General features: G+C 39.8%; 1 protein-coding gene across 2 annotated transcripts; it reads left to right on the top strand.

The window, feature by feature from the left end:
* The first annotated feature begins 220 nt into the window (after nt 1–220).
* On the top strand, nt 221–31,970 carry FAM171B (family with sequence similarity 171 member B). 2 transcript variants are annotated; one of them, XM_039728755.1, is made up of 8 exons: nt 221–527; nt 22,247–22,480; nt 23,205–23,297; nt 23,588–23,743; nt 25,533–25,700; nt 29,483–29,599; nt 30,117–30,240; nt 30,503–31,970. In XM_039728755.1, the coding sequence occupies exons 1-8, from the start codon at nt 323–325 to the stop codon at nt 31,836–31,838; spliced, it is 2,433 nt and encodes an 810-aa protein (XP_039584689.1). In that variant the 5' UTR covers nt 221–322; the 3' UTR covers nt 31,839–31,970. The 2 variants fall into 2 exon arrangements, with proteins under 2 accessions (XP_039584689.1, XP_039584690.1); XM_039728756.1 differs by having other exon boundaries at nt 221–503.
* The last annotated feature ends 40,119 nt before the right edge of the window (nt 31,971–72,089 follow it).

Genomic DNA, 72,089 nt, shown 5'->3' on the forward strand with positions numbered 1-72,089 from the left:
GCGACAGAGCTTGGCACGGTGCTCTTGGGTCACAGGCGGGACTCGGTGGCCTCGAAGGCCTTTCCCAGCCCAGCGGGTTCTGTGCTTCCCACATCGGGGGCGATGCTGCGGCTGCCCCGGGCACTGCAGCGGGGGCGATGCGAGCGCGGAGCGGCGACATCCCGGGCACCGGGGGGAGGTGGCCCCGCTCGGCCCCGCCCCAGCCCCGCCCCGGCACGTCCGTGGGCGGGCGGGCCAGCGCTGCGGCCGCCGCAGAGCCGCGGGTGCGGAGCGCTGCGCCGGCCTCCCGCAATATGCCTCCGCTGCCCCCGGGCTGCTCGCCATGCCGGGCACCTGCGGGCGCCTCTCCGCGCTGCTCCCGGGGCTGGCGGCCGCGCTGCTGCCGATGCTGATGGTGATGATGATGGTGATGATGATGGGGCGGCCGACCGCCGCCGCCGCCAGCCGCCCGCAGCAGCAGCAGCGAGCGGCGCTGCCCGGGGGCGCCCCCGCCGCGGCATCAGGTACCGAACCTTCATCTTCATCAGGTACCGAACCCTCACCTTCATCCGGTACCGACTTCATTCCTGCATCAGGTACCGACTTCATAACGGCATCCGGTACCGAACCCTCCCCTGCTGCCGGTACCGACTTCATTCCTGCATCAGGTACCGACTTCATAACGGCATCCGGTACCGAACCCTCCCCTGCATCCGGTACCGACCCTATCCTTGCATCAGGCGCGCCCGGGGAGCCCCAAAATCGCTCCAGCGGTGGGGCTGGAGCGCGATCCAGGGATCCCGGGGGTGTGAGTGAGTGCAGCCGGCACCGACCCGCACCCCGGGCCACCCAAGGCTGGCCTTGGCTGGCGGGGCTCCAGGGATTCCTGCTGGCTGGCAGGAATCGCCACAGGGAGATAGCCGAGCGTCCGCGGAATGGAAATGTGTATGTATGTATGTATCAGAGACGGGTGGTTATTTCCGTGTGTATTTCTGTGTCGCTTTAAAAATAAACCAGCTGATATGTGTGCGAGCATCTTGAGCCTGTCAAATGAGTGATGGGGCTGCTGAGCTCGTTAGTTTTTGCAGCCCCTCTGCAGATGCTTCCCCAAGACCACGAAAATAATGTGCATGTTTCAGCTTCAGGCCTTAGTTCTGCAGTCAGATATTTGGGGGTACCCCTTTGCAGAACCAGAGCGAATGGTGAGGTGTCTGTACTGTCATCTGGTTAAAAAAAAATATGTGTACAGCCTGAAGTTTAGTGGCTCAGATGAGGACAAACCCAGTATTTTTCTTGCCGTACTGCCTTTCACCAAAGAATTTCAAGATGGTTTCAAGCATGAATTAAGACCTTTTAACACCAAGGCTCCATTTCAGCATATCACTGGAGCATATGTTTCATTTTTAGCATATAGGCATGCATGCTTCTGTTTCCAGTTGACTTCAGGAAGGTATAAAATGTGCTTGGTTTTAGGCAGATGGTTAATATTTTCCTGAATTGAGGCCAATTTGCAAAGCTGCCGAAGTATATTTGTTAATTAGGAAATACAAGCAAAGATATTAAATTGCAGCATTTCTTTGCAACTTCTTTAAGATGTAGGACAAGTAACTAGATTTGATAGAAAATGATCGGAGTCTTAAAATGCCTTGATTTGCTCTTCAGGGTTTTTTTTTTTGTGTGGGTTTGTTTTTATTATTATTATTTTCCAAACATTAAAACTGTAGCATTTTGAAGAAGGGCATTTGATCAACATCTTGGTCCTTGTTTCTTTAATTTCCACTGATGGTTTTTCATTAGTTTGCTTCTTACCATACTTTTAGTAGAATATACCATTAATCACCAGCAAACACCACTTAAAAGGCATTGGCAGCATTTCTGACTTGGGCAGTGAACATTTTGCTCATTAAAAATTGAGTGGCAAAAAAAAAAAAAAGGAGAGTTTTTCTAATTCAATGATCCTCTTTGGTTTCAGGTATTGATTTCTTTTCAAGAAGCTCTGTTACCTTATCTCCTTCAGCCCTGGCCAAGGTCTTTGTTGATGTCTAACATTTTGATGCCTGTTCTGTTGGTTTGTTGTTGTTTTTGCAGGCCCACATGCCCAGCCCTTGCTGATTTCTTTTATTTGCTTATTTGGCATGATAGGCTCTGAGGTATGAGAGTCCAGAAAGTGTCTTCTGGTCCACAGCTTTCATGCTCACTCTCAACTTATGAATGTTAAAAATTATCATTTGAGTTGATTGTCAGCATTTGTTTATGTTAGGCATAAATATCTTTGTTTATATATAGGCTTAAATATAGGCTAAATATAGTTAAAGGTTTATTTCACTTATTGGCTGGATTTCTAAATGATCTTGATTAATTTTTTTCTTCTATAAAAGCTGAAAAAGCCAATGGTAGACTTTGAAAAAGATAAGCTAATTGCTGCTCTGAAATTTTTATTGCTCTGAAGAAGCTACTAAGCACCTTTGGGTTTTTTTGTGTGGCATTTCAGCAAAGCATGTAAGCAATTTTTTGCTTTATTGACATTTTTGGAAGGAGAACAGGACTCCGGACTTGTATATAATGGATACTAATGTCATTTTATGTTAAATAATCATCGGATGGTTCACAGCTGCCAGGTAGGAGGGACAAATGGCTGTTGCCTTTCCAGCAGAAGACTGGCAGCAGAGACATCCCCCAGGGCAAGGGGCCACTCCTGCAGCTGCTGGGGCTGCCAGCAGGCTCTGCCTTCAGCCTGCCTGGATTTGGGGTTGTGCAGGGGGATGGCTGTGAATTTGGTTTTGTGCAGGGGGATGGCTGTGAATTTGGGCTTGTGCCGGGTGATGGCTGTGAATTTGGGCTTGTGCAGGGTCATGGCTGTGAATTTGGGCTTGTGCAGGTGAAGGTTGTGAATTTGGTTTTGTGCAGGAGGATGGCTGTGAATTTGGGTTCGTGCAGGTGAAGGTTGTGAATTAGGGTTCGTGCAGGGGGATGGCTGTGAATTAGGGTTGGTGCACCCCAGAGCTGCCCCAGCAGAGGAGGTTTATCCTGCCTGGCTGGCAGGGCACAGAGCAGGGCTGGAGTTCACAGCCTGCTCCGTTTGACGTGTGTTCCCCTATCGATGGCCCTGTTCTGTCGAAGCTCATTACAGCGTTTTACAGATCAATTCCCTCCCGGATTAGCTGGCTCCTGCCCCTGGGATTGTTGTGCTGCCCAGGAGGGATGCTGCAGTCAGCACAGCTGTGTGGAGTGTCTGGGGTGCACACTCTGAAGTGCAGCAGGGAGAAGGTGCACATCATGAGTGAAAAGGGTTTCTTGTTCATATATTTTTTTCCCCTTAAAAACAACAATAAACTTGCCACTGCCAAGAGAAATAAGCAAATTCTGTGACAAGGCAGAGAACACATACAAGAGGGACCCAGTCCATGGAGTTATTCTGACTCGTCTCATCTCACAGATGCAGGCATTCTTCCAAATTAAAGAAGAAAATTTAAAATAAAAAATTGGAAAGCGAGAGAGACAGGCCTCTCTGGTTAGGGTGGTGATTGCTGGAGGGAAGAATCAGCCTAGGTTCTTCCTTATTCATACTGATATTTTGCATTTTCCTTGTGGTAGTTTGGAAATCTGGGCTCTGGTGTGCAGGAGCAATTGAAGAGAAGCTGCTGGGAGCTTCAGATATTCATCATCGAGGTCAGCAGGCTTGAGCACAGAATGCAGTGAATTATAGCCCTGGCTCTGATCCACGCCAATCTGGTTTTGTTTTCCATGTTCCCTTTTCTTTATCTTTATTGAGGTGCATTCTTTACAGGAGCTGAGAGTTACGTTCTTTAATGTCCATGAGACTTGGGCTATCCTGATGTGGGGCATTATTATTATTATTTTTCTCTTTCTAATGCAGAAACTGCTCTATAAATAGAGCAGAGACCACTAATTGAATAAGTGATAGTTATCTGCATCAGCTCTGTGGCAGGTCTGACATGTACTGAATGAACAACATGCAGCTGTGGCAGTGGCAGCTGTCACTTCACCCAGGGTGACACACAGCATCTTCATGTTGGAGGTTTTTTCCTGTGTTGAGATATTAAATTAGACTTGAACAGTGTTTTAAAATAGGTGCTTTTTTCAAGAGTGGGTAGTGCCTGTGCCTTTTGTAATCCCAGCATGAACAAGAAAAAAATTGCCCTGTTATTTGTTATAGACCATGCCCAATCTGCCTCTCATTCCAGAATTCAGGGAAAAAGGAGTTTGTTTGGGTTTGGTTGTTTCTTTTGGGTTTGGTATTCTTTTCTTTTGTTTTGGTTTGGTGTTTTTGTGGGTTTTTTTTATTATTTTTTTTAAGCAGATGGCTTTGCATGCAATGGGGAGATTAGCTTGGTTCTGAAGGGTAAAATTCAAAATCTGTAGCAACTAACAGTGGTGCTGAACAAAGGAGAGGGAGGATTTGGGATTGCTGTGTGTATTTATTTGTTAATACACAAACCCCTGTTTGTTGAGGCAGATGAGATAAATATGTGATTGTTGACAATCCCAGAAGAAAATCAGAGATTACTTTTTTTACCTTCTGGAGAGAAATTCACTGCCTGGATGCTGCCTGTGGAATTTGGTTCTGAGCCCATGTCTCAGCACTGTCTGCCTAATGTGAAGCTGTGCTGTAGACAAGTCACTTCTGGTTCAGAGTTTTCTAAACTCTTTTCTATGTTGTCTTATTCTTCCTGATCATTCCAGTAGGAGGAAACTTTCTCATGCTTCCTTTTGATTTGAGATCCCAAAAGAGAAATATTTTCCCAAAATATTTTGTGTGACTTACTGCTTTTTTCATCGTGGTGTTCCCTGTTTCTTGCTGTAGAATATTGTTCCTAATGACTTGTATATTGGTGTGTAGCTGATACTAATACTTGGGTATTTAGAGGAGCATTTGGTTCTGATATCTTGTTACGTTTGTCTGGGTTTGAATTTGAGCAATAACACATAATAATGCACTTAACCCCGTGGTGTAGTGTGACTGTCTTCTTTGTCACTTGATGGAATAATCTTTGTGGTTTGCTGTCCCCAAAGTCACTGGGCTGGGGATTAGTAGGGCAGAAATAAATCCAGTTTTGTTTTAGAGCTTTTGTTGCAGTCAGATACCACAAGAAAATGAGTGAGGAATTAAGAGCTGTGTGGGAGATTCTTTAGCATTCCAGTAAGGAAGGGAATTCAGTCGTTTTCATGGCTCAGCAGTTATGTAGGATACAGTTCCTGCTCAAGAAGCCAGGGCTGTCTGAGTAGAGGCTCCTGATCAGAGCTGGCATTATTTGTTTTACACAAGCAGCAACACAACCCTCTTATCCTGTAGATACTGGAATAAAACTGGTGTCAGGGAAAAGGCATATTTTCAAGTTAGAAATGCTACATGCACACCCCAGCCAAATGGTTTAGTGGTTTAAGCTAACTCCACCTATAGCAATAAGCTCAGAAAATGGCCTTTGATCTGCTGTTCATTTTTCTCAGGATTCCCAGCCTCTGGTGTTTCCAATGATGGCTTCTCAGCCAGGTGAGAAAGAATGCAAGACTTGGACACGTCCTGATTTGTTGGAGATGATGTTCTTAAGTGTCTGAGCTTTCTGTGCTGTTCTAGGACTCAGTAATAAAACAAAATATCAGCGAGGGCATTAGGACACTGAGAGGGGATGAAGCATCTGCAGCTGGAAATGGGAGTGAATGAGGAAAAAGAAATATTCATAGATGCACGTGCTCCAGGATATAGGTCACTCAGCTGCTAATACAGGAAAAAGAGGAATTCGGGGGTTTTCATGGTAAAACACATGAAAAAAATATGTACTATTTTTTGGGGGTTTTTTTTTTGGGAAGAGAATCTGCATAAACACAGGGGTACTGAGGAGCTCTGAAGAGTGAGACATCTCTCCTGAGCTGGAAGCTTGCTTTCACTGAAGCCTGTAATAAATTATGCAGCCCCATGCTCTGTACTTCAGGAAGCTTGATTTCCAGAGACTTGCCTTGATGGTAACTTTCCTTGTAAAGAACTGAGGGAGACGATGTCTTTTAGCATTCATGGAATCAGGGCCCAGGTCAGGAATGGCAGGAAACAAGGGATTAATGATGGCAGGAAGCTACCTATTGCAAGGTGGTAGTTTTTTGCAGCTCTTATTTGTTTTGCTAAAGTTTGCTTCTTGTCAATCTGTTGGCAGAAAGCACACCATCAAAGGGCAATCGCTATGCAAAAACATTCACGGAATTGCTGTCAGGCTGAGGAAAAGGCAGGTTGAGAATTTGGAATGCAGCTGCTATCTGGGTCACTGGGGATCTGTAGCAAGCTTTCCCTGTGAACTAGCTCAGTAGATGAAGTCTTTGAAGACGCAGGCAAAGATCTGAGAGGGAAGTTTATTCAAAATAAACTCAATTCTTGTTGTGTCAAACTTAGCAAAACAACACAGGTTACTTTTGTTGTCTTGAAAGTTGCATATTTTTACATCACTGTATCCATGTGTAGTGAGTGGGGACTTGAGGCACAATGTGACAGTGCAAATGTGTCCTCTTCATTACTCCTGATACCGTGTTTCATTCCTCATTCATAGGTTTTACATCTGGGACGCTGTAGGAGCACCCAGGTTCTGGGATCAACCATTTCCCTGGAGCCATCAAAGTTAGTTTCCTCTCAAATAACTCTCCAGGTTGAAGCCACCAGGTCTGGTTCTTCCTGCCTCATCCTGGCTTGCCAGCTCCTGAACTGTCACCTTCCACACATGGCTGCCAGAAGTTGCATTCAGCAGGCTGCAAAGCAGCTGCTGCATTTCCTGCCTTGCTTCTCTGGCACTGGTTCTAGCAGAAAACATCAGGTTTTGAGAGCACTTTTCCTGCTAGCACATCTTGCTTCTCTGGCACTGGTTCTAGCAGAAAACATCAGGTTTGAGAGCACTTTTCCTGCTAGCACGTTTGAGGGGAGGATGGGAGTGTGGACAGCCTTCCAGCCAGCAGCAGGGAAGTGTATTTGCTGGGAGAAGCTGTGCTAGGGAATTTGGGATTGGAAAAGTTGAAGGGAATGAATTCATCTTGCAGAGCTCCCTAAGCCTGGTGTTTAGTAGGGTTTCACTCAAGATGTGCTCAGTTGGAACTGGCATCCCAGATCCCTTCAGCAGAGCTGGGTTCCTGGGAAAGAGCAGTCCTTCCAAACTCTGAGCCTGCAGCACAGAGCACAGGCTGCTACAGCCCCTCATCTCCCTTCCACATCTACACCAGACAGGCTGCCCAACCTTTGGGCAGCTTGCTGCCCTGGCACTTGGGGGTTTAGGTCAAGAAGGGATGACTCTTAGACCTTCCATACAGGAGAGCACCCATGGACTGTCGTGTGAGCAGGTTCTTGCTCTAGACCAGTCCTGCGTGTGGAGGACCCTCCAAAGCTCATGGGTGGCACCAGCAGTTCTGTCCAGCAAAAAAATCATGTGCTGTGAACTTCACAAGCAGCTGTGGGTTGTTTGTAAGGACGTGGATAAAGTCTCCTCCAGTCTCAGCTGGACCAGCTGCCCTAACTCTCCAAAGGACCCTGGCTGTAAGCAAGTTGTGAGTTCTTGTGAACGCCACAGTGACAGGTCTGCAGCCCATGGCACTTGGATGGCATCACCCTGGTGATGTGTGGCCCTGTATGGTTCAAGTTGTGAGTTCTTGTGAACGCCACAGTGACAGGTCTGCAGCCCATGGCACAGGGGCATCACCCTGGTGATGTGTGGCCCTGTCTGATGTAGCTCCTGGAAGCCATCTGTGTGCCCTGCTGGGGTGGGCAGGCCTGGCAGTGATGTTCTTGCCTGTCTCTGTGTGTGCATAAGCCCCCTAAGTCTTACCAAGGGCAGGCATGAACCATTATTCTTTCCCCTCAATTTCTTGTCCGTATTTTTCTTCCCTGTTTGTTTTATCCCATGGACTCAAAGAGAGCCTCTGCTGTCTGAAAGAAGTCAGGCTTCAGGGCACAATTGTCACAATGTGGAAATGAGGCAGTTGCAGGGTCAGTTCCTCCTTCTGGACATCCACATGACCCTTTCTCCAGCATTCTGCATTACTGTTGACAGTGCCAGCTACATAAGAAACTGCAGTTCTACCAAGGCAAGAGTTGGCCTCTTGTTGAGATTACATGAAATAAATTGTGGCTTGTGGTGGGTTAGAGAGCAAAAACCAGTTTTGCCCCTCTACCTTGTGATTTTTCCTTGCCCCATTTTGAAAAAAGTGCTGGTTTTGGTGTGGGCCTTACCTGAACCACTGGCAGCTGTACAAGTTAAGCTGCGTGCCAGCTCTGGTGGGAAATGTTGGGGTTTTTTTTTGTGTGTGTTGAACATGATGCAGGGTTTATGAGTGTGAGGCAATGTGCATTAGGAGGTCATGAAACAGAAGAATAGAGAGAATCTCAGAGCTGCTTCAACATATCCCCAGCAGCCTGTGGTTGAAAGCCATTATTGATGTGCCCACTGCACCCCAGAAGTGCTCTGGGGTCTGTGGAGCGTTGTGGGATTGAGGAGGGCTCCAGCCTGTGCCTCTGAGTGTTGGCTTGGGTGCTTTCACTAAACACAGTGTGGCTACAGGCAGATCAGCTGGAGCCCTGACTCATTGTGATACAGCTTATTGGGGAGGAAAGATCTGAATTTAGGTGGGTTTTGGTGTGGTACTTAATAGTTCATCTGCTTCTTCTGAAAAATTTTCTTGTATTTCACATACATTTATTTTTCTTTATTTCTCCTTAATATTTCACCTGTATTTAATGCTTGAACCTTCCCAGTGGTGTGTGCATGTAGCTTTCAGGGTTTGTGTTGTAGGTTGTTTTAGTTTCAGGTCCGAGCAACCCTTTCATTACTCAAACTGATTTTACTTTTAGAATCGTTGCTATTACTGTTTTCACTTACTGCAAGAGTTATCAAGTAAGGCCACGCAAGACAAAGTATATATTTTCATCTCATTTTCCATAATGAAGCAAGGAATTTGCATCAGATTCTGAGCCCCAAATTATCACAGGATGGTATACTCCAGGTAAAACTTTCAGACAGATTTGCTAAATGTATTAAAATTAGCAGCTGAAATAAGTGAAGATGATACTTGTTGGTTTTATTGTCTGTGATTTGAGAGTAACTGAGGATCTGGGTGGGTGTTTAGGCTGGAGGGGCCATCAGGGGCATTCTTAAAGCAGCGTTGGCACTGAACTCACACCTGGGAGCTCTTTCCTGAAAGGCTGCAGGGCTGGGGAACTCCTCTGGACAACCTCTCCCCATGGTTGTTTATCCTTAGAGAGTGAAGCAAACCCCTTGTCCAGTCAGATCCCTGCCTGCACTGGGGGCTGTTGCCCTGCCATGGATCTCAACAGAGTTCTTGGCCCTTTATCAGTCTGGGTGAGGGAAGGTTGTTGTTTAGAGCCCCCAAAACCTTCCCCGTGCAAGGTTAAACAAGGCTCATGTCCTTCATGTGCTTCCCCTAGTGCATGAAAGCTGGTACAAAGTGGAGTTACATCCTCTGCTGCAGGTTTGGGGCTGTTCCATAAACATGATGCGTGCAGTTGGCTCAGTCTGCTGAAATAGATCCTGGTGTGTAGCATGGCTATGAATCTTGGCAAAACCACCAAATCTATTTATTATTAATGACTCTGCATGAGCAAGGCTCCCAAATGAAACTGGTTGGAACGTTCTCAGGGCAGTCATTGTCTGTGAGGTAGCAAATCTGGTTGGTAATTTCTGTGTGCTAATCTGAGCTATACTGGAGAGGAGGTCAATGATGTCAAGATATTTGAAAATATTGTCCATTTTGCTGGGATGAAGAAGGATATGCTTGCCCTCCGCACCTATTATAGACTCTAATGGGATTTTAAAAAGGTTTTTCATGTAATTGTGGAAAATATTTTTCCTCTGTTTTGAAGCATTTCATTAAGTGACTGAACAGGAGAAATGAGTAGATTTATGTTGGGTAAATGCAGGATTTTGGTAGACTGGGTGTTTAGAACAATAAAAACTGTTAATAACATGAATTATGGCATGTGATAAATATCACAGAAGCTTATTCCATTGTTTCTGGAAGCAAAGGACAAAACTTGCTCTCACTGAGCTGCAGTGGAGAGTTTCTTTGGATTACAGACCACTGAGGTTGAGAAAATCCTCTAATTAAATTCAGCATGAGACCCACTGAAACATTTGTGAGACCCTGCATAGTTTGGGTGCAGTGTTGGGCAAAAGAATCTGCCATGGCTGTTTGCCTCTTAATTAGTAGTCAGCTTCCTTCTCCCCCTCTTGTTTTTGTTGGGTGTTTTTCCTTAAGCACAGTAGAGAAAACCTGTCCCTCGACAAGGCTGTCTGCTGGACTCTTCAGTGTTCCATGGGACAGATTGCTCCAGAAATACTTGAGTGGATTTGTTTCCCCCCAGTCCAGCTGGCACAATCTCAGAGGTGCTGAATGAATCTTGAGTATTTGGGGGGAGAAGAAATTGTTCACTGCCCTGTTCTTAGCCTTGGTGCCAACAAAACCATTTCCACCCTCCTAGAAAGGTTTCCATGGTGCTAAATCATTTCCCCATTACTCCCTGCAGGACTTGGGGCACCTGCTGGGAAGGGAGGGCTTGTGTTTGTGCAGGAGGCAACACGGCTGGGGCCTTCAGGTGGCTGCTGGAGCACTTGCTGTAAGGACTCCGAGCAGCAGTGCCTGGGTCATTAATGAACCCAGCACTGGCACTCACCTGCACGGCATCCTGGGCCCACAGCAGCTGTGATCTTTGTTTTGCTCTGGCTTGTGACCTGATGTGACAGAAATTTCTCTTGTTTTGAACCTTTTTAAACTCTGAGCAACAATATTTATTTAAATTTAGTTGGAATCTGCAATCATTTTTCTAATACCCACTGCTGTTTGTTTGTTGTTTTGTGATTTTTGTTCATTCACTTTATGAAACTCAAGTTTAATGAACATTTCTATATGAAAGAGACTGTGGCTTGTTGGGTGGTCTTGCTTTGTTGCTGCAGTATGGATTTCCTAAATCTTGCAATAAAAAAATTCCCATTGCACGTGTGCAGAGCTACCCTTAGGGAATGTTGTCCTGCAAACTTTAAATTCTATTTTCTCCATATATGCCTTTATACAATGCCTTTTTTCCAAGGGATTAGAGGGTCTTTTCCTGCAGGTGAAAGACAGACATTGCAGCAGCATTACAAATATCTTTCTTGAAGGAGTAATATGAGGTTTTACAGCTTTAGGGGAAGAAAAGTATTCTCAGACAAGGGTAGTGACCAGGCTGTTATTGAAAAATATCTCTGAATGCAACAGGAGTTGTCCTTTGCAATTAGTGAGTAATGTGTACTGATGTTTGAATTTCTGGTTTGTGGGCTGTATTATGCCACAGCATCTGTGGATGCCTATCTGTCTTAGGGTTTCACAGCATTAAATGTCATGTTTGAACAGGTGCTGCTTTGTTTTCCTGTGATTTTTTCCCCCTCCTTCTGTCAGATTGAGGGTATGTTTAAAATTGCAGAGTTTTTTTTTCTGCCAATTCCACTCACAGCCACCACTAGGAATTCTGCAAGACAAATCCTGTACCTGACCCATTAGGATTGAAAAAAAAAAAAAAAGATTCATGTTGCACAGATACTGGAATATTCTTTCTGTCCAAGTGTATTATTGTTAGAGGGTAGGTTTGACAAGTCATTCGAAATTCTCTACAAGAAATGGTCACATTTTGTCAAGATGCTGCTGCTGGCTGATTTATTTTTGCTGTGTAAATGCTGAAGGTTTAATTGTAAAGTTCATCAGTGGGAAATCCACATTGTTGGCTTACCCTCTAATAGTCACTTGCCCATTTTTCTTGAAGATGTATAATGTATTGTGGGGTTTATATATAAACCTCATATTTAAAATAGAGTATTAAGAAGATTTTTAAATATTCCCCTTTGTACTGTTTTCCCCAATATTCTGTAACAAACTGAATTTTTAATATTTTCATTCCCTCAGCTCTGATGCAAGGTAAAATGATACTGGTAGTGATTAAAAAAAATAATGGAAGAGCAGCATTATGGGTTTAATACTAGCCATTAATATTTTCATTCCCTCAGCTCTGATGCAAGGTAAAATGATACTGGTAGTGATTAAAAAAAAAAAATGGAAGAGCAGCATTATGGGTTTAATATTAGCCAGTCAGTAAACTGAAATGAAAAAAATAACCTTATAATGGCCTCTGAAATGCCTGGGCAAAGCTGTTTTATTTTGTAGGTTTTGGGAGCTCTTGCTACTATATGCTTGCTCATTTTAATCTCTTTCACTTGCAAATTGATCTTAATTTGAAAGGTAAATTTTATTTAAGATTTTATTCTTGTAATATTAATAATTTATCTCACTTATATCAAATTACAGAAGATGACATTTAAAATAAAAGACTCCTAAATAAGTGAAGCTCTGCAGCCTGCAGCATTTCATCTTGTCTGCTGTCTGTCTCCCTTGCCCCAGGAAGGTGAATTTCTGCTTCAGTCTTCCATAGTAACCACAGCTCCGAGAGCCAGGCTGGCTGATTCAACAAAATAGCAGCAAATCAAAATGCAGAGTTGCTATGGCAATTTTAATTCTCATAGGTTTAGTGTGTCCTGTGAATTCCCATGTTCTGTCTCGGGTGATGACACAGGCTGATTTTAATTTGTGAAGAAGGCACAAATGGTGGAAAAAACATCTTGCAACTCCTCACCAAATGAGTACCTTGCAGCAGTACATGCTGTGCACTTAAAATTATTCCACTGAATTTTTTAAATGACATAAATGCCATGCAGTGTTAAAGGAGTACAGGGGGGGAAAAAAAAATCCCATCTAACCTTCATGGCTGCTTTCCTGCCTGAATTTCATGGCTCTTGCTTAGGTAGCCCATAAAAATATATCAAGGGGAATTTTCCTTCTATTTTCTATTTCTTACCAGGAGCACTTCAAAGTGCTTGGGGGTGTGTTCCCACTGGGTAGGAGAGTCAGTGGTTAGCAGCTTTATGGATTAGCCTGATGCCATTCTGCTGCACTTCTTACAAGCAGGATCCTTCCAGGAAGGTGTTCATTGATTATGCAGCAGGAATCATCAGGGATACTGCCTATGATCATCTGGTTTATTTCATTGATTTTGCAGGACCTTAATTTCTTCAATATTTGGTTCCTGTCAACGTTTGTGGAATGATTATTGTGCTTATGCAGTTTGTTTATGCATCTGGTCTGAGGCCTTGGGTGGAAGGGTAACACTTCTAATGGCAGAACACATCTGGTTGTAGAAAATGGCCATTTTTGTTTATTTGTTCAAATAAGTCATCAGATCAGTCCTCTCATATATACAGCAGATCTTCAAATTGAAAAAGCTATATACGCCTATGCAATCATACAGATTTTGAATACTGAGGCCATCCAGATTATAAAGTAATCCAAATACATTAAAATAATTGCAAGTATTAAAAGTTTGCATTTTTTTAAATGTTTTTATGTCTTTTTTTTTTTTAATGTGAACTCAAGGTAGTGCTGCAATCAGTACCTGCACAAGTGTGTCATGGAATGAGATGGATTGGAATTTAATGTCTGTTGGGAACTGCAGACATCATTATACTGGGCAAATATCACATCAAAGTGTGGCAGCTCAGGTTTGCCAGAGGTGAATATTGGCCATATTTAGTCCTGATTAAATTTCATCTTGCCTTTCAGTTACTTCTGAATTTGGAGGAACTGATAGCAAAAGTTGTAAGGGAGAGCAGTTTATTGGTTTACACTGACCTAATGTCTATTGACTATTTTAGAAATTCCTTCAGTGCCTAAGTACTAATGAGGCATAAATTAATATTTTTCAACAAGTATTCAATGACAGGATTTCTAGTAAGAATGTTTTGCAGTTTTCTTTACCTCTCTCTTCAAAAAACAAATCTCCTTTCCTCTTGTTGTTTGCTTAAGATTTATATTTACTTATGCACACAACTCCATACAAAATATAAACCCCTGAATAGATAAGGAAAACAATTATGTTAAAGCGAAAAAAAAGATTCTGCTGAAGTGAAACAAAATTGTTGTCAGTAAATAAATGCAACTAATAACTTTTTTTTTTGTGAAAACATCAGTAAAATGCAGTGTTAATTCCATGTAAAAGTGGTGCCATGTCTGTGAATACTTTGGCTGGGAAAAAATGGACAAGGTATGACTCATATAAACATTCTATTTCACTGGTGTGTTCGGTTTTTTTCTTTGTTTATTTACTTTTGTTTCCAATGAAAATCCCTTTAAGAAGGGAAAAAGGCTTTGTTCTTTCCTGTGAAATATACAACACTTGCCAGTCAGCTTCTTCATGCTGTCTGATACAGTTTTATTACCATATGAAGCTGCATTTGGGGTCTGTTCTGAAGTAAATAAATAACTAGTCTTCGACCTACTAATTTACTTAGAACCTTGAAGTTTTCTGTGGATCATGCTAATTTCCCAGAGGCAAACCCCTGGCAGTTTTTCAGTCTGCTAGATTAGGAGTGTCCCTTTAAAGTGCTCGCCCTGACGGGTTTGATTCAAGGCATTTAATTTCATGTAATAAATTCACCACTCTTTTTAGTGTGAAGCTTGCAGAAAGCCTCATCTTTGGAAAAGTCTTTTTTCATAATTGTGAATCAAATAAATGCAACTAATAACTGGACTCCTCATCACAGAGACAGCTCCAGGATGGATTGAATTGTGGAGGAAGGAGACTGAGCAGAGCTCTGCAAAGGAAGGAGGACACTGTGAAAGGCAAGGGGAAATAGGAAGTGGTGGGAAAGGGATTTTTCAGAGCACAGTAAAGGAGCAGAAAGCAGGAGTATTTTTGTTTGAGATGACAGCAGACTGTTGGATTTACATCTCTTCCTGCATTTTGTTCAGCTCTTAAGAGCAAAAGCATCCAGGTGTTCCAAGAGATGCAGCCCCTCCTTGATGTGGCACTGAGCAGTCAGAATAGAGTGTGAAAGGTGTTTTCATGCTCTGTTTTTAATCTTCCCAATAAGGTGGGAGGAAGGGCCTCCTGAAATGATGCATGTATTGACATGAATGAGCTTCTAGTAAATAATTTCCATTTCCTCCTAGCCCATGTTCAGATGCCTGACAGTTCTGGCACTGTGGGCTGCATGTGTCTGTCACAGAATAGCTGTGATATCAGAGAGATAAGGTGAAATATGGAAGTGTTTCTCTGTATCTGAAATAAAGCATTATTTGAAGCAAATATAAAAGAATTTGCTTGAAAAACTCTCAGAATTAGAATATAATTGGGCTTTTTTTCCCTAGCAAAAGCTCACTTGAGTAGCCTGAAGTGTGACAAAGCTTAGGCAACAGTGTGCTAATTTTTTTTTTAATTTCTAGTCTGTTATACTTTTTCTTGACTGTGAAGCAGAAGATTGGTGGAAGCACCTAGATCTGCCAAGATTGGGTTAAACTACAGCAAAAATTACTGTAAGAGCCTTTCTCTGTGTAAAAGGGACTGCCTGTTCCCCCAGGATCTACCTTTTGCTCCCTCGTAATTGAGATTTTGTAGATGCCTTCTGTGGAAATTGGTTGACCAGAAATAGGGCAGTGGGAATACTGTGGTGTCCTACTTTCCAGACCCTGTTTTGCTGCTTTGTCCTTGGAAATCAGTAATGTGCTCTGTGTCACTGCAAAGATGTTTGCCAAAGCTTCTCTTAAATACACATCCTAAAGTTTGATTTTGCATTAAAATATTTTAAGGGAGTGCAGAGCTACAGAACAGTTCTGTGTGGATAATGTGGATTGGCTGTTCATATTCAAATGCAGCAAATGCTGATCACCTCTGCTTCAGTTTGTTTAAAAATCTCTTTTATGGTTTCTGTATTGTTTAAAAGCAGTAAAACATCAATATCTTTTCTCCAAAGGGCATTTCAAAGTGCAGCCTCTACTTGCTTTAAAATTAGAGCCATAATGCTGCCTCTTTGCCTAAAGATCAACCTAAATAAGGCAATTTTAGCAAATGCTGCAGTCTGTGCCTGTCCTTATGTACTCCTGTTCTTCACCCATCACTTTGGGGTTCGTGTTGAGTCCCTGGCTGGAAAGTTTGAACTCTGTGATTCTGTCTGGAGAGGGGTGGTGCAAACTTAAGCTCCTGCTAAGTGCAAGAGTGAGACTGTCAGTAGCTGTCAACGTGCAAGTATTTTCTTTTTGCAGCCAGGTGGAATGATTGCATTTCTTGTCCTAGGCATGTGTTGTTCTTATCTAAATCTAAGTTTCTCTCTTCCTGATTTTTACAGCTGGTTGGGTATTTGCTGAATTTTCTCAGACCTTTTGTGAACAGTGTGAGCTTCTCCTCAGTTCAGTCATAAGTTGTTGAAAATGAAATAGGTGGATTGTACTTACAACTAATTAATAAAGACAAAGTAAAAATTGCACAGGCCAAAACACTTGCAGTGTATTTTTTTTTATTTTAGCAGTGTTCCTGTTCCATTTTAGGGAGCAAAAATAATGTTCTGCTATTTATTTTTTGCTTCTGTTTTAAATCAGAGGAGTAGCACATAAAACATCCTTCTGAAGAATCACATAATTAGTTTCTAAATGAGATATCCTGATACCAATTTGGAGTAGAGGGAATGATTTGTGCAGAGTTAGAAGGATCTTTATACATGTACATGCCCATTTGTACTAGGGTCTATAAATTACTGCAGGGAGTATGAGAGGATAAAAGAACACTGATAGCTAACAAATGAAGCCTCCATTTGGCTGCAGTGGTTATTAATTAGATTTGCAGGTTATTTGATAGCTATGAGAAGCATAATTGAAAACCAGCCAGAGAGCTCACCCCAGCCTGGCAATAACTCTCACAATGCACCCATAAAACAGTCAGGGGAGTTTAGGGGTCACCTATTATGTCATTTTAATGCACTGTGCAAGGCAGCAAGCTCAGTCCTGTGCCACTGCTTTGTGCCTCACTCCAGAACAGAGGCACCCACAGCTGGATGGTGCCCATGGGGAGGGGGCTTGGCACTGCACTGTCACCCCCAGCCCTCAGGTGCTGCCACAGCACCCCTCAAGTACTTGGATTGTTAATGAACTCAAGGTGGCTTCTACTTTTTCCATCTTTTCTTCCCCATCTTCTTCTTTTTTTTCTGCATCTTCTTTTTTTCCCCCCATCTTCTTCTTCTTTTTCCCCATCTTCTTCTTTTCCCCCATCTTCTTCTTCTTCTTCTTTTTCCCCATCTTCTTCTTGTTCCCCATCTTCTTCTTCTTTTTCCCCATCTTCTTTTTCCCGCAATCTTCCCCCCCATTTTTCTCCCACCATCTTTTTTTTTTTCTGTCCGTCTTTTTTCCATCCTTTGTTGTTTGTCACTGCTATTACTTTTGGTCGTTTTAAGGGAAAAGTTTAGTAGTTGTAAGGAAATTTTAGTGCTTGTAAGGGAATTTTAAGAAGCAGCTATTGGTGCTTGTGGGCAGGAGGATGGCTTTGGCATGACCTTTTTCTACTGGAGCCAGATGTGTGTTGGCTGTCTAGATTATGTTTTCCATTGATTTCCACCCCCCTTGGCAATACCCATTGCAATACTGGATGTGCAGTAAAACCCCTTGTTCTTATTACACATTTTTCCTTTACAGATCAGCGCACCTTTCATGTCCCTAATTGTGCTAAGCTAAAAAAATATGGTGTTCTGTGAATGTAAAAGATGGGAAAAGAGTTGTTCAGTCATCCAAGACCAAGGAAATGGCATAGCCTGGGTTTTCCCTCTCTGCCTGGTTAGGAGGGAGCCACAGAGCTCATATCAGTGTGTGCCTTTTCTGCCATGGGTTTAAACATGGCAGAAAACGTTGGCTTAAACACCTCTGGGCAAGGGTGAGAGGAGTCCTCTCTGAAGGAAGAAACTGAGGAATAATTTGATTGTAGTTGCTATTTGATTGTTAGTTATTTGTAGCTATTGTTTGATTGTTCATCCCATAAGGGAATTGCTAACTGGGTGGCTGTCTGTGAGTTTGAGAAGAGTAACTGCCTCCTTCCAGCTGCAGAACCTCTTTGGCTGTAGGAACTTGGTGATTAATAAAGAAAAGGGTTTAAGGCTGGCAGAATGTGTAGGAATTCCTCCTGAGCAGTGTCCTATGTGTGTGGGTTTTCACCACCATACCTCAGTTAATGATATGTGTAGTGTGGAACATATTGGTGCCTGTGAGGGCTCTGGCCTTGACCATGTTAATTAAATCTCACATAAATGGTAACCAGATGACATGCTTGTCTGCAGAATTAAGAACAAATTACATGGACCGTAATTGAGATTTTTTTTTTTTTTTTACATTTGTAACCAGTTTGCAATTCCAAGCAGTTCTTTGGCTTAATTCTGTGATAGGATTTCTGAGTTAGGACAGTGATATGGAGCCAAATTCCAGGTATTAGATATTTCTTCTCAAAGAAAGCAGGTGTAAATTCAGTAAAATCTGAATTTACTGACTAGGACATTTCTGAAGTAGCTAAATGTGGTAGCAGACCTTGTTTCTCTTTGTCTGAATAACTGCTGCATTTGTATGAACCTTTATCAGAAGCATTTTAATGCTGCAGGAGCTGGCATTTCCAGTGGACCTGCCAAGAGAGGAATCCCTTCCTCTGAGGCAGCACAAATCAAATTAGCAAGGACTGAGTTCTTTCTTCTAATTGTAGGAGTTCTGTCAAACCTGTTTAATACTGAGATACAGCTGACCCACTTGTGTTTGGCACGTGTCAGTGACCAGAAAAAAAGCACAAGGTTCGTCCATTGTTTAAGTTTTCAGCTTTGGTTTTGCTAAAAAGCTAACCAAGTGTTCATTATTTTTTTATCTGACTGGTTTTTCAGTATATTTTATGTATACTGAAAGGATATATAAAGGAGTTGAGTCCAAAATGCAAGGAAAGGGCTTGAGTTTCCTTTTCTATATTTATATGTGATTAAAATATCCTACTGTAGTTTCCATCATAGTTGAGACTTAAAATTGTCCTTAAAGGTTTGTAAATTAAGGTTTTTATAAAAAGAAAAAAAAAGGCAGTATTTCCTTGGCAAATTAGGTGTCTTGGATGTTACTTTGACATTGTTGATAACTCACTGCCATTAAATTTGTGATAAATTTGCACATTAAATGGATGTGAGGCTTGTGAGGAGGGAGCTGGACAGGGGATGTCAGGGTTGGAAAGCAATGATCAGTGCTGTAGGACCAGAGCTGCATACAAAGTCTGAGCTTTGGGGCCCTGGGAATGTCCTGCTTTTAACTGGGCTGCAACAACTGGTCTGAAAAACTGTGGTGAGGGTGACTCTGTGAGTGAAAAAATGTTACTGTTGGATTCTGGCTTTTTTTTCACATGGATTTTTCACATGCTATCATTTCACAAGCATTTGGGTAGAGGCATGATGAGATGTCCTTGTGTCTCCTGTGCTGTTACTCTTCAGGGGTGCAAAGAGTAATCCTTTAAAAAAAGTCTCTCCCAAACCATTGTGTGGGAGTTTAAAGTGACTTGTTGGCAGAGTATGTTCTAGTTGATATTAGCAAATCCAAGTGCAGGCAGGACACAACCCCCTCTTGTCAGGGAGATTCTTGTGTTGGCACAGAAGACAAGGTCAAAGGCACCAAGAGCAGGGGCTGGGTCTCCTTTAATCTGTGCCTGGATGTTCAGGGACATGAAGTGAGCACTCCTGTGTGTGACAGTCACATAGCTGGGGACTCTTCCAGAGCTGCCACTGGAGAGCTCTGTCCCAGCAACCCCCAGCATTTCAATTCTCATTTCCAGCCTGATGTCTGTGTCTGCTCAACGCCCCTCCAGGCACAGCATCACTTTGGGGAAATGCTGTGGCAATTTCTGTACCCACGGGAGAAAGAACTAATCAAAGTTCAGCATGGCTAAAAACAGGCGATCATATTCTTCAGTTCACCATGAGAGAGTGAAAACAGCAAACAGCACAGCTTTCTACAGTTAGCATGGCTAAAAACAGGCAATCATATTCTTCAGTTCACCATGAGAGAGTGAAAACAGCACAGCTTTCTACAGTTTTACAGATTTTTTTTTAACCTCAAGGTTCTAAGGAATTGAGGTTTAATATGGCTGTAACTGAAGGAGGTGAGAGGAAGAAATAGTTTGGCACAGAACATCCTCTGAATTTACCAACAGCTGCAGGAGGGCTGTGGCTTTTGCCCCCTCTCCTGTGTTTTCTTGTTAGGCTTTTTTGTCAGCAGGAAATGGGAAATACTCATTAAAAGTATGAAATGATTGAAAGAATGTGTCTTTCTGAGTACATTTTAGGTTTAAATTTTTCATGACTGATTTCAGCTGTTAAAACTAGGCTCTTTTTCTCCTAACTTGGCTCCAGCTGTTAAAATACCAGTTTATAACAGGCATTTCTGGTGCTCCCTCTTACTGGCATAAGCTTGAATTTTGTACCACTGTATTTCTTACTTTTAAACACCACTTCATGATAGACTCCTGACTTCCAAATGATTACTGGATAATAATATTGTACACAGCCTGTTTCCTCCTCTCTGTAGCCTTATAACTAGTCACTGGCCAGGGGCATTGACCTGTTTTTCAAGTTTTGGCAGCCCCTGGAATGATGCTGGTATCTGTGTGACTGGATCAATGCCTGGAGGAGCTGTTTGGAGCCTGTAATTTGCTGACATGACATAATTATTTTTCCCCCATTATCACATGATTTAAAATCCCTCTAGCACAGCAATTTAAAGCAGTTTTATTCTCGAAATATCTTACACAAGGAAAAGAAAAAAACAGATTACATGGTTCCAAGATTTTTGTGCATTTTTTGATTAATTCTGTCAAATGCATTTCAGTGCCACTAGGTTTTTTTTAATTTTTTCTGAAAATATGTATCAGTTTGCTCCAGGAGATGTAGATTTTTGTATAACATTGCAGAGAATCAATCTGGCACAGCTGGTAAGTTTTTGCTGTGTATGTGGTAAACATAAATGAGGCCAGTGTAGCTTTTGTTATGTGCTGATCATTTTTTTTTTTGCATGAATATATAATATGCTCCATGCATACAATAGATCTAAATAAATACTTATTCCCAGCTTGGAGGGCATTTTCACCACATACTGGGTTTTTTTGATGGATTGCACTGGGCTCCTCAAGACCTATTCATTTCAGTCAAGGCCAGTGGCAGTAATCTCTTGGTGCAATGTCAATCTCAATTATAGTGGGGATGACACAGTGAAATTGAAGTATGATTTTGGGTAGATACATGTCAAGTAACTTAACTTGACATTTGACCTAAATAGAAATACATATTCATGATGAATGGATTTGAAAGTATTAGGATTCAAAGTAGTGCAGTGATATTGAATAGTAGTAGATCTGTATTCAAAATACTGGAAATTCTGTTATTGAAACTATTTTTAAAAGTAATATTTTAGGTATTTTAATTTCTAAAATCAAATTATTCTGGAAATAATGTGGAAATCTGTCCCTTTTCACATAGTGTGAAAAGACTCCCTAATAGTTTATTTGCCATCAGGGTGAGAGAGAAATTGTGATTCAGAGCACCTCGAGACTGTTGTTCAAATGAATTGATTATTTTCAACATACTTTTTAGCCACTGCAGTTATGATCTCTGCAACACACTGAGTATGGTATGAACTATCAGATCCTCTAATTAGAGTAGAGAAATGCTATTTAGAAGTTGCAATGTAAGAAGGTGAAAAGTAGCCCAGTGCAAGTCTGGTGGGAGATGGTAGCTTAAAATAATGTCTGGATGCATTTATAATAATGTCTCACGTGTAAATAGAAGTGTGTTGTCCCACTGTCTGTAGACATCAGGTTCCCTGCCTTTACAAACTCAAGGTGCACCTTGAAATGTGTGTCCCAAGCCAAGGGCTGGATAAGAAGACCATCTGTATTATCAGTGTGATATTGCAGAGCACAGTAAATCTCACGTTGTCACAGATGCATTCTTCAAGCTTAAACAAAAAGGGGAAAATTGCTTTGTAATTTGGTTTATATTTTTTTTTTGTTTGTTTTAACTGGTTAGCTGTTTTATTTTCTAAGTTTGATAAAAAGGGGAAAATTGCTTTGTAATTTGGTTTATATTTTGTTTGTTTGTTTGTTTTTTTAACTGGTTAGCTGTTTTATTTGCTAAGTTTGATAAACTTTTTGACACCTTTGTACCTCTTCTTAAGGTTTTTTGGTTTCCCCTTCTCTGGGGTATATAACTGCACGGTTACCCCTGCCTTTGGCCAGGGATAGGGATCCACTGTGCAGTGCATGAACAGCAAAGACCTGAGCTCCAGGACTTCTTTACAAAACTGTGGTCCTTAGCTGTGATGCATCATCATGACCTCCTGTTTTTCTTTTTGTCAACAGGATCTGTTTTCACCCTAAAAGTTCAAGTGAATGACATCATCAGCCATCAGTACCTGCGACAAGCGGTGGTAGAGGTGTTTGTTAACTACAGCCTGACAAATTCTACTCTTACTGGCAACAATGGAGCAGTGCTGGTCAAAGTCCCCTACAAACTGGGATTAAGCCTAACTATTGTCTCATACAAGGATGGCTACCTGCTGACACCTTTGCCTTGGAAGACTGCGAGAATGCCAAGTGCGTAAGCGTCTTACGGTCCTATTATTAAACTCTCTCTGGCAGTAATTAAATTTTTCTCCTAAGCTGTCTGGGTGGTTGCTGTCAGCTGAACACAACTCAGTGAGGTCAGTCAAGGGAGATGGTGCCTGTCAATGCAGGTGTAAGGGTGAATGGTCTGTTAAACTTGTCAAAATCCTGATTACTCTAAAGCAGAAAACAGCCCTTTTAAAATCTAAGTGGGTTATGTTGTGACACACAGTGAATTCTTATATTTATTTTTTTTTGCCTAGAGTTGGCAAAGAGCTCCTAATGTGTCCTGACAAAAATCCTGTTGACCTGAGTAATTCTTGGAATGCCAATGCTTTTTGTTCTCTAAGCAGATATAACCTGTTACAGCTCTGCTTCAGCTGTGTTTCCTCACAGGTTTTCTTGTTTTACTACTGCATGATCCTAAAAAGGCACATGATTTTTTTAAAAAGGGAGACTTTTAAGTCACTCTTTAGTGACTTTCCAGTCACTCGTTTATCCATATGTATAAAACAGTAGCAAACATTCAACAGAAGTCTTTCTGCCTGAACACTAAAATATCTGTTCTGGATAATAGGAGTAATTTATTTAGTCTTCATATGCTCTCTGGTTTATTAACTACTCTCAAAAGATCAAAAGATCTTTAGATTTGGAGACCTGGGGGGATTTTTTTTTGGTTGCACAGTGTAATAACAGATATTATCATTTTCCACAGTCTACTCGTCCGTGACGCTCTCATTATTCCCACAAAGTCAAGCTAATATATGGCTGTTTGAAGATACTGTCTTAATTACTGGGAAACTGTCTGGTAAGTTCTGTGCATGCAGACTGTAACTAAACACTTTGTGATAGCCATCTGCACCCACACGTTAAAAAAATTAAGCATCATCTTATTCTCATATAATACCTGTCAAAGCCAGATTTTCTGTTAATTATGTAGCTGTGCAAGGGGCTGTGACAAGTGCTAGACTGGAAGTCCACAAATCATGGAGAAGATGGGTGTAAACAGGTTGTTATGCTAAGTGGATTTCTGAAGGGTAATAAAAAAACACTTTGTCTGTTTTACTGTGGCTAAGACAAAATATTACTCTTTTACAGATGCCAAATCTCAACCGAGTGTTCAGTTTCCAAAATCTTTAATGAAGCTTCCAACAAATCACATTGCAAATGTTACAGCCTATCTGACAGTGCCAGAGCAATTTTTGAAAGTGGACAGCTTTCTCTATACAACAGGAATTATTCTAAATAAATCAGGTATGCGGATATGATGCTTAGGAATTCTTATAAAGAAAGATTATAAGAGTTTAATACATATGAGTGCACAGTGTTTCAGAAAAACATGTGCTTAATTTAAGAGGGCCTGAACCTGCTTCCATTGTATTAAATCAGAAAGCTTTGTTGCTCCTAGCTCACAGGAGTGACCTATGAACACATCAGGTGTGTAATCAGTGATACTCTATTTTGGGCCATGCAGCATGAGAAGATATCTTGCTGCACTGAAATACAACTTCAGAATCTGCTTCTTACATTTATGTATATGTATTTATGCTCAGGATTTCATGAGACTGTGGAACTGGTTTAGCAAACACTTCAAAAATGCAATTATAGCTAAACTGTACTAAAGAACAGTTAAAGAAATCAGTGAAACAGCAGCAGTTAACTTCAGCTGTGGAGTTCCTGCATTTTCACTGGGGTGATTGGTTCTGGGGGTTACCCCCAGCACAAAGATTGCACGGAAGCCCCTGCTGGGCTCACAGTCAGGCTGAGCGAATTTGGGACCAAGTGGTCCCTGTGTGTACAGAGCATGGCTGGAATAATGTTTTCTGTGCATCTGTTTCACTGGAGAAGCACTAAATGGTTTCATGAGTCGTAACTCTGCTCTTATACCATTGGGTTTTGTTAGTATCTGTCATTCTATCAGATAGTTTTTAAATTTGCATAGGTACCGTAATCTCTGGTAGATTGTACTGTGTGCAGTTCCATCTTTCTTTTGTTCTTTTCTTTCTATTCCCAGTGGATCTGAAGCCATGAGGCTCTTAAATTCATTGTGGTGCAGGGAGAGGGCACTACATGGCTTATTTAAAGTCATTATACCCTATTCTTTAATTTTCATTCTATTAAAGGCAGCATATATACTGATATTTTGACAAAGATATTTTAAAATCTTTCTAATCTGTGTTTCACCTCTTTAAATGGAAGGCAGAAAGAAAGAAGCAAAGGAGAATAAGCAGTGTTTATCCTCTTTGAGTTTTCCCTTCAATCTGTCTGGCATGTGTTTTAAATTATTCATATACCCCTAAAGGAATAGGCTTCCTTTTAGGGCAGGTGGAAGCTAATTGATATCTGATGTGCCAGGAGTTCTCTCACAACCAGCTTCTAACAGCCTGCACAGATTTAACATTATTCTGCTACTTAGTAATTCTGTTTCAGCTTCTCTCACCATCTTGTCATACTGGGCATTCTGGAGCATTTGCAAACTGCTGAAAGGAAAACAAAGGAAAGAAACTTTCAGGCTGCCTTGTAAACGCAACATTTCCTCTGAGTGCTTTGACAAGCCTCATGATTAACTATTCAGTTAATTCTGGCTGCCAGATTAGGAAATTAATCCTTACAGGAGAAGTTCCATATGCTTTCAGTTTAATTCAGTGTTATACACATTGTGATTATACCAAAATTCTTGTATGATCTGTATTTCACACCAGTTAGGGGCTTTGTAATCTGATGATCTGAGGGGAAAAATCCTTCCTTCCCCACCCCAAACCAAGTTTTGCCTCATGGTTAGTTCTATGGTCAGCACAGAACCCAGATGTTGCAAATGTGCTTCTCCTATAGCATTGGTATAGAAATGACTCGGTTTTGTTTTAATCATATGTTGTTAAAAGCTCAGAAGAAAAATAATGTTGATTTTTATTTGACCAAGTTGGTAACAGCTGACTGTGTAGCCAGATGTGGATGAGGACTTGTCTTTAGTAGCTTAAATCATAATTTATTTCTTTTTAAATAAACTGTGAAAGGTGAATTACAAGATATTTCTTGCCTTCAGGTTTCAAAAGCATGGAATTAACTCCTATTGCTGCCATATGTGTAAATGTTCTTTTGGCTGGGAAAGAACTGAACATAAAGGGTCCCATTCAGGTTACACTTCCTCTTCCCACAACTACTGTAAAATCAGGAGATGCTGTACCTGCCTGGACATTTGATATGAAAATTGGTAAGTGGGTTATTTGTTATTTATTCCTTCTAGCACATGCCTGTAGGTTTGGGCACGTGACAATGTGGGTCATGGACCAGTGATGGCATTATTCTATGAGGTGATGGTCAATAGGCGGTGATTTATTTTAATGGACTATCTTGAATTGTTCAAAGGTATTTCCCTGCTTTCAATAGTTAAAAAAGCTTAGGTAAAATTCATTAGCATACCTTTTCCCTGCATTTAGTGTACTGGATTTTTATTTTCATGGGAGGCTGAGTGTTCACAGAACATATATTTTAGGTGATGTTAAATTTCAAGCCTAGTAATTTTGTGAATTCCTTCTTATAAGAAAGCAAACCAGAACTGAAGGTTTGGATGCTTTGTTTCCTAGAGTGTAGCTCTAAAGATCTTTTGATGCTAGAACTGGAATAGATATTGCTTCAGTTAACAAAAACAATTCAGAAAGTGAAATGAAGGGGAAATGAGAGTTATCCAAGGGAACAACATAGTTCTTCCAGTATTCAAAGAGCAGGCTGGGAATTAGGCATTCTGAACCTTTTGTCATCCCTTCACATCTAATTTTAGTCAGGAGTGAGTAATGAGCTATGTCCATGTAACCCATTTAGCTGACCTGTATTAGGTGTGGGTGCATTAGTGTCCTGATTGTCCTGCATTGCACCTCACAGTCACCATCACACCTGAAATATGAATATACATTGAATATACAGGCTTGAAATATGCAAGTGAGTGAAGTCACATCTTGCTCCTTATCAAGGCAAAAAGCTTTTGTTCAATGTCCATGTAACCCATTTAACTGACCTGTATTAGGTGTGGGTGCATTAGTGTCCTGATTGTCCTGCATTGCACCTCACAGTCACCATCACACCTGAAATATGAATATACATTGAATATACAGGCTTGAAATATGCAAGTGAGTGAAGTCACATCTTGCTCCTTATCAAGGCAAAAAGCTTTTCTGTGTTTGGAAGTACAGGAGAGGGACACCAGCTCTAACAAAGTGCTGTTTACATGGTCAAGAAAGAAACTGATCACCTTAAGGAAAAAAAAAACTGAAGAACATGGATTTGAATTAAGGACGTGCTAATAAAATTTGGCTAGGCTGTCTTGTGGGGGAAAAAGTAAATAGGAAATAAGTTTTTGCATAGAAGATTCAGTCTGTCTATACACCTAGAAGACTTTAGAGGGGTAATTGGTGGAAAGAGATGGCATTTTAGAGGGTTTTAGTCTGAGGTGGTAAAATATCACCCAGGGTTTAAATTTCTTATTGCCACAGCCACTTTTGCAAGCTCCTGTGCTGAGATTTTTTACCTTCCTAAACAAAGCTAAATCAACACTGTTGTTAAACAAGGAGTTGACAGAACTGGAGCAGCACAGGATCAGGTTAGAATACAAACCAGTATAAGGTGTTTATGTGGGGTTTGAGGTCCTACTCAGCATCCCTACAAGGCTTGCTGGCCTTGGGAGTAAAACAGGAGGCAGGAGCATGGTCTGCTGATCCAAACCCCAGTAAAACCAGTTGTTTCTTCTTCTCCAGTGGGATGGGCTTTACAGAGATTCCATAAAGGCAAGCTGTTTGTAATGGATGCTCTCTGAGGTGTACCGTTCACTGCTGCTTGCTGAGGAGAGGGACAGAAGGATGGTGAAAAAGGACAGCAACTTTTGGGGCATAAATTAACTTGTACTTTTTCTCCCATTTCTTTCCCTCTAACAGTAAAAATTTGCAACTGTATTTGCTTTCTGGATGTTTATTCTTAAGTATATTCCTTTTATTTTTTTACCTTTTATCTGATACATGCAAAATTACTTTTTCCCAAGGTAACTGAGTAATAGCAAGGTGTTTTTTAGTCAAGGTTCTGGTGACTGAGGGCAGCTGAACACCTCAGCTCTGCAGCAGGCATTGCAGAGCATCCATAAGGAGCAGCAGGCTCCCATCTGAGCTGAATGCAGAGCTCCTGCTGCACTCAGTAATGAGCTCTGGCCTCCAAGATGCTGCATGTGGGATGTCCCCAGCAAGACACTGACACAATTTTTAACTCTGAAGCCCTTGGGTAATGTGTTATGATGGTAATCAGAGCTCCCGTGTCAGCATTGACAGTGGCAAGGGAACAGCTCTGTGTGTGCTGTGGGCTGACCCACATGCAGCAGGAAAAAGACAGAATCTGCTTTCACAGGTCTGCCTGTGCAGTGCTCCTGGGGCTTACTCCAAGTGTAGTACTGGGACTTCCTGGAAAATGAGCTTTGGTAATTGTACTCAGCTGCTGTAAATGCACATTGTTCATCTGTATCGAGTGTGGCTTCCTTCTTACGAAATGCTTTGCTGCATTAGTGCTAAAAGTACTTTGTGGATTTTAATAGAAAGCTTGCATTCAACATTAAATTGGAAATTATATCCTTCTGCTTGAATGGCAGTAAACCATAGAGAAAATGGGCTTACTCATGAATCACATTTTACTATTTTTCCTTAATAGCAAGTATTTTCTATGTAGTATATTGGGGGAAGATGTAATTTACTGAAAAGGATTGCAAACATTGTACAGCTTCTTATGGATTTGTTCAGTCAAGATAGAACTTCTGGAGATCTAGAAGGTTTTTTTGCCTTTTATACAAGGTTTGCTGGTATTACTTCTGACTCTGGACAAGATTTCTCAGGTGGCTGAGAAAGCACGTTCAGGGCTCTAGGTGGTTGCTGCTGCCTTTCCCCTCTGCCAGCCATCACAAGCACCAGGAGAAGGGAGATGCTTTATTTTCTCTGCAGGTGTCTTTATTATCTGTGGCAGGTGTCCATCCTCATCTTTACCTCCTGGCTGGGACATATTTACTTTTCCTTTGCTGAAAGAAGGGTCCTGGAAGAAAATCAAATTGAAATTTCTATAAGCTTCAGCTTACATGAGTTATACTGTTTACATACTTTGATTATTGGTATTTTAAAAAAAACAACCTGGTGGTTCTGTCTACTTTTCAGTATTAGCAAGTTGAATATAGAAGGTTGGTTACATGAGGCTTTTTCTGTCCTTAGAATTTCAAAAATGGCCCACAATAAACATATTTAAGTGAATTAAGTATAGTTCTCTCTCTTCTAATGGATTGTAGAAGCTGGCATACCATAATACCTTTCCTTTGCCCTGCCAAACAGATGGTGTGGAATCTGTGTCCTAACAATAGCACTTCCTTGGGCTAACTGAACTGTTACAGCCTCGGGGCAGGGAGGAGGAGAGAAGCATCCAAGACAAACATTGTTTATCCTATTGTGGCTTAATACGATTAAAATGTTTTCCCACTAAGTTCTGCTAGCTGATGTTAAACTTGTGTTCATATGCATCAGTTACCTGCTCCCTCATTTTTCAGTCTTTGCCTTCATGCATGCTGAAGGTTGTATAATAGGTTTTATTTATGTGCATATCTGTGAAAGACAGTTATTAATAGAAAATGTTACCTGCTCCCCTCATTTTTCAGTCTTTGCCTTCATGCATGCTGAAGGTTGTATAATAGGCTTTATTTATGTGCATATCTGTGACAGTTATTAATAGAAAATTAATCATATTAAGTTTACTTCTGATGAGTAATGTTGATGCTTTGTTTCAAAGTAAATGGCTACAGATGGATGTCAGGAGAGGAAGTTTGCCTGTTTAGCTAAAGCTGTGTAATAAACAGTGGCTGTCAGAAGTTTCAGTTTTTCCTGTGACCCTGTATATCTTTGATAGTGGCCCAGTTTCTGGTGGTTTGAGGTATAGAAGAATCCTGCATGGCATGTGCAATGTTTTGTCCTTTTTTCCCCCCAGGTGCTTGGGTAAACCGTGGGCTAGGAATGGTGAAGGAAGTGGATGGCCAGTTAGTATGGACATACACTGCTCAGCACTTGGGCTACTGGATAGCAGCTCCACTGCCTGGAACCAGAGGTATGGCAACAACTGCCCAAGCAGCTGCTGAATGCCCCATAAGGCTGTCAGTTTGATTGCTTCATTTAACAGCAGGAAGGGAGAAGTGACATGCAGCTTCACCACTTGGCTAACTTTTGTTTGAGTCCTTACAGCGATTTTCTTGCATGTTTTGTAAATTCATATGAAGGGATCTATCAGACAAACAGTGCGGCTGATTGCAGAAACAGATAGCACTCTCTAACAGAGTGCTAAGTAGAGAATGTAGACCACTTTTCTAAGTTAGTTTGGACAACTAATACAAATATAATTTGTTTGGAATGAAGTAGATGTCATGGTAAGCCTTTAGTATTCAAGATGAACCTCTTATTTTCACCTATCCTGCTGAAACAGCAAGGTGAAGAGGGAAGGCTGAACATCATGCCATTGGAACACAAAATCGCTGGAAAAGTACTGTTCAGTTTATTAGCTCTGCACATCAAGTGGAATCATTTGGTTTTAAGAACTAATGCTTGTCTGGTTTTGTTTGATAATCTAGAATCCATTATTAGTGCTGTTTCCAAGGACATAACAGCCTATCACACCGTGTTCCTTACGGCCATACTGGGAGGAACTGTTGTCATTATCATTGGATTTTTTGCTGTTCTTCTTTGTTACTGCAGGTAAGCAAAAGTTCCAGTGAGCTCATTATGAGTGAAATTTGAGATTGATAAAATAGTCTTTTGAGGTTAAGACTTGTTTTCTTAGCTCAACTGTAATGTGTAGCCTAATATTTTTTTTAAATTATAGTTGTTACAGAACTTTATTTTAAGTTTGTGATGTCAAATTGCAGTACAACTTCTCAACCAAAGTCTAACCTTCAGCTTTGGTCAGTCCAGTATTTCCTAATATGCTCTGCAGTCACCTTGCTTCTCTTTTGCATAGGGATAAATGTCGTCGGACACAGAAGAAGGAAAAAAACTCAACCAAGCTGGAGGTCATAAAAAAAGACCAGACAACGTCAACAACTCACATAAATCACATCAGTGCTGTCAAAGGGTCTTTGAAGCTGGAGGATAAGTCCCAGTTATATACACCGAAGATTTCTTCATACAGCCCTCAAAGGAGGCTGTCCATAGACACAGAAGATGGAAAATCACAAGACAATTTTAAAATCTACTCAGAGGATGCTTCTTATCAGTCATCCTGTCAGACTGGTCAGGCAGGAAATTCAGCCCATTCAGTGGAGCCTAGTGCTGGAGTGAGGCTTTTACAGCAGCCAAAGCACAGTAACAGTACTATTTCCCAGGCTCCTAGGGACATTCCAGACCAAAACAGGTACCTTTCACTGAAAGAGGAGATGTATGGGCTTTCCCATATCCCAGAACATCTAATGCATATTTACAATCAGCCCATTGCTATTCTTCAAACCACAGACCTTTTCCACTCCCCAGAACAACTGCATCCTGCTAAATCAGCAACTTTGCCAAGGAAAGGGCAGCTGGTGTACGGCCCCATGATGGAACCCATGAGTCGGGACAGTTACATGCAAACACTCCCCAAAATGCCAGTGCACTCTCATCCCCAGCCTTCTGCCTGCAGAGATGAGAACAGTGCCCTGGATGGTGAAGAGGGCTTGCCCTCCCAAACACCCAACTGGAGCCGGTACACCAACAGCTTACTGGAATCTGTCTCTGTTCCTGGGACACTGAACGAAGCAGTTGTTATGACTCCGTTTTCATCCGAACTTCAAGGGATTTCAGAGCAAACACTGCTGGAGCTCTCTAAAGGAAAACCATCTCCGCATCCTCGAGCATGGTTTGTGTCCTTGGATGGGAAGCCAATTGCTCAAGTGAGGCATTCTTTCATAGATCTGAAAAAGGGCAAAAAAACTGAGAGTAATGATACAAGTCTGGACTCTGGTGTGGACATGAATGAGCATCATCCTAACAGGAAACTGGAGAGAGAGAAAACTTTCATTAAAAGCATGCCACATTCTAAGATTCTTTACTTGGAAGATCTGGATCTGAGTAGCAGTGAAAGCGGGACCACTGTTTGCACTCCAGAGGACCAGGCTGTGAGACACATTATGGAAGGAGGGAACGGGTCAGTCCTAGAACAACATCATGAGGAAGGTCTAAGGAAAAAATCTCTGCCAGGAAGTCATGAGTCTGGTATCCCTTCTGCTAAAAAAAGGGATAGACCACCTCTCATGAAAAGAGATAGCAAAACCAATATCTGGAAGAAAAGAGAGGAGAGGCCGCTTATTCCTATAAATTAAAACACAATGTGCTTTGTGCTGTTGCTCTCCCTGCTGGTTGTTGATCTCTTGCCTGCTTCTGTAATTCTGCAGTGTTGGGTTTACAAGGGAAATGTTGTTTTCTAGTATCAAGAAAAATTTCATTTTTTAGCACACAGATTGAGGTACCAAACTTCAGCTGGGCAACTGATAGTCCATGTGAATTGAAAACAGGGAAATGCTACTATTAAACTTTTCCAGTTCCTACTTGTACTGGCAGCATGAGGAAGGCCCACATTTTACTTAGCCTGTCATTTTTGGACACACCTTTGGGAATGCACAGTGAGAAATGTAGGCACATGATTTAACTTTTTTGTACTTGTTGCTAATGCAATGGTAGCCTAGTTAAAGCCATTCCTAGCCTTGTTCCTAATCAACATGACCATCTGTACAGTATTTTATATGTGAACTTTTCTAGCTATCTGTTGTTACTTCTTTGTACAGTGTGAAATGTTTCATCCATTGGTCCCTCGACACCAGCAGATGAGCTCTGCTGGATTCATCAGCAGAGCTCTATAGCATTACTGCCCTCCCTGTGTGCCCATCCGTGTGCAATTCCATACAACACTGAGGGAAGGGGAAGTGTACAAGTGTGGCCACTGCACTTCATGGTCCCCACTGTCTTAAGGTGTTGCCCATCTGCTTTGTGTAGACCTGCTTTGTCATGGCCCCTGGATGTTGAAGACTGGCATGGGCTATGAAGGGTGCACGTCCAGCAGAACAGGACTGGTTCTGGTAGCATTTGGAGCTGCAGCTACTCCTGATCCCAGTGTCTTGTTTTGGCTTCTTTGTCAGTGAACATCTTCTCTGTGCTGTTGGGCCAGCTGTGCTCCAGAATACAGCCTTGAATCTCTGCCTATTTCTAAGTGAGAGTTTGGTGTGAACATCTTCTCTTCTCTGTGCTGTTGGGCCAGCTGTGCTCCAGAATTTAATCTCTGCCTATTTCTAAATGAGAGTTTGGCCCATGATGAAAAAGTGTGCAAGATTAGACAAATTATGCCTTGGAAAGAGTTTGAGCAGGAAAGCTCGGCACCGTTGCTTTTTATTTTATGTTTAAAATAATGAGAGATCATTTGAGGTTTATGTGCCTACATTTTGCCAGCCTGAGCTGCTTTTGTCTAGGTTTGCAGAGGAGTTAAACAGGCTTTAAAAGTTGGGGGGGAGGGTTATGAGCATGAGACAGCAGATTGCAAAATTTGGTCTATAATGCAATATAAACACTATTTATGACTCATCTTAGAGTTAAATTTACCAAAAGACATGAATGCATGAATTGTAACTAAGATATGTATAGAGGAAGGAAAGGCCATCAGAATATTCTTTAATTTTAACATTCATCTTGTCAAAGTGATCATTTCAACTTTGGCTAACAGAAAAATGGATGCATCTCTTAATGTGCTTCATACAGTAAACAGAATGTATTTCTGTGGCTTTGAGGCTGTTTCCCTGGTGAAATAAGTTCCAGCATTTTGGCTTTGGCAGTTTGATTATAAATCATCCTAAAAAAGCTTTATAACTTTTTACCTTAGAGCTTGGTTAAGGGCCGGTACCAAGATCTAAAGATAAAATGCCTGTATTTGAATTGTGAGGTGAGTGGTGCTTGGTTGTCTGCCCTGTAGTACACTCAAGAGTTGGGAAGTATCCTATGCAGCTGGGCTTCTGGGAATATTTACTCAGGAAATATTACTGTGAAATATGTCTGTGGTGTTGGGATTGTCAGGTGTCTGGTGCTGTTTCTAGAAGGATATGGAAGGTAACCAGGATGGTACCAGCAATGCATCGGTCCAAATTGAGCATTTGCTTCATGAACAAAATGTTCCTATTGAATTCAAGTAAGCAAGTGCAAATTAAGCTTGAGGTAGGGGTGTGTGTGTGTGTGTGGTGGGTTGACCTTGGCTGGATGCCAGGTGCCCATCAAGCTGCTGTATCACTCCCCTTTTCCAGCTGGACAGGGGAGAGAAAATAAGATGGAAAACAACTCCTGGATTGAGATTTTGCTAAGGCAAAAGCAAATGTTTTCATGTGCACAAAGAGGAAACAAATAGGTTTGTTCTCTGCTTCTTATCAGCAAGCAATGTGTGGCTGCTTCCTGGAAGCAGGGCTTCAACACTTGTAGTGGTTGCTCCAAAAGGCAAACCTTGTAAATAACAAATACCCCCACTTCCTGCTCCTTTCCTTAGCTTTTATATCTGAGCTGATGTCACATGGTATGGAATATGCCTTTGGTTAATTTGGGTCAGCTGGCTTAGTTGTGCTTGCTAGGATCTTGCCCACCTGTTTGCAGGGAATGCTGGGAGTCGGCACTGATGCTGTGCCAACCCTGCCCAGGAGTAGCCAAAATACTGGTGTGTCATCAGCACCTTTCCAGCTCCCAGTACAAAGCACAGCACTGGGAAGGCTGCTATGGGGAATGAACTCCAGCTCAGCCACACCCAACATCCATGAGCATCATCATCACAGGTGGGAATCTCACTCCTATGCCTGGAGCACTCCTTCCCCTCCTTCAGCACTGACCTTGATGTCTGCAGAGTTGTTCCTCTCACGTGTTCGCACCCTGCTCTTCTCTGGCCACCTGCACAATAACTTCTTTTCCTTCTCAAATCTGTTATCACCATAATTTCTGACTGGCCCAGCCTTGGTCAGCAGTGGCTCTGTCCTGGTGCTGCTGGCATTGGCACTGCTGGACATTAGGGAAGTTTCTGACAGCTTCTCACCTCTGTAGACCCCCCAATATCAAAACCTGGCCACTCAAACCCAATACCCATGGTCAAGTAACTGTCCCCTTGCAACCCCTGGAGTGCAGATATCCACCTGCAGCCTGTGGAGGATGCCTGAACGAGGCTGTGAACCCATGGGAAAGCTGTGCTGCAGCAGCTCCTGGCAGGAGCTGTGAGAGAAGAGCCCCTGCAGCAGCAGGTATCCTGGAAGTACCTGTGGGCCTCTGGGGGACTCAGGCTGGAGGCAGGCTGTGCCCGAAGGACTGCACCCTGTGGAAGGGTGAGCCACGTTGGAGCAGTTTGTGGAGAACTGTTGTTCTTGAGAAGGACTCAAGTTGGAGAAGTTCATGCAAGGCAGCTTCCTGTGAGAGGGACCCTGTGCTGGAGCAGGGGAAGGACTTTAGTCCTTGAGCAGTGGCAGAAACCACACATGGTGACCTGACCCATTGCTGTCTCAGGAACCACACGTGATGGACTGACCCATTCCTGTCTCAGGAACCACACGTGGTTCTGACCCATTCCAGTCTCCGTGTGTCACTGTGGGGAGGAAGTAGAGCTAGGAAAGAGGGAAGGGTGGGGGGAAGGGGTTTCTGAGATTTATTTCACTTGTCATTATCCTGCTCTGGTTTTGTCAGTAATCAATTCAGTCTAAATCCCCAAGGTGAGTGAGTCTCTTCTGCCTGTGACAATATTCAGTCAGTTATCTCTCCTTACCTCAATTCAGGAACCTTTCATTGGATTTTCTCTCCTCTGTCCACTTTGTGCAAGGGATTGGTAAGAGTGGCTTTGGTGGGTGCCTGGCATCTAGCCAGGGCCAAACCATTACAGTGTGCAAATAAGTCTGTAATTAAATTGGCCTCAAGAACCTAAAAGAAGAGTGGCTTTGGTGGGTGCCTGGCATCTAGCCAGGGCCAAACCATTACAGTGTGCAAATAAGTCTAATTAAATCGGCCTCAAGAAATAAAAGAGGTTTAATTATGATTCATCTATTTCAGATGTGAAGATGGATTGTCATATTAGTATGCCTTTGCTTCTCTTTCTAGGTAACAGGAATTTTGTTGTCCAATACCAAATAAATTTTCACAATTTTTTTTAATGTACAGTTCTACTGGATTTTTTTATATTACTTTCTAGGCCCAAATATTGATCACTTTATCTTTTGTTTTGTTGTATACATTAGTAGGAATCAATTAATATATGCACATTTCTTCTGAAAGCTGCCCTTGAGGTTCAATATTGCCCTGTTTGCAGAGTTGCATTGGTTCTGATGGCTCCCTTTTCAATTCTGTTGAACATAATAGAAAATACCTGACCAGCTAATGGTTTTGAGGAATTCATACTAAGTTCATATGTCTTCACTTTAAATTTTGTTCACCTACAGTAATACTCAGATTTTTTAAATGCATTTTTCATTGTACATACCAAAAAGACCTAATTTCTCAAATTTACTTGTATCATAAAAAAATACAGACTACTATAAATGGCTTTATTTACATATGTTGAAAGGAAACAAGTTTGGCACTCTGTTGTTCTCATTCTCTGACAGAGTAGGTATCTGCTTGTTAAAGAAAAAGGATTAGAAATCCAACTCTAAAATTATTATGATTTATATTCATACAGAATATTTCCAAATATATCAGTCTTCACATTCCAGCTGTATGTTGGAATTTATACAATGGAAAAACCTGTATTGCCTGCTAGAGATTCTTTTTGGCTTTAGATCATTTAAAGAAGGAATTTGACTATGCTGAGCTCTAAAAATTTGAATTCCACAAAACATTCTACATGATGTGTAACTTGTGGAGAAGACAGAATGTCACAGTGAAGTGTCAAAACTAATGGTTTCCTATATTTCTTTATATTATTTCAACGTATGAATTTATAGGAGTCACTGAATTTATTTAAGATTTTTTTTTCTGTTGGCTCTTTGTGGCATTAACAGACTATTCAAATGCTGGTGCCAGAATTAGGCCTGTACAAAAATTAACAAGGATTCGTGGCAAGCAGCTCTTGGAAAGGCTGGGGAAACATTCAGAGGTTTTCACTTCTTTGAATCTGGAGGTTGCTTACCTTGAGAATAAGAAAGAAGAAATGTCTGTGAGCCCCTTCTAAGGAGAGGGAAATGAATAAGGAAAATTGGAAAGATTACAGCTTCTTTCTGACGCTAGTTTGCAAACTGGTATGTGTTTTGCTTTGGTGGAATCAGTTCTTTCTGAAGAACACAAATGTTTGCAACACTTATGTCTCAGTTCTTCACAAGGCACTTCTTGAGCTGTCAGCTTTTGCAAGAAAAGCCCTTATTTATGTACATATAGTTTTAAGTGCAAGCTCATTGAGAGTAATTTTTAGATTGTTACCAAAATGCTAGATATTATAGATGGAAAAAAAAAAGGTGGGGGAATCACTTAAAAATCACATTTGATTAAGAGAAAAAAAGTCCTTATGGTGCAATCAGAAAAGAGAGCTCTGGTATTACAAACCTGAAAGTAAAAATTATGTGTTGATTAGGGACATTATTTACCACCATAAAACTAGAGGTGACACACCAAAAATAATCCAGGATGTAGGAATGTTTAGTTGTCTCCTTTGTTTTTATGCAGTAATTAGTACCAAAGAGGATGAAATGAACTGGCACCAGTATAAATTCTTGTTAGTTAAAAAGTGACAAAGTCTCACAACACTACTGATCAAACACTGTGCAAATGAAAAGGCAGTGCACTGCATCTGTTGTCTAGTGCTTTACATTAGGAAAATCTGGAGATAAATTAGCCTGCTGAAGTGCCTTTCTCTTTCATCAGACTTATTTTATCAGTGGGACACCTGCCTATCTGAAAAGCACATTATGTTTTTTTTTTCTGTTAGCCAAAGCCCCCTAAATTCATACAATTATGCAGCTTTTATAATATTTTAAGAGGCAGATCTAGTGCTTTTATGTTTGAATACTGACTTCTGCATGTTGATGATGATGGTAATTGTTGTAAAACCTAGCTTTTGTATTTTATGTTTGAAAAGAAATTTTAAAAATATATCTTTAGCAATCTGAACAGTAGTGTCTTTTAAAAATGCTCATACGGGATCTGATTCAACTTTGTGCGTCAAGTGCAAGCATCTTGAAGTCACTGGATTTACAGGTATGAAACTGACTGGGATATTAACTTCAAACATGAAATTAACGTATGTTTATATACAAACACTATTATAACTATAAAAGTCCTTTTTTCAGCTGCTAGCTTTGCTTGTCAGTAGCAGCAGAAATTGTATGGAGATGGGTATGTAATTCTTATTTTCTAGAACCAATTTTTATCTCAATTTGGAGCCTAACCTGCATTGGTTTTTAATAGCTTTTTAATTTTTTTTAGAAAATTCACTGGTATTATGAAAACACAGTACTATGCCTACGGAGCTAGAGATGAGCATTCTTTTATAGTAACTTGTACTAATTTGTGCCACACTTCTAACAATAGGCACTACATTTGAATTAAAGAATTTATATGTAAGGTGGTTTAAATGACTTGAATCTGAGCTTAGTTTTCTTTTAAAAGCAGTAGTCATTGTATTCAGAAAAAATAAAAAGCTTCAGGTTTTTTTAAGACTGGCACGGCAAAACTGTCATTTTTCACTCACTCTCAGCCTGAAAACTGTTTTACCAAATGAATTTTTTCAGTCAGTTTTAGGACTTACTGAACATTCCTACATTCCCCCTCCCCAAAACATCCTGGTAGTTTATTCCCCAGGTAATGGATTTAGTTCCTTTGAAGCACTTGTTGCACTTCAGTCCACATTAGAACAGTACTATTTTTACATGTCACTGTGTAGAAAGGCAGATTTTAGTGCTCATTAGAGCATGTTACTCATACAAAGCCTGGCTCTGGGTGTTGCCATGAGCAGGTGAGCTCATGGCACTGACTGTGCTCACCACCTTGAATTCTCGAGCCTCATATTCAACAAACGCTTCATGACCTCAGCAATTATTTTCAAAAACTCTCTAGTATGGATATTGTTTATGTAAAACATTCTTGATATTCGGCATCCTGGTTTTAAGTATTTCTACCTTTTTATATTTTGTCAGAGGTGTCTTTTCATCTCTGTATTTACTACAGTATCAGTGTATCTGTTGCTGAAAATGTAATTAAGGTTTGTAAAATGTTACAGCTTATGCAATATAATAAAAATTTGAAAAAATTATTGATGCCTGAAATTTTATTTATCTTTGAAGCCATATGTTGTTTAGGGACATCTCTCAACACTTTCTTTCCAAATATCATTAAAGGTATTTCTGTCATCACCATAATTCCCATTACAAAAGAATGTCATCCTCCTTCAGGTTACCAGTTCTAATAGAGTCACATTCTCTGTTCTATTATTTGTGAAGAAAAACTTCTTGTAGTCTTCAGCTGGACTTTGTTGGCAAGGAAATTGTCTCCAAACAAAAGCACATCAGCAGAATAAGGAGCTAGGTTAAAAAGTTTTCAACCTTTTATCATAAAGTCATAGCTAAATTACTTATTTGGACAAGGACGATCCAAATGCATGCTTACAGAATCATTTGGAGATGTACTGCATTAAAAGCAAGTTTAAAAACATTTGCTTTGTTTGCCATGGATGTTTGTTTACAAAGCATATGTTGTTTACTCTCTAGGTGAAGTTGATGCCAAAAAAATTTATTTTTTATACATTTTTCATAAAATTGTAGCTCTGTAGACTACTATTATATAATTATATAGCTCCTTAACTAACTCAAGTACTTTTCCTACCTTTTCTCTTAGATTTTAGAACAGCATGCTAACCTTCCTGGAATCTTACTTAGTCTTTCCTCTACAGTGAACCAAGGACGTTTTGTTTTTTTCCAGATGTCATAGACATAATAAATGTGGGGCTAGAAGCTGGGAGGGGGCTTCAGAGGGGGGCAGAATCAAAAGGGGAGTTTACTTAATTAACTGTTCCTCTAATTGGATGATTTCTGTTAAGTGTGCTAATTTGTTCCACCTTTAAAATTGTCAGAGTCCTGTATCATGTGCATTTTGCCACACTTGCACCTGAAGGACCTTCATTGAAGGCAACCACTTTTTGTCATTTAATATTGTTTGGCTTGTGATTTTTAGCATCAAAGTCAGTTACATACAATAAGGCAGAGAAGTAAGTGACAAACTATAAGATATACTCAAAGACTGTCAAAATACTGGTTTAAAAATATTTATTGTAGCACTTTCCTATGCTGGAAATGCTCTGCAGATATTACAAGGGTTTCCAAGGTGGCTGTTCAGTCTTGATTTTTCTGTTGCATTCACAAGTTGTTTAGTTTCTAAATTCTATTAGAATGAGAAGTTTTTCTCTGTAAAGTGGACACTTCACTGTAGATCCATTCTCCAGTTCATCTTGGTGGTCTGCCCAAAGTTTTATGTATTTAATGTGAACATTATCACAGATGTATCTACAGAAAATTAATTCCAGTTTCTTTTATTTCTCCAAAATTAAGAAAAATCACATAGCCATACTAAATATTAAATAGACATACATATTAAATAGTCTTCCCTATTCTTTTCCTCCTTCCTCTCCACCCAAATTTTTGCTTCTAAGATTGCCACATTTTCCTGGATTGCAAAAGGGCTGTAACAACTATCAGGTATTTTTCCTTGTGCATTTATTCTATCATTAGAAGTGTAGCAAGTCAGAACAAATTTTATGCCTAACCTGTAGTAAGGGAACTGAAACATTTTTCTTAATAACACCTCCTGACATATGGGACAAATATCCTCTTCATCAATTTCTCCCTGATCAATGCATTTGTCATTCTCTGCCTTGTAAGAGTCTTAAACTGTTCTACAGAGAAATTGTATGATTATATGAGAGAAGCTGAGTAATCTTACTGTAGCAAATTCAGTTTAATAAATTTAAATCAGTTTTAAAAACTAAATTTACATCATGGGCTTAGTCTCCCTCCCAGCTTATATTCCTGTCACTGATTTCTCTGGTGACCTGATCCAGCTCTCCAGACTGCCAAAAGAACAAACCTTGCTAAACCCACCAATTTTCTGCTGATGTGGTGGGTTTTAATTCAGCCTGTTGAATTTTGAGGTGGGTAATACATCCTTATTACTTCAACAGAGATGGTGCAGGGGCAGGAGCACAAATGTGATGAGGAGCAGCTGAGGGACTTAAGGTTGTTTACCCAGAGATTTTATGCAGAGATTTTTCACTCTCGAAAAAGGACGAGAAAGGACGGCGGATGGACGCTGGGCTTTTCTCCCAGGTAACAAGTGACAGGATGAGAGGACACAGCCTTAAGCTGCGCTGGGGGAGGCTTAGCTTGGGCATGAGGAAGAATTTCTCCACATAAAGTGTGATTAGACATTGGAACAGGCTGCTCAGGGAGGTGTTGAAGGAAAGATGGGACATGGCGCTGGTGTCAGGGCGCTGGGGCCGGGCCCCAGGCTGGACTTGTTGTTGAAGGAAAGATGGGACATGGCGCTGGTGCAGGGCCCCAGGCTGGACTCGCTGGCCGTGAGGGTGTTCGGCACAGGTTGGACTCGCTGGCCATGAGGTGTTTGGCACAGGTCGGACTCGCTGGCCTTGAGGTGTTTGGCACAGGTTGGACTCGCTGGCCATGAGGTGTTTGTCACACATCAGACCCGCTGGCCATGAGGTATTTTGCACAGGTCAGACCCGCTGGCCATGAGGTGTTTGGCACAGATCGGACTCGCTGGCCTTGAGGTGTTTGGCACAGGTTGGACTCGCTGGCCATGAGGTGTTCGGCACAGGTTGGACTGGCTGGGTTTCCCACCCAGTGGAAGCCGTGATTCAGTGATGGAGGCCCACACGGAGCCCCCGTTCCCGGTGGGAGCACGCCGGGTCCCGGCGGGGCGTGCCCCTCGCGGCCCCTCAGGGCGGCCGCCATGGCGCGGCCGGGCCTCAGCCGTGCCCGGGCACTGCGGGGGCTCCGCCTCGGCCCGCCCTGCCCTCGGCGCTGCCCGGAACGCGCTGCAAACACACCGTGGTTCATTGCGAGCTTTTCAAAGGCTGAACAGCCCCGGGAACCTGCGCCAGCCCGTTTCGGCTCTGCGCGGCCGTCGCTGGGAGGAGCTGTTGCACTCCCTCCAGCCTGCAAACATGCGTTTATTTACCGCGTCTTAAATGTTTGTAACAGTTCTTCAAGCAGTTGATATAGTTACCAGTCTTTCGGTAATAAAGAGCAATTGATGTAGTTTTTACACATATACACACCACTATATTATATATATATATATATAACATTAGCATAGAAATATACTCTATACATATATAGTATAGTATACTATACTATATGACATATATAGTATAGTATATATATGCTATGTACACATATACACACCACTATATTTTATTTAGATATATATATATATATATAAACATATAGCATAGAAATATACTATATATATATACATACTATATATAGTATAGTATATATATGCTACACCAGTATATATAATTGGTTTGGTTTTTACTAGTGTGTATATATACCCATACACACGTATATATAACCTATATTATAATATATGACAGTGTATATATAATATAATATATAATACTGTATAACATAACGTAATATAAGTATTACAACATATAATATCTATAATATTGTGGAAATTATGTACTATATATATAATATTAGGAAAAAGTTCTTCCCTGTGAGGGTGCTGAGGCCCTGGCACAGGTTGCCCAGAGAAGCTGTGGTTGTGCCATCCCTGGAAGTGTCCAAGGCCAGGTTGGACAAGGCTTGGACCAACCTGGGAGAATGGAAGATGTCCCTGGCCATGGCCTTTAAGGTCTCGTCCAACCTAAACCATTCTATGATAATGTGGTAATGGAGGTTTCAGTCCCATGTATGTTTTTTAAGGTGTAAGAAATTATTCCTGCCCTGTTCTTGGCTTCTCTGAAATGCCTTTTTGTTTCAGGAGTGACTGAGTCCAGCTGGAAGGTGACAGAGATGGATCCGAGCTCCCAGACAGGCAGGAAGGGTCAGCAGAGGGGCTCGGGGGTGCCAGAGGAGGTGGGATGAGGTTCTGTCACTGTGCCACGCCAAAATGGGTAAACACTCCCTGTGCCAGGTGCTGAAGGAGAAGTGTTGATGAAGAAAAGCTGATCGAGCTGCAGAATCCAGATCAGTGCAGAGGTGAGAACAAGGTTAGACAGAAAGGTTTTTAAATGCTTAACTCATGAGAGAAAGAGGGGCCTGAGTGAGAGAGAACTGTCGTGTGTAAGGCACTGACTGCACTGGGGTTTGGTGCAGCCACGACAGGGAACAGCTCAGGTGAGCTGGTCACAGCTGTCACTTGAGTCAGCTCAAGTGGGCACATCAAACTGGAGCAGCTGAAGTGGCTGTTTCTGGATAAGTTGTGTATCCAATAGTCCTCAGAGTTAATTCATTAGTCTAATTTTAAATAATCTTTAAACTAGTTCTGCCAGCAGAATGAGGATAAAGGGAAGGGAGCTGGAAGAGGATCAGTAGACAACATCCCTAGGTGCAAAGTTCTTAAGCCAAGTCCTGTCCTCAATATACCATTTTTAGCTATGTTTCACAGACTTCTTGTGAAATCTCCTGGATCAGCTTGTTCATTTTCTCTTCCTTGTCTTCACCACGGCATCATCTCTCCTGAATCATGTTTTAGTAAATAAAAAGTTATTTTTCATTTTTCTTTCCCTGCTAGGCATGAGATGTTATAGAGTTAACAGCCATGAAGAAATGTTTGCACCTGCTGTGTGGGAAGAGGAATCCTAAGAATGGATAAAATCAATCCATGATTGATTTATACAATTCTTAATCCTGGGCTTGAGAATGGTACCTAACAATGCTTGTACCTTGCCAAACTTTTGAACCATGGAATTACAAATACATTTAAAGGATTAAGTTACAGATTATTTCAGACTTCTCCACAGAAAAAGCTTCAGAAAATAAGCTGTAAATTTTACAGATTAACAGTTGCATTGAGCATATTTTGGACATGTTTTTCCCAGGTCATTGGATAGGGAGCCCTTTTAGTGAGAACCCAGGGAATGTTGTTTGATTTGTTATATATAACACATGACAAACAGTTCCCTTTTGCAGTTACAAAATTACATGATGTGATACAAGATGCATCAATTTGCTCTTACAAACTTTGCATCTTGAACTGTTCCAGAGCTGGTCTGGTATTTACTCACTTTTTGTTCTCTCTGGCTTTACTGGCCTCAGAGTATAAGTGTTCTTATCCCTCAATTCCTTATAACATTACAGAATTTGAAATTACTCTGGTTTATTCCCCATTAGAACAGATCAGCCTGTACTGATTTTTGCCAGCAGAGCTTGAATAGCATATTCTGAGTATGGGCACTATCATAGTTTGTCTCACTTGCATTAATGGTCCTTAGAAATAACTGTGTTTAAAGTAATAACTCTTGCATTCTTTTTCCTAATGTTTTTTGAGACAGCACGTGCCTTTTAATTTGTTTTATTGCATTTTAAGGCAGTGCCAGCTTCATCTTTAGTGTCACTGCACAAAAGCTTCCTAAACCCCTGGGGTTTGTGGCTGTGTAAAAGGTACAGGTGAGTGGCATCAGCTGTGCTCATCTCTCTGAACTGTCACCATGAAGTGTCCAGGTAACAGTGGATTATTTTGTCCTCATGGGATGCAGTTGTGAATATTGTGGGATCCCAGTTCTGAATTTCATTTTGAAATAGAAATAAGAAAAAAAAATGAGTTCCCACCTCTGTGGAAGGTCAAGTCTCTATTTTCTGTATACTTGGGACGTCCCTGATTTCCAGAATTTAAGCTATGTGAAATAATACAGGAAAGGGAACTTTGTTCCTCTCTTGTCACCTTCTCAAGATTTATTGGGTCAGAGAGCAGAAAGTTTTTTACCTTGCTACTTTATACATTGGTCTGTGAACAGTTGGACTTTTTTTGAGAAAGTCTGTCTAGTAAACAAAATACAAGCACGTAAAATCATATGAAAAACAGATATGTAATCTTAATATTTCTGAAATCTTGTGCAAATAATGAAAACAGAATATATAACTCCTGTCAGAGACAGTGAAAAAAGCTAAGTATTGTGAGACTTAAAAATTTGGATGACCTTGTGGTAGACCAGGACTAGGGAGAAGCTCATCTTGATTCCTTTATAGGCTCCCTGAGGGACTTTGAGCAAAATAGTTCAGAGCCCCAGTTTTGTCTCAGGAGTGTTTCCTTTCCCTACTTCCCTGCCTGGTTTGATAGACCGAACCCCCTTTCAAGCAGGGGGTTTCAGGGCTCTCAGTGTGTATTGGCAGTGACACAGTGGAGTGCTGATCAGCTCCTTCCAGCTTTACCAACAATCACTAAGCAGTGGTCCTAACATATTTGGGATTTGGATTTGTCCAATAGAACACTGAGCTCCTGAAACTGGGCAGCAGTTTCTGAGCAAAGCCACATGGGTACAGGTCTCTGGCTGACATCAGCCAGCTGCATTCTTTCCACATAATTTCAAGAGCTATAAATATAAGGAAAAAAAAACCAACAAAGACCCCATATCAGAAAAACTGATTTGTCCTTTTCCTCTCTACCGGAAACATGAAGCTTGCATTGTGACAGGGAGCTGGAACAGAGCACAGCATTGATAAATTGGGCAGATTTGCAGTGCAGTGTTGTCCTGCCAATACCTGGGTGGTATTTTTAAATAATATGAAAAATAATATTTACTCTTGCTTACATTCTTATATAGACTCCATCAGAATGACCTCCAGTGGGATTTCACAACTCCTAAATTATTTAAGAGGGAGTGTCCTGAGTGTGAAACACAAAGTTTTCTTATATACTGTGACCTCCAGTGGGATTTCACAACTCCTAAATTATTTAATCATTGCTAAAGAGAAGGAGTGTCCTGAGTGTGAAACACAAGGTTTTCTTATATACTGTGTATTAATACTGCTACAGGGGCAACCAAAACCCACAGCAAATGAAAATCTTTTCTATGAAGAGATTGTGAAGCACTTCTGTTGCTCATGCCTCACCTGACATCTGCAGATTTGGTTGTTTCAATTTTTCAGTTACCTAAATTGAGCAATAGGGATTATACTTTATTCTTCGCTCCCCCCGCCCCGTATTCATCTCCAGTTGTATTAACTAAAAATGTTCCTCAGTTATGTCAGTGAAGATAATGAAAAATTGCTTTTCAACTGGTGTTGCCATAACCACAAAGTAAGCACATCAAAAGGAAGTATTGAGTTTTCTGGATCTCTGCTCTTTTCAACCTTGTGTTTATTATTAGTATTTTGTTTGGGTTTTTTTTTTTTCAAATATAATATAAAAATGTCCAAGTGATTTTTTTTTCTTCTACAACTTCTGTGTTTGTGCTGTGTAACTCTTTTTGTACTAAATACTGCAAGGTAAGTCACATAGGTGTTTTATCATTATAAAAGTGCATGATTCATATGAAAGTTTTATATACTAATGTTACCTACAATATCTGGCAGGGCAGTAAGAACATATACCCTAACACTAGCCTGAAAATATATTTTTTTATTAAGTATGGGGTTTTTGTGGGGGTCATTCCATACTCTGTTGCAGTTCATCTAGAAGGCTTTGCAGATAAACAAAACCCCCAAATGAACTGTTCAGTGGGAAAAGTTGTGTATAATTTATATAGCACATGACCTTTAAAGCTCAACTTCAGAAAATGACCAGAGAGAAATAATCACTAAGAATAGTTTACTTTGGCACTGTAAAATGAAGGAGTCTTGGTACTACTGACTACTGAGTGACATGTACTTAAGTTTAATGTGTGCTGTACAGTTCTTCCTCACCACTTTTACTTCAGTTTTCTTTGTACAAATGACATTGTCTAGAAGGGACTCAGATTTGTTTTTAAACATAAAAAAGTATGTTTTTAATGACATTTCAGAAAGATTAGTACTGACAGGTTTTTATATATATTTCCTATGTGGGGCCAACTCTTCCAGCCCATTTCCTTCAGTGATATCTGGAGAGGATCTGATAAGCTTTATACTGCTTTTCACAGTTCAAAGGGCATTGTCTTCCCCTTCACTCCAGCTGACAATAACAAAGTCAGACATATGTTATCACCATCACACAGGAAGCTGTGAGCCTGCTTGTGTCCAGCAAAGTACAAATGCAGGAAGAGCGTCAGGTTGGTTAAAAGCTGAGGGAGCTGTGCTAAAGTAGCATAGAGCTAATAGTGCTATAACCCAGCAATCCCATGCTGTATGCTGGGGGTGTTTCAGTTCAAGGGAGGGTGGTTATCTACTGCTGATTGGTTTAATATTGTTATAACATAACTGCAGGTATCCATTTTAAACCTTTTACAGGTGAGGTCATCTCCAGTGGTGGGGCTGCATTGCATTAGAAGAGTAATTGCTTAGGTAATAAAGAGCAAAGCTGCAGTGGGATTAAGTGGTAAAGAATTGAATGTGAAGTTCACCTGACCAGACATAATCTCACTCTGTCAATTAACAAACAGGATGGAAGGTGCCCTACAGTAGTTGTGGATTTCCTCGTTTTAACATACAGTGTGTTGTGCATCAAGATTAAAATGATGTACAATATATTAGCAAGCTCATCTAGTGAAATTCTGTGAGTCACGACAGCATAGTTCTGGGAAAAGTGCATTTTCTATCTCTCTGTAATTTTGGAATGGGAAAGGTGGTTTAAAAGAACCTTTATATATCAGCACTGATATCCAGTATTTTGGAACCACAGTCATGAGTGCTAAATTTGGGTCTATTTGCAGCTTCTCTTCTGCTTCCGGTACATTGTTTACTGCTTCAGGAAAGTCTTCCCAATACATGATATTAGTTCCTATCCTCTGGCTTTGGCTGAGCACAGAACAAATCAGGTCAGCACACTGAGTTCCAGCTTCTGTCTCTAAGGACCACTTCAAGCTCTGCTATGATGCACTGCCTCTACCTGGAATTTCTAGGCCACACCATAAATAACATACACAGATATCTGTGGGATTAGAGTAGAGTAATGTATGAAAGAACTAGAGTAAGTATAAAAGAACTTGAGTTATGTTGACTGCTTGTCCATGCCTTCAGGGGAGTCAGGAATGGGGTCTTTGGTCTGATACAGTGCCAGTGAGTGCCTCCCAATTTGTCCCATCTCTCTGCTTGTTATATCTCGAAACATGTTTTCACACCATCAGTGGCTATGCTACGAGCTTAATATGCTTTCAGAAGGGCCTTAAAATGGTTTGCTTTCTCTACTGAGATCACTAGATTACTTTAAAAGAGAAACCAGCACGTGAGCTTTTGCAATTCAGAAGTGTAGATCCTGCTTCCAGTGCCCATGTCCTTCCAGTTTGGGGTGCTGTGTGGATGGAAACAGCAAGCAGCTGTGAAAGTCTGGTGGAGAGCTGTGAGAGGTGAGTAAACAGGATCATGTTGTGACTCAAACACAACCTTCTGCACTCCTAAGCTGCCTGTATATCTGGCAGGGGACACCAAGAGCAAGAAATGGTGTATTTATAGCACCAAGTTCAGAGACACTGCTGGCAAAGCTCTTCATCTCACACAAGGGATGGCAGCAGCTGGGCTAGAGGCTGTCCCTAAAGATTTCTGGCATTAAGCACTACTTTAGGTCACTGCTCTGAGGTAGAGAATGAGGGTAACAATAATACTTGAGCTTTCAATCCTGAAATAGATCGTTATGGCATGTAACTCTTGCTGTTCCACTGTAGTGTTACTGCTGAATATAAATATTTATATTTATATTTATATTTATATTTAAGTGAACATAAACTAGCCGTTGTCACATCCTGCTATAATCTTGTCAATCTCTTCTGTTTTACTTGAAAGTGAAAGTGCTTGAATGATTCCACATTATTTTATATTAAGGTCTGTATCAGTACTTCACACTTTGTGTATGTGTAAATGTCTGGGTTTACATCACATCAGAAAGGTTTGTCAGGATTTTGCTGCAGAAAAGAAGTGGGAGAGGAAATGGATTGTTAATAGATAAAATATTTTCTACCAGCTGGAAAAGAGGTGTGTCACCACATGACATTAGAGAGCCTGAGGCTGTGTAGACATAATAAGTAGACATGCACCTGTACCAGTGACAAGCATGGCTAGAGGTAGGAGCAAGGGCAGGCTCCAGTTCTGAAGAAAGGGTATTGAATGAAACATTAAATGGCACTTATAGCTTTAGCCAAGCCTATTGCCATGCCATTACGCTTCTGCTTTAAACTTAACTTAAACCAATACCTTTTTCCATGACTTCAAACTGAATTATCCATTGCTACAGCAACCTGTAAGTTGTAGTTGGCATCCCTTTGTGTTAGCTACAATCCAAGTGCTGAAAAATCTGTGCTTGCTGATGGAGTAAAAGGTAGAAAGTGTCAGTGAGGAAATGACCAGAATTAAACAGATGGTGAAACTAGAGAAACAAGAGATGAGGCTGAGGGAAACCTTTTAGTGAATTGGCATTTAAACTGCCTATTCAGAGCAGATGGCTCACTCAGAGAAGAGGTACTTGGAGGATTGTACTTGTGGTTCTACAAGAAACATGAGTGATATTATTTTTCTTCTGCCATTTTTAAATTTTTTTTAATGTGCTCAGTCTTTGAGCAAAGCCAGTCAATGGAGTAATTTAAATTGAACTGCTGAGATCTGGTACTTTAGTTTTGATGTGGTCTGAGGTGAGTAGGTAACCTGTTTGTATGTACAACTGATCATAATTAATCTGAAGCTTTTCATCTTTGTCTATCTGCAGTTCACAGAAATGGCTTTAAACAATCCCAGTTCTGATATTCTAGAAGTCTGATTCTTAGCAATTCTCTTCAAAGCTTTGTGCAGCTTAATACAGATCTCTGTAGCCTCCAGTGAAACTCTGCACTCTATGTGCATGCAGGCTGGAGCTGCTGAGATGCTCTGAACTGCAGAAGTTTCCAAACACCTCTGATGACTGCACTTTCCTGACCGTACATTTTGGAAATAACTAAGAGGGCTTTTCTGTCTTAATGGATGTGTCTTTGTTATGAAGGTTTATATTGATAACTTTGGAATACCATCAGTGTTTGAGGGGGTTGTTAAGAGCATTTGTATTTGGAAAGTTTTTAGAAGGTGGTTTGCACTTTAAACATTGCTGTGCATTTGGATGCAGTGGACTCTTTCCCAGGTATGCTCAGTAGAAGGTTTGTTAGCTTGGATCAGTACATCTGAACAGAGTTGTCAGCTCATGACAGCTCTGAATATTGGTCATGTGCAGGACCCCAAATGCTTCTTCAAGACTGCACAGCAGAGACAAACCCCTTCTCTGCATCTGCAGAACATCTGTAATGTATTTTACTTACCTGTGAGTAAAATCCTGGGCTAGAAATTATATTATACAGGAAGGGTCAATCCAATCCTTTTGAACCATGATAATTAACCCTGTGTTTGGGATCCTGCCTGAGTCCTGAAAGTTATTAGCTTTTTTGTACCCTGAGTTTCGTACCCTGACACATTTTCTTTACAGCAGTGAAAATGGCTGCTGCTGGTTTCAATACTCCATTTGTAGAGTCAGTCAGTCAGTGTAATGCAGGCTGGTATTCTCTTCATTGCTAAGCTGTAATTTCTGAGATACAGAGTCTATGAGTATATTTATGTGTCTATATCTAGACAGATGTATATCTAGTCAGACCAGGTCAAAAATGAATGGGCATTTTGCCATGTGTTCTTCTTTTCTTAATCCATTGCCCTTTTGCCAACCATGTTCATGAAGAATTTCTGCTACAAGTGCTCTGATTAAAGAGAATTTGCTAATGTTGTGGTCCCAAGAGCTGTGTTCGTTGTGGAACGAACTGGAACAAGATGCTATACCAAAACTACTTTTTATATCCTTAAGTGACAGAGATGGAAGGAATTAATGCTGGTTGATAAAAAAAAGATTTCTTGCAATTTTCAAGTACAAAAAAGACTTGGTGCCATTTTATCTGAATGTTACCTTTCTATCTAAGTTCAGACCGGGAGGATTGCGACTACAGAAAGCCAAGTTATCTCCTTCCACCCTCACAATCCTTCAAAAGGAATTTTATTGGGATGGAAACAGCTTCAAACTGTGCAGTGTCACACTATGAGATTTTGCTTGTCTTCTGATGATTTGTCACAAGAGGGGGCTGGAGTTCTTTGCAATGACTGAAAGCTGATCTGTTTTAACGAACAGAACGTGTTCTAGTTGGTTGGTTGATCTTATTTTTTGTGAGAATAAAGGAAGTCTATCTCTTTTTTTTTTTTTTGTTGGGTTGTGCTGTTTTTCAAGAATAGACTCGAAAGTTATTGAAAAGGTTAAATAAAAAAAGGCACTTGCTAAGAAACCAGTTGTTCTGTTCAGGTTTGTATTTTGTACCTTGATGCCAGATACATAATTGCAAAAATAATGATGTAAAAAGGATCCTTGGGCATGGTCATACTGTCTGGCGGTGAAATTCATACAAGTGGAGTTATGAAAAAAAATCTCTGTGAGAAACTGTATTTCTTTAGGGAGCCATCATGAGGTAAACCCAAGCTGTGAGCTGTCTAAGCTGTTCAAGCTAAAGTAAATGAAATAATGATTCTTTGTCCACTTGAGACACTGTCCCTGTTTTTACTTGTATTTTTAGCATGCCAACATCCTTTTTAAAGGCTCTGTCCTTGCTTTGTAACAGCGTGACAAATATCATTGCCCTATTTTGGAATGCTAATTTTGAGCAGGTTTTGGAAAAGGTAACAGTGGAACTCTAGATCCAATTTTATTTGGGGAATAACCTCTGAAGGATCTGGTGGTTTGGAGGATTCTATAAATGCTTGCTTCATTCATTCCCCTTTTAGCATGCAGACCCAGAAAAAGGAGTATATTTCATAGCACACAGTGCTGGGAGAATAGGATGATGTGACTGAGGAGGCAGTGTCTTTCATGTCTAATGAATAAAAGCTCTGGGAGGGTCTGATCTCCAGCTTTACAGCAGAAAAAAACTTGTCTCAAATGGTAAATGTTTGCAAAGTCTTTGTTCGGTCAGTAGCGAATTATTATGATGCAAGAAAGGTAATCTAGAAATCATGTTTGTATCTATGAGGAGATCTAAACCTTCTTGCTCTTTTCAATTCTGGGAAGAATTTAGTAATTTCTCTTTGAAATATTGGTTTATGTGTCTTCATTCTTAGAAAATCTTTCTCATTCATATCTACGTTAGCCACATTCTGAGTTTCTATTGTGTAGTATTAAATGCCTGTAAACATCATGAGGGTTGGACCTTTCTCTAGAAAATCTCACCCTGCAGCAATAAACTGATTTCATATCTCTCACTTCTGGCAGCAATTCAAATGTTTTAAAACACCAACAATGCTTCTGGAAGATCTCTGTACACAGCTGAGTGGCTTTGCAGGGCGGGGGCAGTGGCTTTTTAGTTTTATGCCTTAATGTTTTCAGTGTCTGAGAATATTTATTGTGTGAGTCTACACAGCTGAGTGGCTTTGCAGGGCGGGGGCAGTGGCTTTTTAGTTTTATGCCTTAATGTTTTCAGTGTATTCTGAGTTTTCTCAGTATTCTGAGAATATTTATTGTGTGAGTTTTCTTAGAGCTAAAATAATAGAATACAACAAATCCAGTATTTTTAGGATATAAATTATTTTCAAAGTAGCAGCACATATACTTTGAGAAACACTACTTATAATGAATACAAAGTGATGAAGAATAATTTTTAAACACTGTTAAAACATGTGAAAGCATATAGGCAGCAGACTGTATGCATCTCTTGTGAGCTACAGCATAATAGAGGTCTATTTTTGGTTCCTGAAATAGAACAAAACTTTTCCTTTTCAACTTTGTTTATTTCATTTTGATATTCTGTTGAGAACTGCAACCAAAGAAGGGAAAAAGACAGAGAAAAAATAATAAAGGAAAAAAGAGAGAAAAAAGAGAATAACAAAAAATTTCATGGGCATTGCAGTGGTAAGTAAAATAGCTCACACTTAAGTGGGTTTTGTCTTAGAATTACTGATGAATTGAAGAGGGATTACATCCTCACTCTTTTCTGCTGTTTTTATTGAGTACAGCAGAGTTCACAAAACAAATGTAGGGCACCATAAACGATTGCCACAATGCAAGCTGTGATTTGCTTTGTATTTACTCTTGGGAACTTTGAACAAAGGTCAGAACTAGTTTCATTACCCCTCCCATTTGTATTTTCCCACACTTTTCTTTTTCCCACAACTGAAGCAATCTATCTGGTGCTTGCTTATGTCCATGGTGTTGTTTCATGCTTGAAATGTGACATGAAACATTCATAAACTGGAGTTTTATGAGATACTGTCATTAATTCTGTCATGTTTCTGTCAGTGAAATGAGGACTCTTTCCTCCTCTTGTTTTCAAGTCAGAAATACTTTTTCTTTCATTTGCAATCAATTCTCCTCTGTATAATTTTTAAATTTTTTTTTTCTCAGCAGTGTTTTTTATTTAGAACAGAGCCTGTACATGAAGCTTTTTTTCAGCACTACTTCGTTGTGACCAATAATTCAAAATCTAAGGGTAGGCACTGGCTGTCCACCAGGAATTGTAGAGTATACCCCATTTACCTTCTCCTAGCTTATTGTTTGTTTTGACCTTGATCCCTAGCTGAAAGATGTGAAGAAGGCTAAAAACCCTTTTTTATTTTGGTGGGGATTATTGCTGCTAAGAATAGGATTCAAGGGGACAAAAAGAAAGAAATGTTTTGTTAATTTTTGTTTTTAATTTCTCTTCAAAGCATCAGGTAGAGACTTTTTATCTTCACTAAGTAAGAAAATCCTAGTTCTTTGTTATATGTGATCGAGTTTCAAATTGATACAAGTTTTAAAAACAGCTGGCAGTAGAGAAGATTTTGTAGGTCATGGTCTTCCCATCATAAAGTCTTTGCACTGCTTTTCAGCTGTTCAAATAAACATACCTCTGCTTCTTGCCTTCCTGCTGAGAAATTAGTACATGAGCCCAGAGAAACAGGTGTCATACTACACTACCAAGCAGAATAGCATTTTGTTTGGAAGACCTTTCTACTGATGCTTTTAGTTCACTTACTGTCTTCAATATTAAAGATATCAAGTTTTAAAGAGCCTCAAAGGGTAAAAGTTACCAGGGAAACTTACTAGGTTTGTGTATCTTTTAAGACAAATATATATTTTGCTGACACAGTTATTTCTGTTGACCTTGCTTTAAGCTGGAGGTTTGACTGAAACAACCATAAGTTCCTTCCAGTTTAGTGACTTTATTATTTGATGCTGGTGACAGTTACTGCATGGTTTGAGTAATCCATTTATCCTAGACAGGTAAACCTGATGGAACACCAAATGGGCCTATCAGCTGTTGCTCCTGTTGTGTAGTTACTGTTTTCATGTTGCCTTTTTGTGGTCTGCAGACAGGAAAGCTCTTGCATTGGGAAATCCTATTTTTCTGAAGTGGAATTCATCTACAGTCTGAGCAATGGACCAGCTAGAGTGATAATGGCACAATTAAATGTTCAGCTCTGGAATACCAGAATCTCATGAATTTGCACTGGCACCAAAGCAATTTTACCCTGTGATCTTGAATGTCCTGTGAGATGAACAATCTAAGCTGCTCTGAAATATAACACAAACAGCACTTAAAATATTAATTGATCAGTCAAGAGTGTGCATTTGAGAAAGCCCATTCAAAGAGTGCACAGAAAAAGGCTGAGCATTCTGAGATGTGCAGTTAGCTGCTAACTCAATTTATAGCTGAACTCATTGTTGGCTCTTGGTCAGTAATGGATATCCTCTCATATGCAAGAGATCAGACAAAAAAAATCAAGTTTTATTGTATCCTGTTCTGCTAAATAAACTTCTTTACTCATTCTCTGCACAGCTGAGATGCCATAATAATAACTCTAATATTTTCCTAAGTAAAAATACATTCAGAAGGAAGGGCAAAATAATCGCTGAAATATATTTTAGTTCTAAAATGAAAGAGGAAAAATCAACAAGCAAAGCTGTCTATTGTTACCCTGAAGTGTTTTAGATCACTATTCTTCTGACAGCCAAAAGTAACAAAAACAAATGGGTTAATTTTCTCTGTGAAAAAACATAATAAAAATTAGACACTTCAGGTTTGGGAACTTTTATGTGGTGGGGAGGGAATCAGTCAAGTCTCCTCTGCCAAAATCTCCAATGTTAATGATAATAAAAATTAGTACTTTCTGAAGAAGAGCATTTAATAAAACTTTCCTGACCAGCTTTAGTTTGTTATTTTATTTGATAATATTTGTAATACTGCAAAAGAGTTCTCTAGGAAAAGAACAGAACATTCATGACTGATTTATCTGCTGACATTAGCTGTGGGAAAGTCACCTGTTGGCAATTATATTTTGCAAATGTAATTCTAGTAGCATAAAGATTGTAAGCACGGAGGTTTCTATAATTAAGGTTACCTTCACTTGCTCTTTATTGAATTAGTTATATTTTTCTATTATAAGGGTGGTATTTCCAGTATTCTGTTCCCATGGGAAATTTTATTTATCAAGCCTCATCAGATGCCTTGTTATGAAAATGTATACCCAACTCTTTGCTAAGGTTGCTGATTAGTTTGTATCAAATATCACCATCTGTTCTTTTTATCTGACAGAAATGCAGATGATCAGGCTAGAGGTGCCTTAGTGCCGGTGTGAGTTGAAAGTTCAGATGTTAGATACACTGGCATAAACTGTATCTTCCTTCCTACCATAGAATTGGAGTGAGAAAAGGATTAGAGGTGCTGCTTCTGTGGTTTGTTCCTGTTTCTTTGGGAAGGCACACCCTCAGAATGTGGGAAAGCAGTGTCTTTCTCCCGAGTGCTGTGATTACCTTTATTCCATCTGTAGGCTGCTTTGCTTGCTGCAAACATGTGCTGTGTGGACACTGTGGGCCACAGTGAGAATGGAGTTAAAATCTGGGAGAGGAGCCTCTGCTGCTGCTCAGATTCCCTTTTACTTGGCAGCTGAGCTTTGTATGGTGCTATAAATCAGGTAGCCATAAAAAGAAAAATCATCACAGAAGGAAGTGGAATATGATAAACTTCTGTTTACAGCCCAAGTGACTTCCTTTCGAGCTCTCCTTTTAGGAAACAGAAATATCACCCTAAGCTATTTGGTGAATTAATGCCCATTGAATATATTCAATACCCATTCATTCCCTTTGTGATGGAGAATAGACACTTTAATTGGAGACTTGGGCTCTTTGTGCTGGGCACTGTCCAAGAGCATATTGAAAAGACTGAGCTGGCTCTAAAGGCTTTACATTTTAATATACCAGACAGAGAAAGGAAAGGGCTTTCTTTTTCCTCCCTCCTCCTCCAACTGTAGGATATTTGATGCATGTTTGTAATTCTGATGGAGAACCACACAATAACAGTATGGCCGTTCTGACTGTAAATGGACTTTTAGTAAAACTTGTACATTCATTACAATACTAGAACCCAACACAGCTTTTAAAAGAAGGCAAAAAGCACTGCATTAAAGGTGGGCTGTACTCTTCAGTTTGGCCTTGTTCTGTCATTCATTCAAAGCTACACTGATGCAGTGTGTTCATCAGGGAGGTACAGTCCAACTAATGACTGTCAGTGGTATTTCCTGGTGTTACTGCAGTGTTTAGGAGCTCGGCTCATGGGCTCTGCATGCATTGTGCCATGCAGGGGAACATAAACTCCAAGTGATTGGTCCTGTCTTAATAAGTTTAATCTACAGGTAAGGGAAAAAATAAGAAACACTGACATATAAGGAATTAAATGAATGGTCAAGATAACAGGTGTAAAATATCCTATGAATGCACATTTGCTCCTGAATCCTAGAGTGCCTTGTATTCCATTTTCCCAGAAACAGAAAACTGGTAAACTTCAGCATTTCAGTAAAACAAATTACTTAAAACCACTGAATCAGTGATTTAAAATCCAATGTTTGGAACAGTTTCTCATGTAGCCAACAGTAAGCTTGATGATTCCATGTGATTTCTAACAGGTTTAGGGCTCTCTGTGTAACTACAGTATTAGGAAAGATGAAGGAACGAGTGGAGTTTTTGTTGAGTTTGCTGCTTAATCTTCAAATTATAATCAGCTAATGCTATGAAAAGATGTGAGAATTTTTCAGTGTTTTAATCATGTTCTGTCTACAGAGAGTACAGTTTTTTCAGTCCTCCTGAGCTGTTGTGTCTGCCCCTGTAAATTTAGTAATTCTGACTAATATAAACACATCACATTTTCCTTTATTAATAGTGCCCAGTGTTAGATGTGATAATAAAATACATGTCTTCATTTGTAGCTTGGATTTTGGAAATCCCCATAGACCAATTGAGGAAGTGCAAAGAGACCAACCCGAAATGTCCTGGGAGAATTTCCAAAAAAAGCAAAGCAGCAAGAAATAGAAATCAAAATAATGTCTTTAATTTTCTATGCCCTAAATTCTTAGAACACAACTACTGTTTCACCTCTCTGGCAAAATCACAGTGTTATGATTTTGATATTTTGTAGCTACTGTAGACTGAAAATATTTAAATCTGTAGTTAGTGACTCTGTTCCTGCCCCTGTCCTTCAGCTCTTTAATATTGAATGCTTGTGTTGAGCTCACCTGGAGAATAGGTCTGAAAACTGACAAATTGAATATATGCAGCTGGAGTCTCCTTCCTTTCCTTCCCAGTTCAGTGGAGGACTGTGACCTGTGCAGACTGGTTTGGATGAGGCTTGGTGGTTTTTTCTCTGCTGCTACCCTGACTTGTGCTCTTGCCTGTTCATAGCCTGCTTTGACTTCAAATAAGTTTGTGATGCTGGCCCTACCTAGAGCAAGACACCATTCCAAAAGTTAAGTTTCAAGAGATAATATAAGATGAAAAGTATTCCCTAGGGATTGTGCAGAAAGCACGCCTATAAATTTTGGGAATGTGTTCCTTCATTCTTACCTTGTCTTTTTGAATAAATCTTCTACAGTTATGAGACTTCAGAGACATCAGAGTATAATCTCAGAGATTATAGTAATTTGAGATATACAAAATAATAAAATTAATAGATCCTGTATTTCCTTTCTCTACCGGGCAGAGTTAATTTGTTTTTACTGAGGGAAGGTGGGTCCATGGTGGGAGTTTACTCTGTCACTACTGTAATTCTGTGGTCCTAGTGGGGTTTTTTTTTCTGATTATGCAAAGACAAAATGTTAGGATTAAAGATCTGACATCAAAACTTCCCATGACAAACAAAACTTCTTAATGCTACACCTGTTAAAATAAGTAACTGTATTGCATTTAATGGGACTAGATGTGCTGATAGCTTGTTGTGCACTGAAATGATTTACTGCAGACCAGCCAATGCATTCTACATGTTACCTAGTGCACCTTTATTATAATGCTGTAGTTGGTCAATATATGTGGATATAGAAAAAGGAATTACAGGTTGCTGTAATGAGTATTTAGAAGACTAACCTTACCAAAACAATTAATCAACAGCACACTTCTTTTCAATGATTAATCCTTATGCTTTACTAATTCTACAAATCTGTTGATTTATAGCAAAGGATCCCTGAGCACAGAATACTGCAGAGCTGGTCCTATGTAGTTATGACTATTGATGAAATCCTTTGTGGTTCTTAGCATTTGAGACCAAGGTGATCACTTCTTCCTTCACTGATTTTCCTTGACTGTGTGTGATGCTTTTGTGCTAATGCCCTCTCCCTTCCCAAAAGGGTGTCACAGTGCTCATCTTGGTTTTGGCTTTGCTGGTCATCCTTCATGAGTAGTAAGGAGATTGTTGTGCTCCTCTTGTCTGACAGCTTTGGTGATGTGAACGCCTGCTTCATGTACTCACACTCCTGTCCTTGCCTCTTTGGTGATCAACATATTGATCACATCTTTGTATAAAATGTTTTCACATTATATAAGAGATGAGAGCCATATGAAAACAAAAATTATTATTAGATTCAGTTTAGTCTCTCTCCTGGCACATGGAATAAAGAATAATACATAATATTATTTTTTTAATGCCTGGCATAATACGTGACACAAAACTGACATCTGGGTAACATTCATGAAAGACACTTCAGAAGTTCTTTTCAGACTAAACATTTCTATGACCAAGCTCTGCAACCATTTAGATGAATGTGCTTGAATCTCACAGAGTGAAAGGCAAATCTAAATGGTGCTCCATCTCCCTGGGACACATTTTCCCTCCTTCCACACATTTTTCTGGAGGACTTTACATCTCACTCTAACATCAGCACCTGCTTCTTTCAGTGGTTGTTTCCTTGCCCCAGCAACTGTAGCTGGCAGCAACTGTGTTAAGCTACAGCACACACAAGAGAAGGCTTTTGAATTTGGAAGAGCATCAATTGCTCAAGCAGCTGTTCCTGATGTTCCATCAGAAATCTGGATGGAACTCAGTTGGACCACCTGGACTTAGGTGTCTTTCTTGTGAAGTTAATGCATTATATTTTCTGAGAGGTTCAAGGATTTTTAATGGTGATTTAAGAACAAGCTATTTGTTGTCACATACAGTAATTTCTAAACCGAATACTTTTTCATCAATTCTATCTTTTTTTAAAGTAATTTTTATTCAAAACTGAAACGCATTAGTCTAAACAGATTTTGTTCATTAAGCCTTTCCTTTATAATACCACATTTCAATTATAATACTAGATCTGGAAATCTGTAATATGCTTATTTCTAGCAGCTCTTCATTTTAAAAATTTGTTTCATAAGAGCAGTAGCAGAAAGAACAGCTCACAAAGAGAATACAAGTGGCATAAAAATTCATCAATATCCCATAATAAGGGAAAAAAAAGGCAAAATTCCACTCACTATTTTTGTTCAAGAACTACTACAGAAGCTTAAAAGCGGCCTCACAGTCAGGCAGGGAATAGTTCAGTTAATTGATTTATAATGTATGTGATAAAATTCTTTTCCACTGGCATGTATGAATTTTCCTCAAGGCTAGATAATTCTAAAAGACAGGGAAATTATTTAAAATTTTATTCGTTTTTGGTATAAATAATACAGCTCCATAATTTTAGACTGTTGTATATATGACTGTTGTATACAATGAGTATTTTAGATCTCGCACACAGTTAGGTTTTGGAACGTCATGTTATCTCCAGTGTGTACAGGGAAATTTAGGATCCATGCTGCTGGAAAGCCACTTGTGCCTGTCAGCACATCTGTCCTGGACAGAACAGAGGTGCTGACACCACACTTGCCTGCTCTTGTGTTCTCCCCAGGCCTTTTTCTCTATTGGTTTTCAGCATATTGAAGTAGAAGTGTTGCAGATGGCTGAAGGGGTAATAGAAGGGTTTTCAGTGCACATCTTCCATAGTCTCTAACAAGTTTCTCTCTTTAAAATATGTAAAATAGGTATATGTAAAATAATGAGTAGTTTACCTTGGTTGGTGGCACAAAATAATTGCAAAAACCATCAAAAAGCCTCACATAACTTATGTTCTTATGTTAAAGTCTGGTTTTGCATGACAGGAATGAGTAAGGCAGGAGAAACAACAGTGTCAGAAGATTAACTTGTGTTGAGTTGCATTATGAGTTTTGATATGAATGGTGCTTATTATGCCTGGGCTTGTGCAGTGACCTGTACACTTGCCAAGCTGCCTCTCTGACCCCTTCCCCCTACACATGTTTACTGTTGCTGGCTTGGAACTGTACTCATGGTTTATTTTGAAGGCTGTCCAGAGTCTTGAGCCAGCTGTTCATGCCTTCTGCAGGTCTGTGGGAGTCCCTCGGAGTAAAAATGCTCTGGACGGCTCACCAGGAGCCAGTAATGCTCTGAGAAAGTGCTGGCTTCTGAGAAGAATTCTTTTGCTTTAGAAAGGAGCAGAAAGTGTTTATCCTGTGTTTGAAATGTTCCATTTATCAGCAGCAGCAGAGCCCACCTGCTCCTGAGTCACATACAGTGCAATGTATGTTGGGTGCACGTAGCTCTAAGGCATTACTTCTGGTAGATTGGTTTCCTTGATGATTTAGCTGCTGATATTTCAATTTCTTTGCTTAATGAACCATGCAAATAGTTTTATCATCTATGTCTAATAACTTTTTATACCAATGTAAAGCTCAAAAATTAATATCACTAGGTACCAAAAAAAGTCCTTTTACTTCCCTAAAGTGCCCTATGAAATGCATCTCCATAATACCTTAAAGGAGAGCATATCTGCAACAGTTCCTTCACTTCAGATGGTATCTACTTTCCCTTCAGCCTGCTTAGTACCATCTCTTAAGCTAGAGAGAAAATATAAAATTTGTGACATTTCCAAGAAGCTGTTCACTATTTATGTTAAAATAATTCTTAGCATGTAGAGTGGGCAGTAAGTAATAAGTATAGTTTTTAGGAAACAATACATAGGGAATAATTTCTTCTTGTGTTCTAATTTATGTCTTTGATATCCTTTGTGAATGGAATCAAAATGTTCTCATGAACTGTTGGTGGCTTTTAACAGTACCCGCTAAAGCCTTTGGGTTATTTTTGTAAGAAATCTGAAAATATAGGAACATATAGGAAATCTGAAAGTTTAGGAATCTCCCCCAGGAGAGTCAGGTTTGGTAAATTAGATTTTGAAATAATCCAGACACATGCACTGTTTTCTTAAGGTTCCTTTTTTTTTTTAATATTTCAGATTCAAAAAAGGGCATAGATTATTTTTGCCCCTCTTTTCTACCCTGCAGATATATGCACATCTGGAGCTTTTGAAAAAATCTGTTACAATTTGAAGTTAAGCAATTGTCTAATGTTAATACTAAAAATCTTTGTAGTGGTGTTTGGTCTGCAGTTTGTAAAGATAACTTATGATGTTTGTACCAAATGCAAAATCATTGCTATGGATCACCACACTACCTTTAGGGTCTCTTTCCTGGGGATTTTTTTTCTAAATTAGAGATTGAAAATGTTACTAGTGGTCTTCCATGGCTTGAACCAGCTGTTCAGAAAAGTGCAATTCACACAAAGTCTACCTTCCAACAAATGTTATTTAAGAGGAAATGTATTAATTATGTATAGGGAAAAGACAGTTATTAAACTGTGGAATGCAAATTTAAGCATAAATATTAAAGGCAAAGATTGAGCAAGCACATAAAAAGACATCTCTATTATCTATAGAGGAGCTCTAAGATTTACATAAAAAGTTCCACTTTTTTATGTTTATTGAAAGGCAGCTTTTTAAGTGTAAGCTATGAGTTCCTCCTGTCAAAGTTTATGGCTTACAGTAGATGTTTATATGAGTATCAGCACAATAAAACTTTCACAATTGGGTAGTTTAGTAATCACATGCCTCCACAAGCTGCAATAGCTCGAAATGCATTCCTTTGACGTGCCATGGTGCTGCTCTGAAGGAGAAATGCTCTTTAAAATCAGCTATATCTGATCCAACCCCACCCAACCTAGCCCTTGTGAAGATGCTGTGGAACTATCTCCTAAAAGGATATCTTTAATTAAAGAGATGCCTGGCTCTGCAAAATGATCTCCTAACCCTGCAGGGCCAGAACAATGAGTGACAGGAAAGAAGCAGCTCTATTTTGATATGGGGGACTCCTGTGCAGAGGAAGGAAAAGTCTCATCAGGAGAGCTTCCATCTGCTTCAGGATGTACTGAAATTCAAAGGACTGCATGTGCCAAGGACACACTTTACATACTTTTGGCTGTGCTGTGTGAAGGGATTTCTTTGTGTTGCTAGGCTTTACAGTAGATTTCTAAAAATCTGATGGTCTAAGAGATTACTAGAAATTCTGTTTATGATCAGCTTCTGATTTAATATCCTAACCATATCCTGTACTGAATTCTGGTCTAAGCCTCCTAGACTTTCTTTGCTGCTGCTGTTCCATGTTGTAGAGCATCAGTAACTAATCGTGAATGATGATGATTAAGGATTATCATGGTGGCACAACTTTTTAGAACTACTTAGTTCTAAAAAGATGAACATTTTTCTCTTGGTTTGTGCATATATTCTATTCAATACCTCGGTCAGATGTTCAATACACAGTGGATAGATTTATTGATGTAATTTGCTTTGTGGTTTGCCTACAAAACTAGGAGCTAAAACTCATATAGAATCAGTAGACTCAGAGCAATTATAATTTAGGACAGGGAGAAAATTATTTTTTGTAAAAAAGGAGTATTTGCTCAATCTAGTTAACATAAGCCTTTGCTGTTTTCAAAGTTGATTTCCTTTACTATTGCACAATGCAGCCTGGAGATACTGTAACAACCTTCTAATTAAAAACAACCTGAATTGCCATGGAGACCAAAAAATAGAAGTGCTTGCCATAGGCCAAGTAAGGAATAAGGCAGGCTGGGAATGTCAGGATACCATTTCTGGAATTTTTATATACGTAAACATAGTTACATGTAGTTAAGTCTCTGGTGTACACATCCACACATCCATGGCCTGGGCTGTGTCAGCAGAAGTGTAACCAAGGTATTAAGGGATGTGGTTTTTGTGCTCTGCTTAACCACTTGTTAGGCCATACATGGAACACTGCCCAGTTTTGGTCTCCCTGTTTCAAGAGATATTATAAAGCTGGAAAGGATCCAGCAGGGAATTACCAGGATGACTAGAGGGTTCTAGAACTTGAAAAAAAATGAAGAAAATTTGAAGGAAATAAGTTTATTGAACCTAGAGGAAAGGGCGCCCTCAGAGAAGGGCATCGTATCACAGTGTTGCAATACTGGAGGGTATTTGTGGACAAGACAGAGGACAGAGGTTCTTTTGTCACTCTTTTGTCACTCTTCTTCGTGAGAATAATTTGACACTTGAACAGGTTACTCAGAGAATTGGTGGAGTGCCTCTCACAGGAAATATTTAAGACTTGTCTGCATAGAGCCGAGGATAACATAACCTAAAGCCCTGTTTGCAACAGAAGATTAAACCAGGTGATTTCCAGGCTCCCTTCCACCCTAGGCTTTTCTATGGCTCTATGCTCAGGAGAGTAGGTCAGTCTTTGGCAAAACAGAGAGGATGGTCAAGTCCACTATGGGCTAAAGTAATTCAGTTTCTGAGATGATGCTTCTCATCCTTTCTCTTCATTTGTGTGTATGCATTTGCTGTCTGCAGATCCACGCATTTTGAGGTCACTGATATTACCCACAGCACCCATTCCAGCTGCCACATTGTTGTCGTGCAGACTGAGGACTACTTATGTGGATTTATGGAAACTTTGTCAGGCTTCATCAAAAGACAAAAGATGCCTTTCATTTTTTTTTTTCTTCTTCTCCTCAATAAGTCCAGTGGTCTCACTGGGAAGATAGGAACTTTATTTCTAAGATACACCACGGTTGTTTGCAAAGTTTAGATGTCTGAATACTTTCTATGAGAGGCATCATACCCCTCCCACTGGGGAGGTGTATTTTACAAGCTTAAACCTCCTAAACCTGTTACTCTTTATTATTATTGTTACTATTATCATGATTGTTGTCATTATTATTTTTATTATTACTGTGTTGTTGTTTCTCATGTCCTTGCTGAGACTGATGAGCTGCTTTACAGCATAAGTCTCAGAGCCTGTCAGGGTGAATGATGAGCACTATATGAAATTGTACCCTTTTTGAAAATCTCAGTTATCTCTTCTTAAATTATTCTGGTAACAGTTGTGCAATGTGACCAAGTATTTCTCATTCAGAAGGTATTTCCTATGCAGCTGCAGTCAGACACCTCTGCAAGAGGTGTTTACAAACAGAAGTATAGACTATCCCTGGAATTGCTGCAAGTGGAAGTTTTATTTAAAATTTTTAATGTTAAAATTTAATGCAACACTTTTGAAGCCAACACTTATATAATAAATATCAAAAATGGAAATGAATACTGAAAAAATGTCCTCATTTCTTTTAGCCTAAGGAAATTTTTATGGGGGCTAAGTAAACATCCTGGGGCTCCTGTTCAGCTTGTCGCTTGTCCATCAGATTGGGTCTTGCCTTGAAATTTTTATGGGGGCTAAGTAAACATCCTGGGGCTCCTGTTCAGCTTGTCCATCAGATTGGGTCTTGCCTTACTTAGGAAATTATTTTTGAGCCTTATATCATCTTAAGGAAAATATTAGGCCTACATATGAGGATCACTTGAATCTCTTGGTATTGCCTTCCATTGTGCATTCTGAGGGAACTATTTCATTAACAAATGGCTTGCTTGTAGGGGTTGTGACCAGAGCCTGGCAGTAAGGTGATACAAACAAACCTACTTGGTTTACATCTCCCATCTCTATTCTTGCTCAGGTGAAGCAAATAGACAATGTAAAAGCCTTGCGACTTGCAGATATAAAAATTGTCTTTCCTCCTTTTCTAAAATTTAGTGGTCAGCTGTCACATGGAAAACCTCGAACCTGAACATTTATAAGTTTTTTATCTTTCACCAATGCCTCAATATTTGATTTTAAAAACTTATTCTGGTATAAGATGATCAACAATATACAGAGAAAGGGAAGAATAATAGGTAAAGTCATGTAAATGCTATAGAGTTAGCTCATTTATTGATTCAATTTTTCCATGTGAAAATAATTGAAGGGCATTATGAGTTATGGAGTCTGCCTACATTCTGAAGGTCATCTTATGTTATTTTAAAATCTTGCACTAGTAATCTTGTAGTTCAAACTTACCTAAGAAGAGCAGACAGCTGAATTCCTTATGAACTTGGAGTACAGAAGACCTAAACATCATCAGAGACAGGTTTCATGTCACTGTCATTTATTAGGACATACTGTTCCATGAAGAATGTATTTGTTGTTATACAGCTGCACAAGAATCTGATTTTCTTGATTTCTTTATGATGCATGGGAGGATTGAAGGCATAGAGAGTGCAAGGATGCATTCTGTTCTGCAGGAGTTAGTTATGTCTCAAGAAAAATTTGGACTATTGTTAAATACAGCAAGTAGGAAGATAGCAATAGAAAACATGCTTAGTAGAGAAATGTCTAATAAATCATCAGGCTGGGTATCAGCAAAATGTATGGCTGAAATGAAAAAGTAAAAAAGGTAAAAAGATTTTTCACTCTCAAGTTAATGAACTGTCATTAATAATGAATGAATTAAATATATACACCATAAGATGTCTTTGAGATGCAGTGCAATGGTAGGGGAGAGACAAGGAACAGGTATGAATAGATGGGAAGGTAAGGAAATACAAAAAAATTGAGGAAAAGTATAGGGTTGGGCCAAATCTCATTCTCGCCATCTCATCTGATTTGTTTTGCATTTGAAACAGATCACTTTCAAATTCCTTACAAAAATAGGAATAAATATTTCTTGGTTTGTAAAGCGTTGCTTGTTAACTCTGGTCAAATTTTTAATGCAGAGCTGGTTTAACTCAAAATGGTGTAATTTACAAAAGACTTACTGTGATTCCTCATTAAAAAGGAATTTAATTTCACAAGTGTCCTGGAAGCTGGGCTGTACCTCTTTTGTGGTGAGACAAACCCACATAAAGTAAGCAGAAGCAGATTTGTGTCAGAAAACTGAGGGCTTTGTTACACGACTGTCTTGCTAAAAACCTATCTTTGGGTCATATTGTTACTGACAACCATCTCACATTTCTGGTATCTCCCATGGAGATGCTGTCAGTTCAAAAAATTAGTTCCTTTCTAGTCCTCTCTTCCCTATTTTAGTTCTGCATCTGTTTTCCGCCATGTCTTACCTGGGCAACTGCTGGCCTTTAAAGTTTATATTTTCTTTCTCACTATTTTTATAAAATGCGTGATGGATCATTGCTTATAGGAATCTTCATAATAATTTCTGAATCTACTGTAAGTTTATATGATCTGTAAAAAATTAGTTATTTGACTTATTTTCCCAATTTTTGCCCTTTCAAGGTAAGCCTTAATCTTGTTTTTTTTGTAACAGTAAAGCTATCCTCAATCTGTTGACTTTTGAAGATAAATTAATTCCTTTCTTTTTGATACTGGCATCAAAAAGAAAAACAAAACAAACCCACTTGAAATCTGAAGATATAGCCATAAGACATAGATAGATTCTCATTTGAGAAGCAGTAAAGATAAGGAAGTGAGCTGGCTCCACACTGGAAGAAAAAGGAATTTTAATGCTTACTGACACAATCCTTCTTGCACCTAACAGCCTGGACACTTTTGTGAAATCTTTCAAAACAGCAATGCCATAGAAGGAAAAAGCCAGCTTGCAGACAATACCTTCTGTGACCTCAACACCCAAATGCTAGCTCAGAAACAAATGTTTCTTTACTACTCAGATGTTCTCAGCAGAATCATAGAAACTAGCCAGGAACTTATGCTGAGGGCCAATGTCCTTTGGGGGAAAAAATCTTGTATTTCAGAAACCTGAGATGTGTTCTGCCAACAAAATTAACGATGTTACAAAACATTATTATAATTACTCATGCATAACATGATTGATGCAGTGTGTTCTGAAAGTTCCCATCATATTATTCATAATTGTCTACTTTTGAAGAGCAATGAGATGTTCCGACTTCACAGTCTCCCTTCTGGGAAGGAGTATTTTGTGTTTTGCAAGTTTTTTTAAAAAAGTTATTTATGCACATACCAGTAACACAAAAGGATAATTATGGTTTATAATTGTTGAACTATGTCAGTTGGGATGGGCTGCTTTACTTATTAGGGCTGTCTACACTGCAGAGAAACATATTTTGAAGTGCAAAGGGGTTCTGATTTATTTCAGTGTATTTACACTCTGTAAGCATTCCTAGAAGAGCTTTATCAATCTGTTCACAACACTACAGTTTTAATATTGCATTATGAAGTCTCAGAAATCAGGGGTGGGTGTTTTATCTCATCTCAGAGGTGTATGCATTCATGTAAAGCCCCATCTCCTTTTTTCATCCCTCTTTTGTTCTTTTTTTTTTTTTAAAGATTCATGTGGCTTTAGCTATGGTTAGAGGAAGCCTAGTTTGATCAAAATGTTGCATTTTCTAAATTATTTTTCTAGATTTGCTCAGCTTTAGAAACTTTTCTGCATTGTTTTGTTGCCTTGAGGTAAAATATAAGCCTAAAATGAAGACATCACTTGTTTTTTCCAGTCTGAGGCAGAGGAATACTAAAGACAGCTTTAGATGTGAACATTCTTTATGGCACACTAAACCAGCAATAATTGGCTAACCAGTCTCTCCTCTGTAATAATTTGATCTTCTGTTGATAAAGGCATTAATACTTTTATTGAGAACCTGTATCTCTCTTATCTAGAGCTGTGGAGTTGCTGTGGTTTTGCTTTGTTTTGTGGACACATATCTATCCCACTCAAAATCATGGGTTTTTTAAATGACAGTATCCCTGTTACCTCATTCTAGAGTATTTCTCTTCACTCCCAATAATTTAGTACCTAGGTGTCACAATATTTTTTGTGACTGTTTCTTGCAGTTACATTTTTATAAAGAAGGGAATACTAGTCCTCTGTTAGATGGAGAACTGGACTATAAAAGGTTTGGTTACATTACACAGTACAGAACAGCCCTGAGATCCCCAGACAGCTCTTCTAAATTGTGTTATGGAAATATGCAGCATAAAGCTATTAGAAATACCACCTGGGGTCTTGGAACTGATACAGTTCTCCAGTTATAGCCCTTCTGCAGGACCCATAAAATTTTGTTTTGTTTTTTTCAGTATCCATGCCATGTGACTCCTATCTTCCCATCAAAGTTCTGTCTTGCTCCCTGACTTATTCCCCTGCTTTTGCAACATCTGACCAATTGTGCTATCTGTGGTCCATGTCCCTGCCCTTGATGGCATCCCAGGACTTTTGATGGTTTTGACTTGGGCGAAAATAGCTCTGTTTCTCAAATGAATATATCTATTACAGCTTCAGGTTTGGAGTTTGAATGGCTCAGCTCAGGTCTGTCCTGCAAGAATGAGCAGTTAGGATACTCCTGGAGGCTCTGGTTCCATGGAAGATCAAGGTGTTTAGGTGTGGACTCTCCTTTCAGATGGGTTTGGAGCGTGGAAAAAAAAAGAAAATTCACTAAGAGTGCAGAATCACTCCAAAACATCAAATTAACATTCTAGACTGAGCTTTAGTAATTTGCCCAAAATTATCCCAGGAGTTTCAGGACTTTAGTTCCCTCTCCTCTCTACAAGCCCCAAGGACACAGATACTAGAACACTGCTTTTACTGCACTCTGTGTTCCTTACTCTCTGTGTAGTGTACAAAGCATCTTACTAATCATGTTGCTGTGTGGTTCTTTGGACTTTGTGGTTTCCTGATATTAACAGGATAGTCTGAAAAGAGAAGCAATGCCAGGATTTTCAAGAATTCCAGCAAGGGCACAGGGGAGTTGGATGGAACCTTTCCTCTCTTGTATGTCATGGAGTTTAATGCTCAGCTTTGATGGTCTGGTGTTCAGGCTCCACATTTGCCATTCAGGGTAGTGAAGCAATGCTCTGGTTCAGATTCCAGCTACAGTTTGAACATTTTAGCATCTTTCCAAAATTACAGGAATGTAGAAAAATAGGGTTGGAAGAAACCTCAAGAAGTCATTTAGGCTATCCCCCTGACAAAATCTGTTTGTTCCATAATCTTTCTGACAGCATTAGAAATTATTAGGTAATAGCCTGAAACAAAATGAACCTTGTGAAAAATCTGATTTACGTTCTGGGTGAAATTTGCCCATATGCAGAAGCCAGCAGAAAATGTCCAATTTTCTCTCTTAATGTTACATTAATATTTAGGCTGACACAATCCTTTATAATCAATGTGGGTGGGCAGTTTCTGACAAAGAAGGGTTAGATCCAGAAAGGAATGAATCTCTAGTGGGAACGAGCCTTTTACCTCTTAATCCACAATGTGGTGTGCTTGACTTAATATTCTTCTAATGGATTAAACTTGCTTTACCTCATAAATCACATATTTCCACATTGCTGTCAGTATAACAAGTCAAACTGAGGTTAATGTATGAATGATTAGCCCATAGCTGGCAATAGGATGGAGAGCTGTGATTCAGAGCTGCTCAGGCTCCTGAATTTTAAAGCAAAATACCACTACTGTGAAGTTTCCTAGCTTCAGATGAGAATTCTCTAGAAGAGCTAAGAACATATAATTCCAGAAAGTGTATGCTGAAAATGAGCCTGAGCTGTTTTGTAAAAGATGAAGCCCTGTTCATTTCAATGCCTGTTTGGCTCTGTGCTTTCTCATTTTAAGGACTGGGATCTGGGGGTTGCAGGTATGATATGCTTATGATAATAATAACTATGCATTGAACAGACTTAAACTTTAAAGAGTACTGACAACTTTATAGTAAAAAAGCTGTATTAAGGATTTTAAAGGGACAAGAATAGAGGCCGATATGAATAGTTATAATAGTCACTCCTATAACTTTGAAAATTCAGTTCACATCAGATGAGGATCTGCACATTTCCCTTTTCTCAGAAGAGGATGAGGATAAAGTGGCAGAAAAATTGCAATGTCTCTTGCGAGCCAAGAACATGCAGAGATGGTAGATGTTCTTCTTCACCATGAATATACATTTCCATTTATATCAGAGATAAGGTATAATATTTAGGTGGGGAAGTACAGCAGCTATACTGTTTATTTAAAGTCATACCAGGCTTGGAGTATACAAAATACCAAATTTTATAGTTGTGTAAACAAATCCCAACAGGATTTTAAATAATTACATTTCATTCTTTGGAGGCAGAGAAAGCATCCTTCCTAAAGATTTGGAAGTCCAAGAAAGGACATAAATTGTTTTACTTAACCCCTTAGAGATATCTCTGAACTGGATTTCTAATATAAAAATATTTTTTTAAGTAGTATTCACAAATGATGAAATGCAGTTGTCACAATGGAGCAATGTAGACATGAAACCACCTGCTTGTCTTGGAATAGTTATGTTGTACCTTCCCCCAGAATTATTTGTTATTTTAATGCTATAGGTATAGGGAGGTTCCCCTAAGGGGGTGTCACAGGCATATTTTGTTTCAGTGTGAAGAGGATGGAAGGCAGCTGTGGTAAATGGCAGTAAATTAATGTTATTATTTCTATCAAATATTTTCACAGTAAAGCCTTCTTTAATATGCTTGGAGAAATGCAGGCAAGAGGGTTCTTGATTTCTTTGTGACACAGTTACCTCAAGGGGAAAGGAACAAGTCCAGTTACTGCAACACCTGTTCCATTTTATAAGCTCAGGAAGGGCAGGAAAGAAAAGTTGTCTAGAGTTTCAAGCAGTCATTTTCAACCAAGATTTCTATTCAGAATTACATCTAAATTATGACTATGCTGATAAGAAAAAAGAATCACCAATGTGAAATCATTACCACTTGCTTAAATAATTCTTCTGAAATAGATTAAGATGTTCCACACACTGGATGCTTTACCTTTTTAAGGCTTGTGTTGTATTATTCGTTGGAGCTCCTGCACTATAGCAAAGTGATATAGAGTTTCCTGACACTGTGATCTCTGCTTGCCAGAGTATAAGACCCTGCATACCTTTCCTGTGATATAAAGAGTGGAGCTATAAATACTCAAAAGCTAACATTATGGCGAGGCTTGTAAGGTATTGCTATGATGTGAATTTAGGCCATTATAGAACTGGTTTGAAAATAACCAGTAGTATAATAGTAATATATAGTAGTAGAATAATATTAATAACAAACTATTATTAATAACAGTCTGGTGAGATTTTTTTGGAAAACAATACAGCCAGTCAAAAGCTGACATTTATTCTTTTTTTTTTTTGCTCCCTTCACTGGGAGACACATACCCCCAGATCATTCACATCTGGAACATCAAAGTCACACTCCAACTCCCATATTAGGTAACCTCTGGATTTTGCCAATCAACAACCTCCAGAAGCAGAATCTTTCCGGGGAATCCTCAGGGGAGTCAAAATGGGCAGTTTGGTGGTTTGTTTGTTTTTTTTTTTTTCATATAAAAGGTTGTATTAGCTGGCCTGTAAGTATAGGAGGCTGCTTCTAAGACAGTAAAGTCTGGTGGGCCAATGTGGGGTAAGGTGCACCTTGGCACTGAAAATGCTGGGAAATGATTGGCAGCAGGGATATTGCTTCTCTGTAATGAAAAGAGCCCACATGCAAGGATTCATTTACAGATTAATTTGCCAAATCCCTTCTGATTAAATATTTCCTCACTAAACCTTTTATCCATCTGTTTCTCTGGAAGTCTTTAAATATGACCAGTTTCACTTTAAAATAGCCAGTGAGCTGGTTTCTTGTCCACATGCAAGTTTATAGAAGGAAGAGAATATCTGATCATTTACAAGTGCTAAATTTGATCTGTTTCTCCAAGTCTCCTTACCTTGCATACTTTAAAAACACAGAAATCAAAGAACATTTTGTATGTAAACCATTAATGAAAAGAGGTGAAGAGTAGTAAGAAATTAAATAGTCTGCTTTCCTTTTTTTTCATGAGGAAGATAAAAGTATTTATGGCACTTTAACATAGAATAGACATAAAATATGATGTAATTCCTTTAATTCTTTTTTCTGAAGTGGGGCAGTCATGCAGGATTCTTAGATTCATATTTCTCTTCAGGCAGTGAAAATCTAACCACTCGAGGTGGAATAAATGCAATATCAAGAAAAGAAATTGCTTCTGGTATGCTAAGATTATATTTAGTATTGGATTGAGAGTTAGTTTTGGC

The sequence above is a fragment of the Passer montanus genome, unplaced genomic scaffold (genome assembly GCF_014805655.1).
Source record: "Passer montanus isolate IOZ18808 unplaced genomic scaffold, ASM1480565v1 scaffold66, whole genome shotgun sequence".
NCBI classification, from domain to species: domain Eukaryota; kingdom Metazoa; phylum Chordata; class Aves; order Passeriformes; family Passeridae; genus Passer; species Passer montanus.

Excerpts from the sequence above, each read along its gene's own strand:
- FAM171B (XM_039728755.1), top strand. The coding sequence starts at position 323 with ATGCCGGGCACCTGCGGGCGCCTCTCCGCGCTGCTCCCGGGGCTGGCG. Across the intron at positions 528-22,246 it reads CGAACCTTCATCTTCATCAG|GATCTGTTTTCACCCTAAAA; the intron begins GTACCGAACCCT and ends TTTTGTCAACAG. Across the intron at positions 22,481-23,204 it reads GAAGACTGCGAGAATGCCAA|TCTACTCGTCCGTGACGCTC; the intron begins GTGCGTAAGCGT and ends CATTTTCCACAG.